General features: G+C 63.4%; 3 protein-coding genes across 3 annotated transcripts; 2 read left to right on the top strand and 1 right to left on the bottom strand.

Annotated features, from left to right (window-relative positions):
* The first annotated feature begins 5540 nt into the window (after nt 1-5540).
* On the top strand, nt 5541-8378 carry ELF3 (E74 like ETS transcription factor 3). The gene is made up of 8 exons (XM_032203333.1): nt 5541-5703; nt 6193-6414; nt 6616-6702; nt 6798-6917; nt 7061-7150; nt 7656-7772; nt 7940-8135; nt 8258-8378. Exons 1-8 carry the CDS (start codon nt 5541-5543, stop codon nt 8376-8378), a joined length of 1116 nt encoding a protein of 371 aa, XP_032059224.1.
* Nucleotides 8379-32982: 24604 nt separating this feature from the next.
* On the top strand, nt 32983-47886 carry GPR37L1 (G protein-coupled receptor 37 like 1). Its single transcript, XM_032203021.1, has 3 exons — nt 32983-33083; nt 43378-44239; nt 46610-47886. The coding sequence occupies exons 1-3, from the start codon at nt 32983-32985 to the stop codon at nt 47423-47425; spliced, it is 1779 nt and encodes a 592-aa protein (XP_032058912.1). The 3' UTR covers nt 47426-47886.
* A 2975-nt stretch (nt 47887-50861) lies between these two features.
* ARL8A (ADP ribosylation factor like GTPase 8A) lies at nt 50862-61862 on the bottom strand. The gene is made up of 7 exons (XM_032203359.1): nt 61571-61862; nt 55176-55256; nt 54561-54634; nt 52971-53064; nt 52037-52104; nt 51331-51401; nt 50862-51210 (listed from the first exon to the last, which is right to left on the bottom strand). Exons 1-7 carry the CDS (start codon nt 61691-61693, stop codon nt 51161-51163), a joined length of 561 nt encoding a protein of 186 aa, XP_032059250.1. The 5' UTR covers nt 61694-61862; the 3' UTR covers nt 50862-51160.
* Nucleotides 61863-62411: the final 549 nt, after the last annotated feature.

Below are 62411 nucleotides of genomic sequence, written 5' to 3'. Positions count from 1 at the left end.
ACTGTGAGCCCCCCCCCTCGGGGAGCCCGGACCCCATCTCCCTGCCCAGCACCCGCAGCTCTTACGGCACAAATTTTGGGGGGCTTTGGGGTGCTGTGTCCCAGCCTGGGGCTGCTCCCCAGCACCTCGCAGCTTTTGGGGTCCCAGCCCTGATCCCACAGAGCCACCGCCTGCCCCCAGGGTGTCCTCCCCGTGCCCCCCCTTCCCCATCCCTTGTTGGGATGGGGCCCAGGTACGATCCCACGGAGCACTTGCCTTGTCCCTGCTGCTTTGCTCCATCCTGCAGGCACCGTGCACCCCCCAGAGCCCCCTTCTCCCTTCGTGGGGAGCAGGGAAGGGGTCCCCACAGCCCCAACCCCCCCGTGCTGCTCCAGCTGTAAGCAGGAGGGAGCCCAGCACAGCACTGACACCCCCTCCCAAGCCTTGTTCCTAAAAAACCCACTGCCCTGCGCCTTCCTCCTGCCCTGGGGGGCTCGTCCCCATCTCCCCCAGGACCTGCACCAGGACGGGGCCAGCCCTGGCTCCCAGCCCTGCGCCTGCTCCATCGCCCCTTCCCGCTGCACAACTCACGAGCAGCAGGTGCCTTTTCTTGCTCGGAGCTGTCGTTGAGGCCAGCTCTCCTGAAGGCTTCTTTTTTTTTTCTTTTTCCTCTCTGCTGAGCTGTGCGGCCCAGCCCTGGGGTCTGGGTTTGTTGGAGGACGAGGCGCGTGTATATATTTTGTACCTCGATGTGTTCCTGTAAATAGTGTAAGTTATTTCGGTCTCATGATGTACATGTTGGTTTGTTGATTTTTTTCTTTTTTGTTTTTTTCAATGGATGTGTTTGTTCCTGGCCTTTTTGTCTTCACGAATAAAGTGTTCTGAAACCACCGGGGCGAAGCCTCCCAGGGGATGAGCAGAGCTGGGAGCTGCCTGGGCTGATGGGTGCAGGGCCCCTGGGGTGCAAGGGTGCTGCTGGGGTCCTTCTGCTCCTGCCCAGCTCCTGCGTCCTCAGGGGCACCGAGTGCTCAGGGGCACAGTGTGGGCGCTGTGGGGGCTCCCTGGATTCTCCCCCAGGACCTCAAGCTGGAGGAAGCACCTCCCTGGTGAGGAGGAGGAGGATGGGAGCACCTCGTTGTCCTGCTGCAGGTCCCCAGGAAGGCAGGACGAGGTGGCACCAAGCGCCAGTGCACAGGGATGTCCCCGTGGCTATGGGCAGCATCTCGGGTGCCTCCAGCCTGTGCTGGTCCCCATGGTCCTGCCCATTCCAGGGGGACCTGGGGGACAGGGGACAAAGCTCTGGAGGGACAAGAGGCTTTGCAGGAGGATCTAGCATGAAAAACACCAAAGGAAAAGGCCGTCGGGTGCTGCACCCGGCACGGGGCGATGCTGGGCACAGGCACAGCTCAGCGGGAGGGACCTGGGGGTGCTCAGCACCAGCCAGCAGCGTGCCCTGGCAGGTGTGCACAACGTAAAGGGGATGTTGAGGGGATTGTTATTTACTACACAGCTAGTAAAAGCTGGAAGGTGTGGAAGATGTGTCCTGGAAGAAGAGGCTGGAGGTGCTGGGGGGGTCTGGGCTGGAGGTGAGGTGGCTCCGAGCGCCCTCGGTGCTCTCCTCCCCGGGACCGATGCTGGCACCGAGCTGCACGGGGGGGTTCAGACGTGACAACAGGAAAAAAATCTTTACAGTGAGGGTGGTGAGATGCTGGAAGAGGCTTCCTAGCGCGGTGCTTGATATCCTGGCAGCATTGATAACTTGCCTCAGCTGCTGTTAGCCCCGCAGTGCGCACGGGGACTTGGTGAGCTCTGTGCATCCCTTCCCCTCACCTGCCCCAACCCCAGTTCTCCCAGGACACCGGGCAGCCGAGGCACGACCCCTGTGTCCCATCCTGGCTGCCGAAGGCCACCTCCCCGAGCCCGGTGTCCCCAGGAGCGGGTGGCTTTGGGGACAGCCGGCAGGTGGCAGCCCCGGCTGCGGGACCGCGGGGCGCGGCGGAGCTGCTGGGGCTGGGGTCAGAGGGGTCCTCGCCCGGCCCCGGGGGTTGGGGGGGGTTGGGGAGGGGGCTGCGGGCAAAGGGAGGGGATGGGGATGAATTTGGGGAACCCCTCTGGGGGGTCAGAGGTTGCTCTGGGAGGTGGGGAGGAGAAGTGGCTGCAGGGAGGGGATGGAGATGGATCGTGTCCCCAAGCTGGGACCATGTCCTCAAACTGGGATCTTGTTCCTGGAGCTGGGGTCGTGTCCCCAAGCTGGGGTCTTGTCCCCAAGCTGTGTCCCTGTCCCCTGGGGCAAGGGGATGAAGGCAAGGCCTGGGGGTGGCACAGGGCAGGAGGTGACCCCAGTGCCAGCCTGCAGTGCCCGTGGAGGTGACGGATGGTGGCACCGAGCTGTGCCCCCTGAGGCTGTTGGGCAGCCAACCCCCCCCAGGGCAGGGAGAGGGGGCTGCGAGCTGCACCCCGAAATGTTCAGGGCAGCACCTCAGCCCCAGCAGCCTCCACTTTCTCTTTCCCAGTGGCACTGGTTAGACTGGTCGAATGGAGCAGCCGGGTGCTGGGAGGTGCTGGTGCTGGGCTGTGCCCGCACCCACCAGCCTGGGAGCAGCCCCTCCTGGCACCCATCCTGCACCCTCCGTGGGGCACCCCGTGGGGGCTGGGGGCTCCCTCCTGGCCATGGGTGGCCCGACACAGCTCGTCCCGAGAGTGGTGCCAGCTCTGGGGGGGCTGCACTGGGGGGTGATGTTACGGCTACCCTGGGACTGGGGGGCTGAGGCGGTGCTGAGTGCCCTCCACGAGGCCCCAAGAAGTGTGGGGGACGGGGGGACAGCAGGCGGGGGGCACAGGGTGCTGCTCTGGTCCTGGCTGGGTCTCAGGAGGGTGCCCAAAGCTGCTCCAGCCCCGTGTCCTGTGCACACCCGTGCTGCTGCTGCTGGTGATGGGATCTGCGGGGTCACAGATGTGGGGTTCAGTAATAAATGTGGGTCTGGGTTCTCCCCCCAGCAGGGCTGGTGGCACCAGTGGCACCCCCCTCCTGCCTACCGGGTGCACCTTGTCACCGCGAAGGGACCAGATTGGTCCCGAGAAATCCTTGCAAGGGGGAATTTGTGTGAAAAGCCCCCGCGCAGGGCGCCGGCACCACCCCAGGAGGGAGGCTTGGGGAGGAACCGCTCAGCACCCATCAGTGCTGCACCGGGGCGGGGGGTCCCATGGCCACCATCCGGCCACTTGTGGCCACCTGCAGTGGTGGCCACTGGGCTAACTGAGGATGCTCAGCCTGGTCCCCCCCAAACCACCCCCATTTGCTCGGAGCTCCTGAGGGCTCCTGGTGCTCAGCGCCTGCCCCTTCTCCCCCTGGCTCGGGGCACCGCAGACCCGCCGTGTCCCTGCTCTGGGGCTGCTGAAAAAGCTCCCCCAGGGGCAGGTTTCTAAGCACAACGCTGGAACCCAGCCTGGCAGCGGGGTCCCTGGGCACTGCGGGGTCACAGCACGCAGGGTTTCAGGCTCTGCGTGCGCCCGGCACCAGCGTATCCCCCGGTGGTGCTGGTTTACCAAAGGATGGAGCTGGCAGGGGCTGCTCCCCGGTGTGGGGACATCCCTGCGTGCTGCAGGATGCTGTGCCCGGGAAACAAAAGGGCCTGGCAGCGCCCAGCACTCGTGACAGTGCCATGCAGGAATGAAGCTGGGGCAGGTGAGCAGCTCGCACGGCCCGGTGCCTCCCGGAGAGCAGGTTGGCCCCGGGGCCACCGCACGGCCCCACAGGGACCTGACCGCAGGGATGGGGCCACAGCATCCACGTCTGCACCCTGGGTCGGCACCGAGCCACAGCAGCTGGTTTGGTGCCAGGCAGGAGCTAGAGGTGATGCTGGGGTCAGCTGCAGTCACGCAGTGCCGGGGGATTGCTCCTGCCCCTGGATGTGGCTGGGGCAGCAAAGAGGTGGCCTTGGGTAAACGGTGCTGGGCTCTTGGCCTGGATGGGCCCAGGGCTAAAAAACCAGCACAAACAGACCCAGAAAAGAGTCCCAAATCCTGCCCAACAGCCAGAGGGGCAGCAGAAAACAACTCCCCAAATGCATTCCCTGCTTTACCCCTAGGTGTGTGTCCCTGCGTGCATCCGTGTGTGTCCTTGCAGTGGCGCTTGTGACATGGCCGGGGATGGGCTCTGCAGCCTGCCCCGGCCACCCCTGGGCAAAAAAAATGCCCCATCCCAAAACGGTGAGCAGGGCACCTGCACAGACAGATCATCACAGCCTCTGCCACGCGTGGTCCCGGGGACAGTGCCCGCGGGGTGGGTGACCCGGGCAGGGCTCCGAATGCAGCTGGGGACCCCTCCGAGAGCCCCCCTGCCACGAGCACTGCGCTGCCCCTCGGAGCAGGGCTCGGAGAGGGGAAATCTGCACCTCCTGGGGGCACCTGGGGCAGCGTTCCCGGCCACTTTCCCCCTTGGAAGAGCCCCCGGGATGGATGCTCGGCCCCCGGGGCTGCTCCGGCCCTCCTGGGCATGTTTTCTTGGCAGCGGGAGCCGAGCGAACCTGCTGCTGCGAGCAAACAAACACGAGCCGGGCTAAACGGCGGCGAAGAAAACACCCCGCGAGGCCAGCGCGGGTGAAACTCTGGGCACCGGCAGGGCAAGGGCTCTGACAATGATTAAACTGGCCAACCCAGATTTCCCGGCAAGGCAGCGCTGGGCTGGGACCCGGTGGTTCATATTATGCAAATCACCTGGATCTGGGAGCATGAACGTTTCAGCCTGGAATTCCCCTCGGGCCTCCAGATCGCGTTACGCCGCCCCGTGCTATAAAAGAGGAGACGTGGGCAGGAGCTGCCCATCGGCACAGCCTGGCCGGGCCCGCAGCCGTGGTTAGCGGCCGGGCAGGGCTCCCCTCGCCTCCCCCCTTTGGATTAGCTGCCGCCCCGCGAGTGCCATCGCAGAAGGTACCAAAGCTTTTTCCTTCGGGACCTGCTCCCCGCTGGCGACGTGCCCCCGGCTTCGCTCCCTTCCCTCTGCATCTCCTCTCCCGTCGGGGATGTGCTCGGTTGGTCCTCGCTCGCCGCGCGCCCGCTGTCCCAGCGCGGCCACCGGCCCCTTTTGGGGACCCACAGAGGGGTCCCCCTCCGGCCCCTGGGCTTTGTCCGGCGATCGGCAAGATTTGGCTTTTCTACCACGGGCTGCCGAGTCACCGGGATGTGCTTTTTGGAGGACGGGAGGTGCCAGCAGCCCTGCCCGTGGGCAGGGGGCAGGGGATGCGCCCACCTGTGGGGCTGGGGGCACATTTGGTGGCCGAGGGTCCCGCAGGGGCCATGCCGTGGGCCCGACAGCCCCCTTACTGTGAGAGGGGCTGGCAGGGCTGGGGAAGGGGCTGCAGCAAGCACGAGGCCACCTTGTCCCCTGCCTTGGGGTGGCAGGGATTGAGGCCACCGGGTGGGCATTTCGGCAGAGGTGACCCAAGAGGCGGCAGCGCACGGAGGGAGGGGGAGCCCGGCCTCACCCAGCCCCGTCCCGGGGCTCCCGCGGGTGCTGTGGGTTCAGGACCGGGGCTCACTGTGGTCTCTCGGCACAGAGCTTGATGGCAGGATCTTGCGAGATCAGCAACATTTTGTCCAAGTACAACAGCACCATGTACCAGCAGGAAGAGCCGCAGCTGGCCCTGGATGTGCTGGGACACCCTGGGGACGACGGCAGCCTGGGGCTGAGCTTCCCCCCCAGCCTGCCCCCGGTAGACACCACAGGTAGGATGGGGCGAAGCGGTGGTGGGATGTTTGGGGGGAGCCCCCACGGAGGGGAGAAGTGAGGCAGCCTTGGAAGAGCACCCCCAGGGTCCCAGGGGGGCAGGTCGATGGTTTGCACCGTGCCTCAGTTTCCCCAGGGGGGTGTTGGCTGGAAGGTTGCCAGAGGATGTGCTGGGTGGCACCAGGTGCCAGGCCCATAATACAAACCCCATAACCCCAGCCCCATAATCCAAACCCTATAAACCCAACCCCATAATTGCAGCCCATAAACCCAGCCCCATAACTCCAGCCCCATAATCCCAGCCCCACAACCCCAGCCCCATAAACCCAGCCCCATAATCCCAGCCCCATAAACCCAGCCCCATAATCCCAGCTCCATAAACCCAGCCCCATAACCCCAGCCCCAAAACCCCAACCCCATCATCCGAACCCCCCACGGCCCCAGCCCCATAATCCCAGCCCCTGAGCCCCGCTCTCCGTCCCTTGCAGAAACGCCAGAGTGGTTCAGTGAGCTCCCGTACTTCTGGACCAAGGTGCAGGTGCTGGAGTGGATCAGCTACCACGTGGAGAAGAACAAGTACGACGCCAGCATCATCGACTTCTCCTGCTGCAACATGGACGGGCACACGCTCTGCCACTGCAGCCGGGACCAGATGCGCCACATCTTTGGCCCCCTGGGGGACGAGCTCTACGACCGCCTGCACGAGATCAGTGAGTGTCCCGACGTCCCCTTTGTCCCCAGGCCGAGAGAAAGGCTGAGACCCCCCCGCCCCGTGCCAGAATGGGACCCCCGGAGCTGCTCGGGGTGGCACGGGGAGCAGCGTGCAGCAGGGCTGGGCTCAGCTCCTGGCGGGCGCCGTTCCCCGTTGCACCAAAATAGGATCACTAATCGCAGTCCCCTCACCTCTACAGCCTCTGATGAGCTGAACTGGATCATCGACCTGCTGGAGAAAGAGGATGCCAATTCCCAAGAGACCTTCCTGGACACCAGCCACATGGGTACGAGAGGGGCATCGGCCACGGCTACCCCCCAGGGGCCAAAATGTGGGCACGGGCAGGGCTAACCCCCTTGTCCCCTTCTCTGCCCCTTCCAGAGCTGGCAAACCCCTGTGCCAAGGATTCCCTGGAGGACCTGAAGCCCACAAACCCTTTCCTCTTCACGGACATCACCTGCTCGCCCGATGCCATGTCCCCAGGCAGCTCCGATGTCTCAGGTCAGTGGTTTCACCGGGAACCACGGGCGGGTTTGGGGCCGGTACCTGGCTGACCCCGGGGGCCTGGTGGGGCGGAAAAAAAAGGGGAAACACCTCCGGGTACAAATCGCTCGAGGTCTGAGCCCCGTCCCTTTGCCCCCCAGGGCCTGCCATGTCCCACAGCCCCAACTCCCAGGACTCCGGTGGAAGCGACCTCGACCTCGACCCCGTGGAAGCGAAGCTCTTCCCTGACGGTGAGCTGCGGGCATCCCCCCCAGAGCTTGTGCCAGCCATTTAGGGACAAGCCCTGAACACCCATCCCCAACCCCAAAATGGGTATTTTGGGGCCCTTTTCTCCCCGTTGAGCTGCGCCCGGGTGGGAAGGGGCAGGCGATGGCAGCGGGGTGAGGGCTGAAGCCGGAGGTGCCGGGTGCTGGAAGCATCGAGCCCAACTAGTGGTGGGACTGGGGACACTGGGGATGCAGGGAGGCAGTGGGATTTGGGGAAGGAGCGGCGTGCTGCCCTAAAAACCAAGGCTCCCCTGTGTCGGGGGGGGATGATGTGGGATGGGAAGGGGCAGACTCCGCTCTCCGGGGATGGGTCCCTGGTGCCTGGGCTTGAAAAGTGGGCGCAGCCCCTGACACCCCCAGCCAGCTCTGCCCTGCTCCCGAGGGAGATGTCTCTGTCTGGGGAGGGGGCTGCACGCTGGAAGACCCTGCAGGTGGGATAACACATCCATCCCCTTGTCGGTGTGCGCAGACGGCTTTGCTGGGAGCAAGAAAGGGGACGGCAAACACGGCAAGAGGAAACGGGGACGGCCCCGAAAGCTCAGCAAGGAGAACAGAGACTGCCTGGAGGGCCGGAAGAGCAAGCACTGTACGTACACCTCCAAACACCTCCGGCCTCCCAGGGGGAATGCCTGCCCCAGCCTGGTCCTCGGGGCTTTGGGGAAATTTGGGGAAGGACCGTGTCTGCTGGCAGGAGGCTGGGCAGAGCCGCGGGCAGGAGTTTCCGTGCCCTGACGGCTCCGTCTCCCCTCGCAGCCCCGAGAGGCACCCACCTGTGGGAGTTCATCCGGGACATCCTGATCCACCCGGAGCTGAACGAGGGGCTGATGAAGTGGGAGGACCGGCGGGAGGGCGTCTTCAAGTTCCTGCGCTCCGAGGCGGTGGCCCAGCTCTGGGGCCAGAAGAAGAAGAACAGCAGCATGACCTACGAGAAGCTGAGCCGGGCCATGCGGTGAGTGCTTCCCCCGTCCCCAAAGGGGATCCTGCTCCCCCCCCAGGGCTCAGCCTTGACCCCCGCATCCAACGGGGCTGCACCCAGAGCCCTGACCCCAACGCTTATCCCCCCACCCCCAGGTATTACTACAAACGTGAAATCCTGGAGAGGGTCGACGGGCGCCGGCTGGTGTACAAGTTTGGGAAGAACTCCAGCGGCTGGAAGGAGGAGGAGGTGCTCAACAGGAACAAGGAGCTGTAGGAGCCCCGGACGCAGGGGGCCGTGGAGCCCTCCTGGGCCAGCCCCGAGCCTGGCTCCTGGCAGGAAAATTCGGCAGCTGCTGCCCCACGCAGCCTGTGAAACTCCGACATGCTCACGAGTGCTGGCGACCGCTGGCACCGAGGTGTTTAAAGCTAATATTTTGGCTTCAGTAGGTTATTGCAAACCATTATTTCCCTCGTTGGATTTGTACCTCCGACTCGGAGAGGCAGTGACTTCGGCTGTTTGAAAGCCTGGACAGGAGAAAAGGGGGAAAAAAAAAAAAAAAGTCTGAGGTGGCACCGAGTGGGTGTCCTGCTGTCACCCAGCGCCTCGCCGCCCATCGGATGGGAGCCTCCAGCTCTCTCCCCACCGCTGCTGGTGCCGTGAAGGTGCTGCTGCCCCGGATGCCCTTTGTGGGGTGAGCGGGGCCCCTCTGCAGCAGCAGCAGCAGCGCCTGCCAGGAGACGACGGGAGCACAGCAGAGAGCAACTCCCCACCCCGCAGAGCCCGCAGAGGGGATGCTCGGGGCACCAGGGTCTGTCCGTGTCACCAGCAGCCTAGGAACAGGCCATTTCCCCGAGGGTGGCTTCTAATTTATGTAAAAAAAAAAAACAACAAAACAGCAAGGAGTGAATGTACAGATTTATTTTTTCACGAGGAAGATGTTCTGCCTGGCAGCGTGCTCCCTGTCCTGCGGCAGGCGGTGATGCTCAGCTGGCCTGAGGCCACGTCCCGGGGGCGCAGACTGGCTCTGTGCCCCGCAGCAGGAGGGGGATGCCAGCCCAGCGGGCGCCCGGCAGGGGCGAGTGGATTCCTCCTTTTGAGCTCGGGAGGATAAAAGGAATAAATTGTTTGTCTGGGTTTTTGTACCTCCGTCTCCTTGTGCTTGCTTTTCCTCGGGCCGGACGCGTGTTACCTGGGATGTCCCCGTGCTGATCCCCTTCTGCCACCGTCCCTCTTGCTTGCCGTGGCCTGGACTCGCTGGCCCCACTGATCCAGACCCGCTGGCCACCGTGGCACAGGGTGGCAGGGTCCTCCCGGGCTCTGCCTGTCCCCATGCTGAGAGCGAGAGCTGGAGGCCGTGTCCCCAAGCCAGCGGGGCAGGGGCACCCTACACCAGCTCCCCAACCCTGTTCCAAAAATCTTGTGGGGCAAAATCCTGGCCCCACAGCCCCCCGTGCAGCGGTCGCTGGTGAAAGGTCCCTCAGCACCCTCCATAATTAGGTCCCCGGCCAGGCTGGTGGTTGAGGCAGGCAGAAGGCACGGCAATTTTATCTTATTTTATTCTTTTAATGCTTGCTCGTCTTCCAGTCTGGTATCTGGGGGCTTCCCAAGGGGGCCAAATCTTCAGCATTGGGTTTGGCAGCGGGGACCCCACACGTGCACAGTGCCAACACCAACCCTCCCCTGCAGCCCCGGCCGTGGGGAGGCAGGGAGGGAGCCCAGGGGCTCTGGGGGGGGGTCCCTGACCCCCGGGCTGTGTCTGTGGGGCAGCCAGAAGGGAGCACGGTGGGCTGGAGGCTGGGCAGGCTCTCGGGATGTTTCCACCACGAGCTTGGCAGATATGAGGCTGTGCCTCACTCCCCATCGGCATGCTTCATGGCAAAGCTTTCCGAAGCCTCCCGGGCACCACAGGGCTCGTTGCCACCTTGCTGGTGTACAGAACACTCCTGGACGAGGGCATGCAGAGGATGGGGGTGCCCAGCTCCTGTTCGCCCTCCAGGTTTTATCTGGGAACCCTACGCCAAGCTTGGAGCTTGACCAGGTTTGGGATGCCCAGGCAGAAGCAGCGCCGCATCCTGCGGACAGGTTACGGGGTAGGGAGGCTGTAGGGATGGGGCCAGCCCAGCAGCAGGGGTGAGGGTAGGTTTTGGGTTGCCTTAGGTGGTAAGGCTGCCCTGAAAAGCCCCAGAGAAGCCTTTTTGGCAGGGAGACCAAGCTTCAGTTCCTTGCCTGCTCTCCGTGCTGCCAGAGGTGTGGCTTGGTGAAAAATCACCCATCCGACACTTGCTAGGGCGCAGCCCTTTTCTCTTCCAACCCCCTGATGGCCGTAGCCCTGGCACCCCAACTCTCTGCCCGCAGCCCTCCAAGGACCCCCCAGTGTCCTCCTGGAGATGCGGCAGGGGCCCAGAGCTCTGGCAGGAGGCTGTGCTGGGGGGGCAGGAGGGACCCTTGGGCCACGTCCAACCTCATTGGGGGTGCTCAGCCACTGCTTACAAAGGGACGTGCCTTGCTGGGACGCCTGGCTCCTGCTGATGTGCTGTGCCATGCCATGTTGGTGCTGTGCCATGCTGTGCCATGCCACGCCGTGCCATGCTACACCTTGTCATGCTGTGCCGTGCCGTGCCATGTACACCCTTGTGGTCCAGCAAGGCAGCTCGCACAGGGGAACCTGCTCTCACACAAAAATCCCGAGGCTGACCCCATCCGAGCCCAGCCCTCCATCCCTCCCCTGCACCTGCGCCGCTCCCGGCTGAGCCGTGGCCATCGGGGCTCCCCGGTGGTGCGAGGAGAGGTCCCGGCCCCTGGGCGTGAGCTGGGAGCCAGCCCCGGGTCTGGGCAGCAGCCAGAGCCCTGTCACGCTCCTTGCGTAACCTCCCCTGGGAACAGGTTTTCCCGGCTGGAGTCTGCTGGCTCCGGCGAGCGGAGGGTGCTGCAGCCCATCCCTGACCTCCCGGAGCTGCTCGGAGGCTGCTCGGGGGCCGTGCCGAGATGCTCGGGGTGCCCACGCAAGCACCGTGTGCGCGAGAAGGGACCCGGGGGCTGGTGCCCGCAGAGGGACCAGGTCAAGCAGGAGTCCCCGGGCTGCTGGCGGCCGTCCCTCGCTCAGGGTTTGGGGCTGAGGGCGAGGTGTTTGCTCTCCGTCAATAGATAACCCCAGCAGGCTGGCAGGGAGCGCGCAGCACTTTGTCACGCAGCCTGCTGCCCTGCCAAGCGCGCCGTGTTTGCACAAGCAGTTTCATTTCTTCCCCGCTGCGGTTTGGGTTACCTAACGAGCCCGGGACAATGTTTAACCAGCTCTGGCAGCAGCAGGAACCCCATCGCCTCGCCGTGCCCCCGGTGTCCCCACCGCTGCCACCGCTGGCTGGGAGGCTCAGGGTGGAGACCGGGGGTCCGTATCCCCCCCCCCCCCAGGGTACATCTTCCCCGTGCCAAGGCAGGGATCAAGGAGATGGAGGCAGGGCAGTGCGGGCAGGGGCGGGGGACAGGGTCCTGCAGCCTCCTGTGGGGCTGGTGTGTGTGGAAGAGGCTTTGGGGGCCAGGAGCAGGGTGTGCAAGGCCACACACACACGCGTGCGAACACACTCATGGTGACCTCCCCGGTGACCTCCATGCCCGTGCTGAGCCAACCCCGTGGAGCCTCCCGGCGCCCTGGCACCAAAAAGAGATGATTTATTTGTTTTCTTAATCTCCCTGGAGGTGCCTGGATCCCGTGGCTGTGGCAAGCCCTGGCAGAAAATGGAGAAGCAGCTTTGCCACCTCACCTCACCGAGGGACGCCCGGGGATCCTTCCTACCAGGTGGTCCCGAGCTGAACGTGGTTCTGGCACCCATTTTCCACAGAAATACCTTCATCGCCCTTCATGTTTGTGCATGGAAATGGGTTTTCTGTGCCCTGAGACCTTCCCAGAGGGGCGCAGGGGGCAGTGCTGACCCCAAATCCCAGCTGGGGAAAAGGAGGGCTGCTTGCCCTGGCCAGCTCTTGCCTGGCCCCGTGTCCCTGAAGCCGGCTGCTGTGGCTGAAAGGGGGCGAGCGCGGGGGCAGAGGAATGGGGAGAGGGCAGAGGTTTTGTCCCACATCCCGTGCACCAGCCCATGAAGCGGCCCCGAGCGCAGCAGCACGACCTGATTTTCCAGCCCAGCCGGACCGTGGCCACCTGCAGAGAGGATCAGGGCCGGGGGGGACGTGGTGGGGACGGGGACAGCCTGTGGGAGGCTGGGACAGACCCCTGGGGACCTTAACCCTGCCTCCTGCTGCCCCATCACCGTGCTGCCCACAGCCTTTGCTGGCTTTCATCCTCTCCCAGCTTCTTGGCCCTGGCTCAGCACAAGGAGAGGAGAGGATTGAAACCGTGCTGGGAGCAATGGGGGGGCTGTGGGGTCCCGTCTGCCTTCCCCCTGCAACGTGCCAGGGAGCTCCCAGTAGTGCAGGGACGGAGACTGGGCCAGGTCTGTGGCCCAGGGCGGCACCTGGCCCAAAACCCAAAAGCCCAAAGCCCCAAATGTCTGCTTAGCAGTTATTTGGTGGGACGTTCCTTTGGTGGGAAGTTTCTTTGGTGTGTTTCTCCCTAGGGTCCTGATCCGGGGGGAATTCAGCCCTTCCGACCCTGGGAACAGAAGCAATAAGGCGTGTAACGCACTGGGGTTGGTCCTGCTGGAAGCACGCAGGGGAAAAAAACCTTGGAAACCTGTGAGAGACATTTATTGCAGCTCGACCTGTCCAGCTGTGATAAGAAACACTCTTCCTGCTGGATTTCACCCAGCGCTGCCCTCCCCAGGCCCCGACCAGCCCCGGGCTTGCTTCGTGCAACCCAGGCAAAAACCTCCCAGGACGGGCTGTACCTGGAGGAGCCGCGCACGGTTTGGCACGGGCAGAACCAGGCTCCGGAGCACCCAAGAAAATTGTCAGATTTTCTCGAGAAACTGCAGATTTTCCCCGAGAGAACTGCCAGAGGGCAAAAGCAGGGTGCCGTTTGGGCTGCCCAGCTGCTCTAGGGGGCTTTTCTGGCAGGGGGCTGGGTGAAAAGCTCAGCTGGCATCAATGTGCGTGGAGAAGTGTGCGGGGAGGGAAGGGGTGCGGGGCTGCGTCCTGGGAGGGGTCCGATGGGTGCAGCTTTAGGGGCTGTGCCGGGGGCAGGAAGGGGAAACACGCTGTAAGGACGTCGAATGGTTATATTTTTTATTTTTTGATTATTTATTTATTTTTTAAATAGAAAAAAAAACCACTTAGGGTGACACGGAGACAAAAGATATTTATTGCCCAGGGGATGCGGGTTCTGTAGGGGCAGGGGGGACCTGCTGCTGGGGGCTGTGCCATGGCAGGAGCGAACCCAGCCCGGTATCGGGGTTGGGCTGGCAGCTTGGGGCTGGGCAGGTCCCCGGGGCCGCGTCCCTCTCCTTGGGGCTGCCGCCGTCACCGGGGTGCCGGCACCACGCTCCCCCCTGCCTCGCGGCCCCACGCTTCCTCCTGCTAACCGCCTCCAGCAGCCGCTGCCCCGGGGGTGTCTGGCTCACCCAGGAGAGCTGCCCGCTGATGGTAACTGCTCTGTTAAAACCCTTTGCTGTTTGGTTGTTAAACAAGAGGGCGGCTGTTCCCGCTGTCGGAACGGGGAAGCCGCAGCGGTGGCTGCCTGGAACCAGAGGCAGCCGGCTCGTCTCCGTCACCCTGTGCCCACCTTCCCCTTTTTTTTTTTTTTTTTATTTTTTGCTGTGCCCGGTGTTGTGCCAAGCTGCTCCATCCCTTGCCCCCAGCCCAAGCTCCTGGGGGTTTGTCCGTCCATCCTATGCCCTGCTCGCTGCTCAGCAGTGCCACACGCGAGTGTCTCCAGCTCACCACAGGGCCTGGGCCATGCTCCTCGGGCACAGACATGGGATGTGCTCCCACCCAAAACTGCACCCCTGAATCCTCCCCAGCTCCTTTCCCTGCTCAGACATTTCCCCTTCTGCAGAAAACGCCACGTCCCAGAGTCCCCAGGAGGAGACGGATGCTCAGCCCTTAGCCTGGCGGCCCCAAAAGAGCAGCGTTGGTGGCCCTTTTTGGGCCGATGTCCCCTATTTTCCTCCCTTCCCCTCCCTCCACCACTGCCACCAAACCCCCCAGTTCTGTTCCATTGTGTAGCAAAACAAGATTTTCACTGCATTCTTGTTTCCCGGCCAGCTCTACCCTTTGTTATCCACCGAGCACCGCGCGGAGCTTGGCGCGGCACCAGCCCGCACGCGGGGTCACCGGGCAGCCCAGGGGCCCGCGGCCCCATCCAGGCTCTGGGACCAGAATGGAAAAACAAAAACCTCGTCCCAGGGCTGCTGCAGCTTGATTCACATCTCACGTGTGTTTTGCTTCGACATGATGAGGTTTCCTACTTTCTCCCACACCTCCAGCTCTTCTCCCCGTTTCCTGCTGAGCCAACTTTGCCAAGGCAACTCCCAAAGCCTTGAGTCCCCCAAGGGCTCATATGGGGCCACTTGCAGCCTCTTCAGCTGCGGGATTTTGGGGATGGAGATGTGGTAACTCATGGGCTGCAGCTCCCAGCCCCTATTTTCCTTCCTCCACCTTGAGCAGATTCATTTCATGGAGAGGTCCCCACTGACCCTGATCTCCTCCACTCATTGCTCATCTCCCTACCCTGGCCCCATGCTCACCCTCTAAACTTTCAGCTGAGAACCCAAGTAGTAAATTAAGGTTTTTGAGCCCACAAAATTATTTTGGCTGTGTCCTGGTCCCCTGTTCAGCAAGGCGGTGGTCATTGAGCCCCTCTTCTCCCAGCCTGGCCTTGCCTTGCTGCCGTCCCTGTGCCCCAACCATGTGCAGTCAGAGGGGAAGGAGGAGGAGAAAGAGATGTTGGAGAGGGAGAGAAGATGGGAGTGGGGGGCAGAAGATGACTGGGGGGCAGAAGCTGGCCACCCCAGTGCAATGCCATGTTCTTGGGTGCCTATGGAAACCAAGTAGGGGATGATTTGCTGAGCATTTTGTCTTGGCCACTGTACCTGGAAGAAGAGCGCAATATCTCTCTGCGAGACCCCAAAATTACTCTGGGGGGCTCTGGACTCCAGCACCAGCTCCTCACCACCAGCCAGATGTGGCTTGGGGGCAGCTGGTGGCCACCGATGGTGCAAGGGCCCACAGGATGGACGTGGAAACTGTCAGCTGCAGCGGGCCAGGGCGGTCAGGACAGGGGATGGAAGGGGACATCACCCACCACCCCCCGTTGGCTGCTTCTGGGAGGGCTCAGGGGGCTGCTGAAGGATGGCAGACGTACAGTGAAGTGCCCAACCTGCTGCACATGGGGTGTCCTATGTGCCTCGGGGTCGGGGCTGGTGGTGCCCTGCCGAGCGCGGCACACCTCCAGATCCTGGTGTGCGCCGGCGGCAGCCAAGCCCCAGAGCAAAGGTCGGCCGGGGTGGGGGTGGCACAGCTCCCTCGGCCTCCAAAGGCTGGGGTGACACGGGGTGATAGAGGTCCTGGCCGAGACGAGCTGTGGGTTCAGTCCCGGTCATCCCAACACCAAACCTTTATGGTGCCCCTTCTCTTTGAGCTTGCTTGTGGGGGCAAATCCCCTTGCAGAGGCTTCCCCCCTCTGGGGTTTTTGGGTCCCCAAGGTGGCAGGGCACACAATGGGGCAGGGGGGCCCCTCCTGCCGGCATGATCGGGTGGCCGTGGTGCTTTTTTGTGCCCAGTCCCAGCGGGGACGCACCCAGCTGGCCCCGGTGCCGTCACGGTGGGGTCACGCTGGTGGCACCCCCGGTGGGATCTGCAGGTTCCCCAGGCAGCGGGCGCTCCTCTGGTTTCTGCTTTCAGGACTTGCAGGCGAGCAAGTCCAGACCTGAGCCTGTTTTCGGGCAAAGGGTGGGTCCTACGAGAGGATCTCATCGCTCCAGGGCTTTCTGAAATCAGCCGGGTTTCAGCGCACGCGTTGAGGGAGCCACCAGGCATGACGCAGCTTCGGGGCCAGCAGGCTGGAGGTGGCATCGGCCCGAGCCTTGGGGACGTGCTGCTGAGCTTGCAGGGGAGATGAGGATTTGGGGGCTAGGACCTGCAGGATGAGACCCTGGAGCTGCGCTGCCCCAGGTGGGGCACCCTGCACCCACACCGAGGGCAAAATCCGTGCTGGAGGCTCCGAGCACGAGCAGCCTGGCACAGCAAAAAGCTGCAGCACGGCCAGAGCCTGGCAGATCTTCACCAGCTTCCAGCTGCTGGGTGTCCCAGTTTCCCTCCTCTACAAATCCCAGTGTCCCCAGTGGGCACCAGACCTGGCCCTGCCTGGCACCAGGCTCCTGCTGGGTCCTTCCCGAGGTGCTGCCCCCGTCGAAGGGAGCAGGGTCAGAGCGGGCACGGGGTCCAGCGGGATGGACAGAAGGTGTCTGGTCCTGAGTCAGCCTCTGCTGGTGGCTGGGATGGTCAGGATAGGGCCTGCAGGGGTGGACGGGCACTGACCCTGCAGCCCTTCACCCTCCCCACCCCAACAGGGTGCTGGGTGCTGAGTGCAGGGGGGTTCCCCATGGGAGACCCCGCTCCTGGGTCACCCCGGGGGCTGGGGATGTGGCTCAGTTTGGGACACAGCAGGAGAAGAGAGGTGCTCACGGAGGGGCTGTCTGTGGGCTGCAGCCCCCCTTTCCTTGAGCCCACTCCAAGCCCTGAAGCTCTCCAGGGGACTCCTGGGTGCCGGGACCCCTTCCCAAGCTGTCCCCAGTGCACCCCGCAGCGGCCTCAGCCCCGAGGGAGCGGAGAGCCCAAGGGTCGCTCCGAGCCCAGCCGTTGCCTGCCGGCGCAGGGACCCATCCCTCTCGCATCCTCCCTTCCCAGAAGTGACGGTGGCAGGCGGCCAGCCCCACCTGCCCGACAGGTAGAGCAGGGGTGGGGGCAGGCTGCTGGCACCCGACGGGCTCTGCCCTGCCCCATCGCGCCCTGCCAGGCTCTGCTCCAGCACCGGGACGCCAGGAGCAGGGCCCCCGAACAGCACTGCCACCCCAAAGGGCACCGGGGGGGAAGCCTGGGGGCTGCAGGATGCAGATCCTCTGCACCTATGGGTGTTACCCACGGTGTGTTGCACTGATATAAGTGCACACGAACGGGTAGAGGTGCACACGGGGACGCACACGGGGTGTTGTGCTGCTGAACAGTCCCAAACACAGATGCTCAGCAGGTGCACGCGCAGCACGGTGCAGGCACACGGGCGTGGAGCGAGTTGCAAGCGTGCACGGACACACTTGCATCGTTGCATGGTAGCAGCATGGAAGCCTTTTTTGGGGGGTCTCTGGGCACTCCAGCAGCCTGAAGGCTGCTGAAGCCACACGGTGGCATGGGGGTCCCGTGGGACATGGGGGTCCTGTGGGGCACAGGGGTCCTGGAGCAAGGTGATGGAGCTGGAGTAGATGAGAGCAGCGGGCAGCTCTACGTCGTGGTGCAAGTGGCTGCAGCGGGGAGTTGAGGAGAGCTGGGGGTGCAGCAAAGGGTGAAGCGGTCTGAAATCCGAAATTCTGGAATCTGAAATCGGGCTGGATGTGTCTGGGCAGCCTGCTCCAGCGGGAGGTGTTGTGCCCGTGGCAGGGGTTGGAATTAGACGGAGACCTCAGGGTCCCTTCCTACCCAACCTCAGACGGTCCTCGAGGTCCTTTCTCACCCACCCGTCCTGTGATTCTGCAGTTTTAGGATGAAGCGTGGTGCAAGGAGCGGGGAGGCCAGGCGCTCTTTGGGAATCCTGGTGTAGACCCCACAGCAACCTCTACCCTGACCGTCCCCAAACACCGAGATCAAACCCCATTTCATCCTGAGGAAAGAGGCACCGAAAGCACGTTGGGGACAGGGCGAGACGGGGGGGCCGGTGGCCGCAGCTCCCCTGCCCCCAGGGCTGTCCCCGCTGTCCCCGGGCTGAGCTCAGCGTGCTGCGGTTCCCTGCTCGCTGCCAGCTGCTCCGTCACGAGGCAGGAGGAGTGGGAACAGGTTGTGCTGGGTCTGCCTGGCCCAGGGCGAGCTGGAGGGTGCAGGGCAGGCAGGCAGCGTGCGGACCCCCAGGGCTCTGCCCCAGGGAGACCCCCACCCCTCCCCGGTTCTGCTCGGGACCCCCAGCCCGGGCAGCGCGGCACAGCCGTGGGGCGAGGATGGGGGGAGCAGGATGCGGCCCCCACCTGTGAGGTGTGGCTGAGCTGAGCAGTTTTGCGGGGCGTAATTATCGTCCCGGGCCGGAAAAAGCAGGTTGGGGTCAGGAGGGGTCACATTCGGGTCAGATCTGGAGAGCTGGCCCGGGTGGGAACAGCACAAAGCCCCAAAAAAACACCTCTGGGCTCCCGCTTCCCCCCCTCGGGGTCCATGGGTGGGGGGTCCAGCCCTAGGCAGGGCAGCTCGAAGCAGCTCCTTATGGGTTTCTGTAAGCCTGAGCCTCTTCTCTGAAATAAAATTCATATAAATAAGGGAAAAAGAGGGAGGGAGCACCCCGGTTACCGCAGTGCCCCCCACAAATTCCCCCCCTGGCTCTGCCCCTTGGGCTGGTGGCTCAGGTGTTGGAGGGGGTCTTGGACCTGCCCCAGGGGGTCCCCTTGGAGGGGTCTGGGCTGGAAAGGTCGAAGCTTTCGGTAACCAGAGCCTCAGCCCTCCGGAGTGCCTGGGGAGTGGGGCACATGGAGAGGTGAGGATACCCTGGGGGCCTGCCGATGCCGTGCTGCCCCACGGCTGCCCCACGGCTGCCCCACAACTGCAGTGCCCTTGCTCCAGCCTGGGAAACACACAGCTCCTCCCTGCCCCGCTGCTTGGGAACTTTCTCTTTCCCAGCTGAAATAAGGCCACAGACACTCCCGGACACTTCTCCTGCAACCTTTGTCCGTAGCTCGGAGAGCTCTCCCCCCTCTCCTGTGAACCCGCGTGGGTCCATCAGACGGGGCCAAACCCAGCCCCAAGACCTCCATACCCCAGGGGGATGCCCGGACCCCCTTGGGACAGGGTCCCCACGCAGACACCTCCTGGGGCAGCAGCCCAGAGCGAAGCAGGGAGGGTTTGGGACTGCTGCAAACCTTCCCCTTTGCTCCCCTTCGCTCCCCTCCTGCAGGCGCAGCCCCCTGGGGACCCCCTGCAGCCCCCTGGGGACCCCTTTGGGGGGACCACGGGCGGTGCAATGGGCCCGGTGTTTGTGCTGTGGGAGGTGTGTGTGTGTGTGGTGTGTGTGTGTGTGTGTGTGCGCACACGCGTGGGCAGGGTCCCAGCACGGAGCCGAGCCGGGGACGTGACGCCAGCCCGGGGCGCGGCGCCGCCCAGACGTGGGTTTGGCAAACACTTGGCGCTGGGTCACGGACTGCACAACGGCACCCGTGGGCCCTGCCAGCGCCGTGCTGCCCGTGGCCAGGTCACCCCAGCACCAGCAGGGTGGAAACGGGGGAGCCAGAAACCCCCCAGTGTACCGCATCTCCCCAGGGTGCTGAGGGGGGGCAGGATTTAGCTCTGCTCAGCCCCCAGCAGCGAGCCCGAAAGCCCTGGGTCCCCAGCACCTCTCCTTGGGGTGGTGATGAAAAGCAGAGGCTGGGCGAGGCGAGGTGCTTGAGGCCCCTGCGGGTGGTCAGGGGGCATTTGGGCAATGCCCTCGGGAAGGTGCTTTAATTCTGTGATGTGCTCAGGCAGCTGGGACCTGATCTTTGTGGGTCCCTTCCAAGTGAACCGTCCTGTCCTGTCCTATCCCATCCCATCCTATCCTATCTCCCCCTATCCTACCCAACCTGCCCCATATTTACGGGCACAGCCGAGCTCCAGCTGAAGCAGCGGCGCGTGCCGTGGCGTTTGCAGCTCCATCCCCAGCCCTTTGCTACCCGTGTGGCGCTGACTCACGGCGTGACCTGGGGCTGGCCACCTCGTCACCTCCCTGTGTCATCGGGCTTCCCGAGGAGAGGGCTCGGCCGTGGAATTTCCCCACCTCTCCGTCCCCAGGACCTGCCCCAGCGCGGCACCCACAAACCCGGGGGCTCTGCCCCGGCTGGCCCCCAGCTGACCTCGTGCCCTGCCAAAAAAAAAATCCTGGCAGGAGGAGGCCGGCTGCAGGCGAGTGCCAGGCTCCTGCTCTTTGTTTATTTACGGAGGTGAACGCTGCTGGCAGCTTGTTTGGAAACAAGGCGAGCACCTCGGGGCCCCGCGCGCCCTTGACCTGCTGCGGCTCCTGGCCGGGGCTGGGTGCGATCCCCGGGGGGTGGGAGGGCTCCGAGCGCCCCCACCTCACCCAGCCCCCCAGCGGGGGTCCCGACTGAGCAGCAAGGGTTGAGCAGCAAGGATGAGGTTGCAGCAAGGGGAAGGAAAGGGGAGCAAAAGCCCTGAGCTCAGGGTCCCTGTGGTGCCAGACTGGGATGGTCCCGATGCGGTGCTGCCCCGTGGCCAGGACCCACTGCAGACACCACGGAGCTGTTTAGGTTGGAAAGGAGCCTTAAAATCAAGCCCAGCCATCAACCTGACCTACCAAGCCCACCTCTACACGTGTTCCTAAGCACCACGTCCACCCTAAATACCTCCAGGGGTGGCAACTCTCCTGGGCAGCCCCTTGCAGTGCTTAACCACCCTCCACGAGGAAATTATCCCTAATGAAGCCGTGTCCAGGGCCAGGATCTGACCTGGAGCAGCCTGTGGGGTGCTGTGCCCAGGGTGGGCAGCTCCTGCCTGCCTTTGGGGCACCCCGATAGTAGAGATGCAGCAAAATGTCCAGGGGACAGCATGATGCCACGTGTCCCCAGCATCCCTCCTCGCCTGGGACTGGGGACAGTGGCAGGAAGGCAAACGGGAGCCAAAATAAATGAGGCCAGGATTAGGAAAAGGAAGGTCATCGGCCAGCTTTGGGTTATCCTAGAGGCACAGGAGCTTTGTGTCCACCTAAAGCCTGAGCTTGGCTGTCAGGCTTCGCTCTCAGTGCCGGGACAGCAGCAGAGCTCACACCACACGTGGCCATCCCCACGCTCCCCACCCTGCTCTCAGCTTCCTCCTGCTCGCCTGCAAAGCCTGGCTGCAAACAGCAGCGTCCGTGTGTTTTGAGGGGACAGAAAGTGGAAAGTTTGCTCGAGGGAGCCGGACCCTTGTGTGGTCCCTGGAGCTGTGGAAGGAAGCTGCTGAGAGATTTGGGTCCCCCAGCAAGGCTGGGACAAGTCCTGAAGCTTCAGGAGGGATTTAAGCCAGTCACCAGGAGGTGATGACCACCAGCAGGGCTTCATGATGGGCTTGGGGAGAGCTGTAGGAGCCCCCCGACCTCCTGCAGCTGCTTCCCCAAGCGCAATTCGTACCGGTCACCACATACCAGCTCTGGCCACCTCCACACACCCACTGCTAGCCTCAGCTGGCCGGGAGGTGGCCACAGGAGCTTGGTGACCCCCTGGGACACCCCAACAGTGCTTGTGGCCACGTGTGCATTGACAGGGACCCCTCCGGCGTGGGGCTGCTGAGCCCACGTCACTGCGTGGATGGTTCCAAGCGCAGCCCGAGGCCGCCCGACCTTCTGCTGATGGTGCACTGGCCTCCTGCCAGCTTGGCTCCGAGCAGCTCCCGGGTGACATCAAGGAGCACACCAACCGTCCCGGTCCTGCTGGGCGAAGGCGCTCTGCCAGCACCAACCAGTACAGCTTTACTGCCCCCGCTTCACCCCGCGCCGAGAGCAGGGCGCTGCCCCGGTGCCGTCACCGCCGCATGGATCCCGGCGGACCTGGGGAAATCAGATCAAACCAAGCCAGGCATTCGACTGAGACGTGCGTGGGAGCAGCCTGACGAGCCTGTCCCCGGGCTGGGGGGTGCCTGTGGGTGCTCCCCCGCTGCTGGCCGCTGCTAGGGGTTGACAAGGGGTGACAGCGAAAGGCCCCGTTTGGAGCCCTGGGACAAGGCTCAGGAGTGGCACAATTTCAGTACCTGTGGCTAGATTGCTACAGCCCCCGCTGCACCCTTCCTCCTGGCATCCCCCCCTCCCGATGTGGCTTGGATAAATTCCGTGCCATCAGCATCACCACGAAATAGGGGCACCGGCACCCCTGGGGGTGAACCTCTCCCCGTCCCCACAGGCTGCCAGGCTCCGGCAGCCCCGGCTCTCCCCACCCTGCAGCCTCCTGGCTCAAACTGGATCCAGGTTTTTATTGCAGACCGGGGGAACACGGGGAGGTGGCCGCGGGGACACGGGGAGCGCGGGGCCCTCCCTGCCAGCTGCTCGTCTGTCCCCACGCGCTGTTTGCTCAGCGCCGCGTGCCATGGGAAGGCAAACACGGCCGTGCAGGAGGGAGCAAAACCAGGGCAAACAGAGGCTGGTGCAGCCCCGACGAGCAGAGTTTGGGGCTTCCCAGGGTCCCAGCAGCCTCGGGATGAGGGAGCACAGCTCAGAGCACAGCCTGCATGGACCCCCAGTGACCCCCTGTCCCAGGAAGGTTGTGGCTGGTCCCTGGATGTGGGAAGCCCCAGCAGCACCCAGAGTGCTTGGTCCCAAACAGCGCCCAGAGGTGAAGGTTTTAAATGTCCCCTGCTGGCCTGACCCTGCAGGTGGGCTCGGGGGGACCCTGCCTGGCAGGGCTGAGCACCCCAGGGTGCCTCGAGGTGCCCGTGTGAGCTGACAAGGATCGTGCTGGGACCCTGCGCATCGCTGCTCTGCAGCTCGCAGCCCGTGTCAGGGCTGACCCCAGTCCTGGCTGACCCCTGGCTGTGGGAGCCCCTGAGCCAGCAGAAATCACCTCCTCTCACTGTAACCAGCACCACAGTTTGCTGGGGAGCTGTGCAGGTTCCCCGTACGACCTCCCAGGGCTGAGCACCCCCAGTTTTCCTCCTGGCACCTTCTGGGGACACTCCGCACCCATCCCCTCCGCTTGCACCCTTGGATCCATTCACACCTCTCAGGAGGAACCCCCAAATATCTCCTCATCCCCCCCCAACCCAGGAGGCTCGGGAGCCCCTGCCATGCCAGCACTGATCCGGACGGGAGGGCTGTGGCCCCGGGAGCGTGTCCTGGTTGCATCAGAGCCCTGGCATCTCCAGGGCCACCGCTGCCAAGTGGGAGCAGACCAGAGAAGTGCAGCCTTCGCGGGCCGATAGCCACGCAGAGGTGTGTCTGCAGATAATGACAGCCGGGTCTGAAGTCCGGGAGATAAGAGGCTGGGAAAAGCAGCCGAAGGGAGACGTTGCCAGGAGAGATGTCAGGGTTTTGCGGGAGAAGCAGGCTCCAGGTGCTGGGACAGGGCAGGTTCCCCCCCGGGTCGGACCTGGCGGAGGGGCAGGGGGATGTCCCCGCAGGATTTGGGGGGGCTGTGGGGGTGCTGGAGGTGGCTGCAGGACAGGGCACGGCCAGGCTGGTGTGGGCAGAGGGGGTAAATGCTGCTCCAGCAAAATCTCCTGGCTGCACAAGAGCCCTTTGTCTGTGCCCCACGTCCCTGCCGCTGCTCCCCGAGCCAGCGCCGGAGCCCCGTGGCCCCGGTGGCTCTCAGAAGCAAAATGAGGACAATTAGGAGGTGCCTTTTATTACAGGTGTCTCCGAGGGCCTGGCGGAGCCAGGATCCGGGGGGCCCTTTGATCTCAGCCCTTGGAAGCCCACGGCCATGCTGACAGAGCCTCACTGTGTTCCCGGCTCTGCGGGACGATCATTTCCATGCAGGACAATGAGCTCTTTGTGCCTCCCTGCGTGCCGGGCCCTCCCCGTGCCCTCCCTGTGCCCAGCAGGGTTGGCGCACCTCGAGGCCCCGTCCCTGCACTGTGGTGGGGTGCAGGAGCCCGGGGATGGCAGCGGGAGCAGCCCCGAGTCCCCGGCTCCCTGGGGACAAGCCTGGCCATCACAGCACGCTCAGCATCCCCACCACGCGCCCTGCGGGTTTTAGCACCAGGAGGCCAAATTTCCCCCGTGTGGAGCCCCTTGGAGAGGACATCACACCCCCAGGATGTGCTGTGAGATCCTCCTGCTCCCCTGGGGACAAACCCTGCCTGTCCCCAGCCCCTGAGGCTGACTCAGTGCTCAGTGCCCGGGGTGCCAAGCGGGCGCAGGGCTGGTTTCTGCACACCCATGGTTTCTGTGCTTTCCCAAGGGGCGAGGTGCTGCGGCACTTCCCCTAAAACATCCCCTCCTGACCCAAAACCCTGCCGTAAATCTGCGTCAGGGGGAAAAGCAGGGGGGGAGGCACACCCAGAGGGGAACTCGCCCAGCCCCAGCATCCCTCCCCTGCCTCACCAAAGCCCCTGTGCTCGGCTCTGAGGTCTGGCTCTGTGCCCCACGGAGGTGGCAAGGACACCTTTGTCTCGTCTTTGGCATTGCCTCCACCTCTCCATGGGTCCCAGCTTGGCATGGGGCTGCTGGAGGCTGCGATTTGCCCCTGCCTGTGTCCAACACCACATTGCTCTGCAGCAGCAATCAGGGGGACCAGTCGTGCAAGTTGCCTTGGCTGCGACAGCTTTTCCTGGGGTTTGAGGCAAGGTTTTGAGTAGATGACCTCCGAGATCTGCTCCCTGGGGAATGTGGTGACCCCATGAGTGCTCTGGGGCACCTATCTGAGACCCATCTGGGGCCAGCCCGACCCCTTGGGGGTTGCTTGGGCGACGATTGCCATTCCCACACGGAGCCGAGAATCTCCTGGCTGTAAACCAGCCGGAGGCAGGAGACGAGCCCTGGGGAAAGCAGCAGCACCAGCCGCTGTTTCCATCCTCCAGCAGCTCCATCTCTCACCAAATTCCTCTCTCCTGTGCCCACGGAGGCCGTGCAGAGGCCCAAACCCAGGTCCTACAGCCAGCAGCTGCCCTGCGGTCACGGTGCCGATCGGCCGATGGATAACGCCAACAGAGCCAGCAGTGTCCCTGCGGGTGCTCTCTGGGCTTTTTTTTTTTTTGCCCTCTCCTTGCACTGGCTGTCACCTTCTGGTTTTGCAAAGCAAATGTCACTTTGGGGTGGCCGTGCAGGGGTGGTGGTGGCGGCGTGGGGCACCTGCTCATTTGCCAGGTAAATTCCCCGGGGAGCAGAGGACGCAGAGCTGGGCACCCTTCCCCAACTGGCCCCACCGAGCTGCCGGTGAGGTTTGGGGGGTACCCGGCTCCACGCCACCCCCTGGCAGCCCAGAGGCTGCTGCTCGCTCCCTTCTCAGTCAGATCCACCTCCAGGTAACCCAGCCAGAGCAAGGAGCGTCCCTCCCCTGCCGAGCTGGTGCCAGGGCTGGCACATACCTCGCATACCTGGCTGCAGGCATCACCAGCCCTGCTAACCCTTTCCTACTCTCCTACAGCAACGCCCGCCTGGCCCTGGCCTCCCCCGGCTGCCGACAGCCTCCTGACCCAGCCCCCCAAAGATCCAGGCACCGACACGGGCACGGAGCCGAGGGAGCAGAGGTGGTGCCAAAATTTGTGCTTCTCCACCTCTGTTGTGTGCGAGCCGCTTCGCTCCACCAGCAGCCCAGAGGGCAGCTCGCAGGGTTTGAGCCCTGCTGCCCAGGGGCTGCTTCACACCTCCTCTTCTTTCCCTTCCCTTGCACCTCCCTCCGGCAGCCCCCGAGGCGAGGATGCTCCAGCAAAGCAGAAGGCACAGTGCGTAAAGGTGTAAAGGCTCCGTCGCAGGAGGTGGGGGCTTGGCAGCAGCTTTTTGCCCCTCCTGTGCCCTCCCTCACCCTGCTGCCTGCCAGGGCGTGAGACCTGGCTGGAGCAAATCCCCCGAGCCAACCCTCCTGTCCTGGCCGTGTCCAGAGACACAGAGCCCACATCCAAGCTCCCAAGCCCCCTCCATCCAAATGCCAAATTCACGGGGAGGCGGCTGGGGTACCCTCAGCCGTGCAGGCTGCCCAGCCTCTAGAATGCTGCTCCAGCTCCTCAGGGACCCACACAGCCCATGGTGGAGCAGGAGGGCTGCAGAATGGGGCAAAACCCTCAGCAGGATGTTTTGTGCCAGAGGAGTTTGTGCCCGTGCAGTCCCAAGGCTTGAGCAAGGCTTTAGAGGCATGGGCAGCTCAAGCGGCTACTGGGGGTTGCACTTGGAGCATGAGCAGAGCCATTTGAAAGCCACTTTGAAACCCCAGCAAATGGTCCAGAGGAAAAAAGGGGCATGCCAGACCTGAGGGACACCGGGAGGACATGCAGGTGCCTTTGGAGGACACCAAAAGGGAATTTTGGGTCCAGGCAGTGCTGGGTGCACGCGGTACTGCCAGACCCTTGCTGGGCAGAAGGGTGGGATGGAGCCTATGCTAATGGGGGGCACGAGGAGATTTGGCGCTGTTCCTTGAAGGGATGGGTTCCAGGAGACATCAGGGGCTGCCAGCCAAGCCTCACACTGCTGCTGGGTCCCGCCTGCTGGCCCCGTAACCCCAGAGGCTCTGCCAGGCACTGCCTGCCCCAAGCTGCTCCAGCCCGGGCACGGCGCGGTGCCACTGGCACCCCGGGGCTGGCGGTTACTTTTCGGGTGACTAATGGCAAGTGCCCAGGTGACAAGGCTGGCACCGGTCCCCGAGGGCAAGCTGGGTTGGCTCGAGCTGGAGATGTGAGCGGCAGAGCCCTGCTCCACGCCTGGCGCTGAGCCCCGGGGGATGAGCAGGGGCAGCCCGGCGGGGCGCTCAGGGCGCCGGGAGCAGAGCGCAGTCTGGCACCTCCGCTGGGTTTCCATCTCCCCAGGTGCTGTTCCTGTTCCTGTATTGCCAGCTCCCGAGCGAGAGGAGCTGAAGGAAACCGCAGCTCGGTGCTGAGACCAGATTTAGATCTTGTGGCTGCCGCAGGAAGCCCGCTCCGGGGCATCTTCCAGCACCTTGCACCCCGCCTGGAGCGGGTTCCCAAACTGCTGGGAGCCCTGTTCAGGTCCAGGCAGTGTGCCTCATGCTCACCGAGGCTGCCCGCAGTCCTGGGGCAGCCCCACGCTGGGGAAAGTGGTGGGTGAGTGTGCCTGGGGTGATGCACACCAGGGTGCATGGCCACACTGCAGGGTGCCCGGCATCCCCCAGCAAGCAGAACTGGTAATGTGGAAGGGGACACGGCTCTGGGGCATCCCCCAGAAATCAAACCAGTAAGGGAAAATGTGACACGGCTCTGGGGCTTATGTGGCCGAGCCAAGACCACCCGGCAGCCCTGGGTGCTGTGCCCGGGGCAGCTCTGGGATCCCCTGAGGAGCCACGAGCCTCCCCACCTGGCCAGAAAACCAAGATCTGAGCCCAGGCACCGCGTCCAAAGGCTGCTCGCACCCTGCCCCATGAGCCTGGGGCTGCCGGGGAGTTGCACAACGCCAGGGCCCAGCCCCGGCACCTGCTCCACGGCTGCCAGCCCTGGGGGGACCCAGCCCCGTCCCCACGGCCCCTGCGTCCCCTCCTGCCCAGGGGTGCGCAGCCACGGGCAGGGCCGTGGAGCAGCCCAGGCGGTGACAGCTCCGGGGACCTCGCCTGCAGCCTGCCCAGTGCCCTGTCCCCTCCGTCCTGGTGTCACCGTGCCCCAGGTGGGTGGCAGCACCATCCCGGCATGCTGCCATCGTGCCTTGTTTCCGTGCCAGGGACCTGCATCACTTTGGAGCAAGAGGAGAGGAGAGGAAGGCATCTCGCACAGCCAACCGGCTCTTTTTGGAGGTGGTGAAGGCACAGAGAGGGGCTGGGGGTGTCCCAGTGAGACCGCCCCCCCCCCGGTGATGGAGGAGAGGGGAGAGGGGCCTGCATTTTCCTCTCCGTGCCTCCTTTTGTGAGCTGTTTGCTCTGTGCTTTGGTACGAGGCGTTTCCATCACCCAGCGGCTGGGCCGGCCCCTCTGCACACCTTGGGGTGCCTGGGGGAGACGACTGCTGACCTTCCCAGGGTCTGCAGCTCTGACACCCCTCTGGGAAGCTGTGCCCCCAAAATAAGGACCCTACAGGGTGCTGTGCTGCCCGCAGGTGCCACCGCGCGCAGGGGGAGGCAGCCTGGCCACGCGGGGACAGAGCAAACGGAGCAGCCTGGGGCACACAGCGGGTGACTCAGCTTCCACGGGTGGGGCGAGAGGTCCGGGCTTCACCAAAGCCAGCCTTTCGCAACGTGTTTACCAGGACGCAGGCAGCCTGCGACTTCCAGGAGGGGCAGCCCGGCCGCAGCCCCAAACCTGCTCGCCGGGCTCAGCCAGGCACAGGAGGGGCCGGGTCCCCACCCCGGCCTCGCTGGCTCTGGGCTCAGAGCCTCGCCAGCAGCCTCCCGACGGGGCTGTGGGGGCTCAGCCTCTGCCCCGTGCACGCGGGGAAGTGATGCACGCCGTGCTGGGGTCGGGAAACGAGCTCCCAAAGCAGCCAAAAAATACCCCAGAGCTTCCCAACGCAGCCCACGGGGAGGTGGTGGCGCATCGGAGGATTTGTACCCGCATGAAGTCACCCTGGGGAGACGGGCAGAAATTTCCCTGCTTTCCCTTCCCCGTTGGCTAACCAGTGTCCCAACGGCGTGGCCACCCCCTGCCGGGCCCCCCCGTACGTGTCCCAGGTGGGCAGGCACGGAGAGGGACGGGCACGTCCCGGCTCACAGAAGGGTTTGGAGCAAAGCTCCCTGCTTGGAAACTCCGCGGAGCAAAGCCAAGGACAACAGGTCCAAGTAATGTTTTACTCCGTTTCAACATTTTGTGGAGCTTGGGACGGGAAATGCTGGTCAGAGGCAGCGAGCACCGATGTTTTGTTCTGCAGTGAGCTGGGATGGGCGGCGTCTGGTGGGGGCCACGTCCTGGCAGTCCCCAGCTGCTGAATTTGGCTGCGCTGTTGCAGCGCTGCCGGGGATGAACTCACAACAACAAGGGTTGGCCACAGCACTCCTGAAAACCCCAGAGCCTGGGAATGCCAGCCCCTGGGCTGGAGCTCCTGGCACGTGGGGTCCCCCAGGGAAAAAGGGCTTTGGGGGCATCCTGGAGACCCCAGGCACTTCTGACAGGGCCGTGTCGATCCCTGCTGGATGTGGGGCACCGCAGAGCGATGCCGCTTGCAGGTCACACCTGACCAGCGAGGCCCCTTTGTCACGCTGCCAAAATAGCGATTTTTCAGCACTTGGCCTCAAATCGCAGCTCCCAGTTAACCCAGCTGTGTGCTGGGAATGGCTCCTTAAAGAAAACCCCGTGTGCGCCCCTGTCCTGCCGGCCTCTTGCTGGCAGCTTTCCATCGTGTGACTCGTGCCAGCTCCAGCACCGGCGGCTGGGAAGGGACCCGTGCCACTGCTTTGTCCCCGGGGCATTTATTGGCATTTATTGCCCACCCTGCAGGGTCACCAGCCGAGGTCCTGGCTGGCAGCAGCTCACGCCGTGGGCACAAATCGGCGTTCCCAGCCTGGCACAGCAGCAGCGAGGGCAGATATTCAGCTGGGCACTGCTTGGTGCTGCTGGAGACGGTGCCCGGGGAGGGCTCAGCACCTCCGCTGCCCCGCGGGCACCCGCTCCTCCCCGCCGGTGCCCGCGCTTTCACCCCGGCTCCTCCACTGCCCCAGCGCTGCGGCAGGAACGTCGGGGAGGGCAGGGCCCGCAGATGAAAGAGAAACGTCTGCACCCACCCCATGCCAGGAATATCTGCCCGCAGGGTGTGTGCTCCGTGGGCACGGCTGCTCCTACATCAGCTGCTTCGCGGAGATGGGGCCCCAGCACAGATAGGGGCCCCATCCAGCCCTGTCCCCAGCCCCTTCCCCTCCTGGTGCTGTGCCCGTGGCTGCCCTGCCTTGGCACGGGAGGACCCGCAGCCTCCCCAGTGCAGCGAGGCCGGGCAGCTTTTGGCTCCTGTGGATTACAAATCGTGCCCAAATCGATGGGGTCAGAGGGTGCCCGGGGAGGAGCCGCGCAGCACATCCCAGGGCTGTAAAGCGGTGACGCAGCTCCTCTGCTGCTCCTGTTTTCTCACTCGTGTGACTTTCCCCCCCCGCCGCGGCCTCTCCCTGGGGCTGGCGGGCAGGAGCGGGTGACGACACGATGGGTGGCTGCCACCTGCCCCAGGCTGCCACCGCCCCGCGGTGGCACGGGGACACGCAGGGAGCGGGGTGTGAGGTGGGGTGGGGAGGGCTGCGCTCCCCCCTGGGCCAGAAAATGGTCATGGCGGGGAAAATTGGGGCTGGGGGCTCACCCTGAGACCCCCAGACTCGAGTCTCTTCTCTCTTCATCCTTGTTTAATGATGCCCCTCCGTTTGGTACTTGCTCTCCCCCCAAAACCATCCGGCCAGCAGCAGCTTGGGGGGCTCCAGATGGCACCCCCCGAGGTACCCCTGGCTCTCCAGCTGGCTCTGGGACTGAAATTAAGTTTTATTTAATTATTGTCTCCGTAACGGCGAGGGACAGAGCAGGCACAGCAAAAATAGCCAGTTTCTATGGCAACCAGGAATCGGGTGGAATCGTCTCCTTGGAGAGAGCGCCGTCCCCATCGGTCCCCAGCCCGGTGACACCGCAGGTCCGTGACAGAGGACGCACGGGGGGGGGTGTTGGGCACAAAAAGGATGTGAAAGGACCCGGGTGGTGTGGAGCAGAGGCTGCCACGAGCAGGATCCCTCCCCTCTGAGCCCTGCCAGCCTCCCAGCACCTTCCCTCCCCAGCTCGGTGCCGTCCCGTGGGGCTCACAGGCAGCAGGGCCGGGAGGAATTTCAGCAGTTTCGCAGCTGGAGGAGCAGGACAGGGACCTGCCCTCTCTCGGCCCGTGAGTCACCGCCCAGCCTGCACCACCTGCAGCATTTGGCCACGGATGAGTGGAAAAAAAAATAATAAACCAACAAAAAAAAAACAACAAACAGAGCCCTGGTCCTGTGCTCTCACCAGCACTGCTCAGCCGGCCGCACCGGGGCAGGGATGGGGGTCCCATGTGGGGAGCTCAATGGGGGTCCAGCAGCCCGTGATCTCTGGGGGAAGGCAAGGTGTGCTCTGTGGGATAACCACCCCTGGGGCTGCACCAGGGGGTCCCGCACCCATCCCCGGAGCAGCCGGAGGGAGGTCAGGTACCCGGGGCACCGCACGAAGCCGCTGTGCCCACCGCCGAGCCTCAGCCCTGGAGGCTCCATCAGGACATGGGCTTGGGCTGGTGGCACGCATCGACCCCAGGAGGAGCCTCCAGCCTCAGCCCTTCTCCAGCCTCATCCTCCAGGAGCCTCCGGGGTCTTTTCCAGTGACCCCAGCCCCGGGAAGAGGTCACCACAGAGGCTGTGGAGGCTCCGTTGGGACACGGGCTCGGGCGGACCCTACTCAGACCACGGCTGGGGGGACGCGGTGGGACCCCAGGAGGAGCCTCCAGCCTCAGCCCTTGTCCGGGTTCAGCCTCCAGCAGCCTCCAGCCTCAGCCCTTCTCCATCCCCAGCCTCCAGCAGCCCCCGCGGGCTCCTCGCCGGCCTCGGCCTCCCCGAGGGAGGCCCTCCTGTGGTCACGTGACCCCGTTAATTAATTCCCATTTCGGCTGCTCTGACGTCATTCTTCATCAATTAATTGATTAATTTGCTGTCCCAGCAGGGATGTTGCTCGCCCGGCCAGCCCTTGGGTAACCTGGAGGCTCCCAGCCAGGTCCAATCAGAACGCAGCCGGGGGGGGTGAGAGGAGGGCTCTGATTGGCTGCTTGGGGCTCTCCTGAGTGCTGATGGTGAGAGCTGGGCTCTGATTGGCCGCTCCGGTCCCTCCTGAGCACTCATTGGTGGAGCTCGGATCCTGCTGCTGGCAGCTGCTGGGGGCAGCACCCATGGGTGGTGAATGGGGCGGGGGGGGGAGCCTGGGGGACAGGGGTCCCATGGGACGGGGGTCCTGTGGGGGCAGTGAGGAAACCTGCCCCTGCCTCACCCCATGGGCATGGACTGGGACCAGGGTGAGCCCAAGCATGGGGTGGGGCACCCATGGGTGCTGGTGGGGCACCTGTGGGGTGGTGGGACCCATAGTAGCTGGTGGGACACCCATGGGTGCTGCTGGGACACTCACGGGGTGCTGGTGGGACGCCTGTGGGGTGATGGAGGGACACCCATGGGTGCTGGTGGGACCCCCCTGGGATCTACCAGACGTGTGCTGACCTAGCTGCCGGTCCTCTGGCACCACAGGGGCCTCCTGGGGCTCTCGGTGCTCTGGTTGAGGATCCCCGGGGGGCTCAGCCGCTGCCCTCCGCCTCCAGAGAGGCCCCCAGAGCCGAAATCACCCCGGCTCGTCCCCATAACCCAGCACTGAGCCCCCCCATGAGGCTCCCCTGGGATCCGGTGCGCTCCCCTCGCCTCCAGGTGAGGCCGTTTCTCTGGGTGAAGGTCCTGCTATTATTTTTTTCCTCCTTTCATTCAAACTGACATGTTCAACGTTTCATTTTTCCCATTCGAGGCACCTCTCCTGACCTCGCCGTGCAGAGCCCAGCCCGGGAAGTTCCCCGGCTCCCCTGCAGCACCGGGGCTCACCGCTGGCACCTTTCACCTCCCCTCCCGCTGAACCCCACCGCTCCTTGGCTCCGGCCCTTTTGGCAGGCAACCTCCTTCTGTGAGCTTAAAAAAAATATTCGAATGTTACTCCGAATGTACATTTTCATGCCTTTAGCAAGTCATTTTTTTTAAAAAAAAACCCTTTTGGCTCGCCTTCCTTGTGGTTTCGCGTTTCACTTGCCCCCATTTCTACTCGGTGCTGCTCGCCGTGTTTGGACACGGTTATAACTTAATCAAAGATATCACTTTACTTCCAGCAGGCTCCTGCACTTGCTTTTAGAAAAACATTTGCTATAATACTGCTGGAATCTCTTTGGACAAACAGTGTGCATTTACTGAGTGCCTCCAGTACCACCTCTGCGTAATTCCGTGCTATCAGCAGACATTTTACTCTTTTGGTGGCCTCTCTAATTGCTTAATTTCCCTGTTTTCTCGGTTTCTTGATTTTAATTGAGTCCATCTTGCACGTAAATATTTCTGCAGATTTTACAGCGCTGTTTTTTCTGTCCTAGGACATGATCGTGATCATCAGAGCCACATTTTGGGCTGGGCTCAATGCCTGCTTGTAGAGCCTGGTAACAGATGGGCTGAGACTGGGATGGATGCAATGTGTGTGTGGGAATGGCCGGGTGTGAAAGCACCACGAGAAACCCTAAAGAGGAAATCGTGAGAGTGGCCTACGCTGATAACCAGTGCCACGGTCACCATCGGGCATCCCTCTGGTAGGGGGACATGAGCAGGGCTCAGAGGCCAAAGCATTGTGGAAAAGGTTTAATTCTTATAGGGCATCAAAACCTGTCCCCACCGTTGTTGCCAGCAGCAAAGACGTGCCCCAGCCTGCTGGCGTGGCCTTGGAGGGTCCCCTGGGGGTCGGTAGGAAAGGGGTGCCCGAGGGGTGTGTGCCTGCAGTGGGGTGGAGGTGCCCGTGATGGACACCCTGCAGGGGAAGAGGTCCCCAAAAAACCCCAGTGTCCCCCCCCCAGCAGCATGGTGACAGGTTGGTGTCCTTCCCCTGCCACCCCATCCGCCTGCATTCCTGCGGGCTGACTCAGGGGCGTGCAGACACCACCCACCCTGCCCTGCAGTGCGGGAGGGTGCTGCTCCTCCTCGGGGCACGGCAGGGGCAGGATTCGGCCATCTGAGGCCACGAAGTTGTTTGGGACGGTGGGGACGGTCCTGGCTTCAAGCTCGGACCATCCTGCAGGGCTCCTTGCTCCGCCAGGAGGAGGAGGAGGAGGGTCCCCCTCGGGGTCTGGGCACTGCTCTGCCCTCTCGAAGCTCCCCCGGGGCTCCTCTCCCAGAGGGATGCTGGGCACAATTTTTATTATCTCCAATAAAAATGAGAAAATAGTGATAGAGAAAAGTAATTTCAGCAAACAGATAAAAACACATAAAAATAGGTGCCCAGAGGTGTGTTTGGGTTGGGGGCCGGAGGCGTGCCTGTATGCCAGCGGGCAGCGAAATGCATCATAGACCAAAAACTGTGCTGGAGCTCGGAAATAGCAGCCCTGTCCCCAAGTGCCAGGGACCATTTGGGACTGAAACCGAAGCAGGAATTGCCCCCAGGGAGCTCCCAACCCCTGTGGCACTGATCAGCCGAGCAGAACCGCGGTGCTGCGGGAGAAGCCACGATTGTCCTCCGAGCGTGCGGCAGAGCCCGAGCCAGGCCCCGGTGGCAGGGGATTTCTCTTTTAAACAAAGCCGACTCAGTCTCTCACCCTTCCCTCCTGACCGTCCTCCCTCGCAGGGTGTTTGCCCAAGGGGCACGGCCAGCTCTGCGCTGCGGCACGCAGGGAGCAGGGTGCCCGCAGGGTGCCCACAGGGTGCCCGCAGGATGCCCGCAGCCCCGCTGCATCCCACAGGATCCTCCAGGCTGGTCAGGGACAGGACTTGGGCAGGCATCAGTGGTTATTCAGGCAGGAATTCAGACCCTCTTTTATCTCCAAACCTTGCTCACTTTACCCTCCGTAAGACTCAGGCAGGGCAGCTGCGTTTCGCCTGTGCCTCCTCATTTTGGGTGTCTTTTTGGCTGCTGTAGGGTTGGGATGGGGGGAGGCACAGGGCATGTGTTGGCACCATCGTCCTGCCCTGAGCGCTCAGAGCTCCTGGAGTTAGTGGGGTCACCGCATTTCTCAGTGCTTATCAGCCTGCTGGGGTCTTTGGGCCCCCTGGTTATCGACAAAGGTTGCCCACATAACCCCTGCCCTGGTGCTTTTCCTGGTGCTGTCACGTTGGGATGTTCCATCCGCGTTTCAGACCAATTTTAACATTTTATTTACAGTCTCTGTGCCCCAATCCTGCTCTGCGCTCAGCAGTTCTGGGTGCAACGTGCGATCTGCAGGTTGGGCCACTGAGGTCCAGCCGAGCAGTTTGGCTGTTTGCTAAGGAACATTTGTGGTGCCTCAGAAAGCCACCACACAAGGGGCACTTGTAATGGTGCTAGGGCTGGCCCGAGGGTCTGTCCAATGCAAAAAAATCTCCAAGTAAGGTTTGGCAGTTTGGATTGCAGAAGATGGGAGCTGCTTTGACCAAGGAGGGGTTTTAAGAACTTTTTCAGCACAGTTCTAGGTTAAGATGTACTTCACACGATCTCCATCCTAGCATCATTTGGAAAACATCCTATTAAAATCCGGAGCTGATTTCCTCACTGTGTTACTTCTAAACCCAGCGCGTTTGGTGCAACCTGCAGCTACGCCGTGCCACCGAGTGGCTCAGGTGGTGAGAGGGATTTCCTCCCCAGCACTTTTCCCACAGTGTCCGTCCCCGCTGCGTCCTGGCACCGCTGGCAGCGCCGCTGCCGGGCTGGCACCCTGCCCTCTGCCCGCCCCGAGCCTGGCACGGTGCTGGCTCACACACCTTCCTTCCCGCAGCACCTTATCTGCCAGGCAGCCACAGCTGTTCCCACATTTCAGGGTGTTGTTTTTTTTTTTTTTGTGGCCATGACCCGGAGCTTGCAGCAGCCCCGGGGACACGGGGCAGGGGTGGCTCTGCGCCTTCCTCCCCTCTCTGCCCTCACGCAGCATCCCGCAGACAACGCGGTGCTGTGCCACGGGTGGTGCTGGTGGGACGTCACCAGTCGGACCCCGCTGTCTCTCTGTCCCACGTCCCCTCTGCCTTTGCTCTGTGCTGGCAGCCCCAGGTTTGCTCCCACACAATGAACTCAGGGAAAGTGCTTGTGTTTTTGTATGACCCTACAAGGATGGAGAAACCCTCCAGGCTGGGCAGGACTTTGTGCCCCATGAGCTCCCTTTGTGCCCCACGAGCTCCCTTTGAACCCCACAGAGCTCACTTTACACCCATGCTTAGGACAACAGGATTCAGATGCCCTTGTAGGATGCGGGACTGTCTCTCCAAGCAAAAAGAGCCCCAGGGGCTCGGGGGAGCCCTGGGACTGTGGCTGGTCCTGGATCTCTGCTCTCCGTCCTGTCGTCCAGCCCTCCCATGGCAGGGTGCGCTGGGTCCCCGTGGGTGACATGCCCATGGCACACTGTCCTGCCTGCACAGCACCTCAGGGGAGCCACCCGCTCTGTATTTGACCCCCAGCAGGCAGCAGAAGTCAAAGCACATCCCAAAGACCCCAGGGGTGTCCTGGATGTGCTGGCAGCATCCCCCTGCTGCATTTCGTGCGTCCCCACCATGGGGCTCCAGGACCCCATGGGCTGGGGCCGTGTGGCCGGGGGGAGTGCAGCTCTGCTCTGGTCCCAGCACCTGGTGCTTGGGGACACGGTTCAGTGGTGACATCGGTGTAGGGGATGGTTGGACCAGGTGATCTTGGAGGGATTTTCCATCCCTAATGACTCTGGGACTCCATGAGCCAGCGGAGCAGCTCCTGGCGAGGCGAGCAGGGCACGGCAGGCAGCAGCCCGTGCCCATGGCCACGAGCACCTTGCTGCCAGGGGACAGGGCCAGAGGGGCGAGGAATCAGCCACCAGCCCCAGAAGCTTTCCTTGGAGCTAGACAGCTCCTGGGGGCAATGGCCCAAACCCTGGCGGGGCCGGGACTCCTATCAGCCGAGCTGTTAAGCCTTTTGGCAGCTGCCTCGGCGAGGTGTGAGTAACCTTAAGATATCCCCCGCCTACAGTCACGAGTGCTGGGCAGGAGCAGGGGCAGGCTATCAGCCCCACGCTGCAATTAGTGCTGCATCACCCGTGGGCCAGCTGGGCTGGCGTCACGCAGCGCGCTGCCACGCCTGGCAGATACCGGCGGGATGGGGCCGTCACCCGCTGACTCAGGGCCACCAGCGCCGCAGGCACTGACCTGGATCTCAGGGAGAGAGCATCTCGCGAGCTGCTGCCTCGCTGCAGCCTTGAGAAACCCCAGCACGATGTGGGCTGCTGGCTGGCGGCACCCTGGGTCGGTGTCTGGGTGCTGAGCAGCTCACGGAGTGAGGCTGAGTCACGAGAGAGCAAGGTGTCGGGGGGTTTCTCCGTCTGGGAGGGAGGCTTTGCCTTCCCCTCACCTGTAGCATCCAGCATCCTCGGAGTTGCTGCTCAGCACCACGTCCCTGGGGAACAGGGCTTTTGGGGTGAGAGCTTGGGGGTTTTCCATCCTGAGCCAGGTCTGGAGGCACCTCCAAGCACACAGTGCAGATCCTGTGCGTCTCCGGCACCTCAGAGGGGTCCTGCGCACCCCAACACCTGCGTGTGGCCACACAGCACCAGCACAGCCCCAGAACAGTGCTGCCCACAGGCACCAATCCTGTGGGACAGATGATGGCTGTGTCCCCCACCCTGAGCTCCTGCCCCCCAGGACGATCCTCTCCCCACTTCTTTGGTGCCAGCGATGAGAACGGGACCAGCTCCAGGGGACACCCGTGGCACCTGAGGTCTAGCAGTGCCCCTGCCCCATCCAGCAAAGTCTCCTCTGGGTCCGTCGGGGCCGGGAGGGGGGTTTCTGGCTTATTCCCACCCTGATTCACCTATGGGCTGCCCTGGGGACTCAGCCATGCCCCTGTGGCCGGGACATCTCCAGGTGGAGGACAGGTTCCCAAGGCCACTGCGCTGAGCTGGTGGCCTGGGAGGTGGCGGCACGGAGAGCCCCTCAGCACCGGGGGGGGGCTTGGAGAAGGGGAGGGCTTCTTGGGCAGAGGGTCCCCAGCCCCAGCCCTCATTTGCATGCGCACAGAGCAGGGAATTTCCCCATTTTTTTCCGTCAGCAAGCAGCCGAACTTTCTGCAGGGTGACCTTCGTCCCCACCCAGGGTGGGGCGACCGCGGCAGCTGCCAAATGTCACCGCAGTGCTCCGCTCCCCGCCGGCACTCTGGGGACAAATCCCCCTGCCTGGGGCTCAGCAGGGCCGTGGGCAGCCCAGGGCATGGCCAGGACCCTCCCCAGCACCCTCACAGCACTGGTTTGGTGCAGGGCGAGCAGGCAGCCCCCCCCCCCAAGCCCTGCTTGTCCCCAGGGTCCCCCAACTGGCAGCACCCCGCAGGCAGGGGCGCACGGTGGTGCTGGCTCTGCGGGGCCTGGTGGCAGCCACCAGCGAGGATGGGCAGCTCTGGGGATGCTCAGCACCTCGCAGCATCAGGCCCCCAGCGCCGTGGTGAGGAGCCACCCGGTTTGAAGGGAAACGGGGGGCAACCAGGAGAGGCAGCTCAGGAGATTGAGCTTTGGTTTGGGGTGTGGGCTCCGAATGGCAGCGTGGAGACCTGTGTGCCCCCCACACGCTGCTCACTGCCAGGTCCCCCCGGGTGCACCACGGCCCCTCACACAGCTCCAGGTCCGTCTGTGCCCAGCGCTGGGCATGGCCCCGTCCTGCAGGGACAGTGCCAGGCCCCCCCTGCCAGCCCCGTGGCACTCGGGCACCAAACCACGGTGTTCCCGGTACGCACACACCATGGGATCATCGAATTCTTTTGGGTGGAAAAGTTCAGGATCACCAAACCCCACCACCAACCTGACCTACCGAGTCCCATCACCAACCCACGTCCCTCGGTGCCGCGTCCACATCTGCTAAATACCTCCAGGGACGGGGACTCCAGCATCTCCCAGTCAGCCCGTTCCGATGCCCAACCACCCTCTGCGTGTAGAAATTCTGCCCCACATCCAAGCTACCCCTCCCCTGGCACCACTTCAGGCTGTTTCCCCATATCCTATCACTTGTCGCTCACTTTTGCTCCCCGACCTTGGCCGGTTTGAGCAGCGCACGGGAGGCACCCGACGCACAGCACCGAGGGCTGCTCAGCACCCGTCCTCCTGCAGGGGGGTGATTTTCCACCCGGGCTTCCCAGCACTGGGGTTGCAATCGCTGGGCACCCTCACTGCCTCTCCCTCTGCCAACATCGATGGCTCCGTCCCCTCGTCCCTTTGGGAGCCCCACAGCCCCGGCTGAGCCCTGCGCCCCGTGGGGTTTTAGCCCCCAAGATGCAGAAGGAGCCAGGACTTCAGCAGTGATGTCCCCGAGGATTTAGGAGGGGATGCTGTGATAGTTCCCCGAATCCCAGCTCTGTGCAGCTCGGAAGCCCCCAGCTGCAGCGTGGCACAGCCTGAGCAGGGGACGCAGCAGCTCGGGAGCCCGAGGTTTTACCCAAAGTAGGGAAAACGAGGGGTCACCAGAAGAGTCAGAGGCACCGAGCTGAAGCAAACGGAGAGACCAGGTACCACCTTTCCCCCAAAAAAATGAAGGTAGAGGGTTTGAAGATGGCCTATTTTCTGCAAGGACCTCGGTTTTGCTGCCAGTTGCAGCTGTGCACTTGTGAGCCCTCCTGCCTGCGGAGGGGATCGCAGGGCGAGGAGCCCGGTGGGCTCGGACAAAGGGGCCGAGCTCGGCGCCTTCCCGAGCAGCCTCTCACTGCTTCCAGGACACGGCTCGTTTTATTGCCCTGGCAAATATTGTTTTTTCCCTAAGCTGAACTCGCCTTGGGCTTTCAGTTCCTCCCCCTGGACACAAAGCGACCGCCCCGCTGCCAACAGAGAGGCCGATAAAACACCTCCTGGTGCAGGCAGCACGGCCCCAGCCCCACAGACAGCCCCGCAGCCCCCAGGCAGCCCCGGCAGCTCCTGCTGAAAGAAATGCCCCTCATCCTCCTGGTTTCCCCACTGCGGAGCCAGGCTGAGCCCTCACATCGTGCTTTAATGCGGCTCCCGGTGGGAATGCTGCCCGCGGGGAGGAGGAGGAGAGCTGGAGGCCCCATGGGTTTGCTCTGTATGAGCTCCTGGGGAGGAGCTGGGGGAGCTGTGGGCAGCTCGTGGAAGCTTTCCACGGCTCCTGAGCAGCTGGAGGAGCTGCTCCAACATCACTGCTTCACCCCCCAAAATCACCCAGTTTCTGGGCTGAGCCACCAGTGTGCAGAGTGGGCGCCACCAGGACCCCAATGGGAACGCCAAGCATCCCGCAGCGAGGTGGGCTCAGCACATGTGGGGTTAATCCGGACACACAGAGCGGGGTCTCGGCCACCAGCAGTGAGACCGGAGGGAACGGGGGCTGTAGTGGTGCTGGTGCCCACCGCAGGGCGTCCTCGCCCGTGCCCACCTCCAGCAGCCCCACACCCACAGCCCCACATCCACGCTCGGCGGCTGTGCCCGCCCCAGCCCCGTTTGTGTTTGCCGTGTCCCTTCCCTGCCCTCTGCTCACTTTCCTGAGAAGCAAGCACATCACCGTGAGGGCACAGGGCAGACGTGCCCAACCCCCTGCTGCTGCTTTGCTCCCGTGGAGGCTGGAGGTGCAAACACCAGGGAGCCCTTTGCCTCCCCTCGGGAAGCGTTTGGGTCTCGCCTGCCCCGGGCACCCCAGCAAGAGGGGACGTGTGAGGTGCCACCAGGCGGGTGGGTGACACCAGGTGGGTCACTGTGCTCCTGGTGAGAGCAGAGCACGAGGTGGATGGCTTCGGGGTGTCCCAGAGGCTTTGGGGAGGCTGCTCGCAGTGACACGGCTCGGCACGGTGGTGTGGCCCCTGGTGGCCGAGCAGCAGGCACATGGCCACATGAAGGAGACCCCCAGGGTCTGATGCACGCCACAAGGAGCTCGTCCCTGCTGCTAATCTCTCTGCAAGCAGCTCAGCATCGCTGGTGCTGTCACCTCCCAGAGGACGAGCTCCTGGCTCCGTGCACAGACAGCCCCATCCCCATGGATGGGCACCCACCCAGCTCCCCGTCAGCGCACCTGTGGGCACATCTCTGCCAGATTTTCTATTCCAGCCTCCTCCATCCCAGCCGTGCGTGGACACGGTGGTTGGGAGGTGAAGCTGAGAGGCTTCGTGACTGCCCTTGGCTGTGACAAAGAGCTCTTGTCAGAAAGCAGCAGCTTCAGAAAGCCCCAGCGATCCCCGGATGGGGAGGACGTTTGGTGTGGCTCTGAAACTCTTCATTCTTTGCCCCTTTTCTATCAGATAACTCTGGATTTGTTCCCGTGGGGTGCTGTCCCCATGGGCCCGGAGCGGGGACCTGCAATTCTTAGGTTGGATGCAGCATCTGGAAGAGGGGATTTGGGAAGAAACCTCTCCTGGGTCACACTTGGGAGCTCTGCCTGATGCAGCTCCTCCCCGGAGACGTCTGCAGGACGCAGGCACACACCCATCTCCCGAGAAACAGCCTCAGCCTGTCTGTGAATCTGGGCTGGGGGAGATAAAAGTGTGGTTCCCAAACAGCGTCTGGGGCTGCTGTCTGGCCCCCGGTTTGGGGGCAGCCAGGACCCTCTGCTGGGGCAGCTCCTGGACGAGGGGCGAGGAGCTCGGGGCGGCGGCTCGGGCAGCTCGCCGGGGTCACCGCCGTGGCACCCGGGTGTCACCTTGCCCCAGTGAACTCTGCTGTTGTCTTCAGGCAGTTCCCTGACACACCTGGCCGTTGTGCAACAGCAATGAAATGAAACTAAAAATAGCTCCCTCTCCTTCCAGAAAAAACAGCGGGCTGAGGGTGCCAGCCGCCTGCACCCTGCCAGCAGCTGAGGAGCGCACCGAGGGCTCCCTCCTCCGAGCTGGTGTGGGCACTGGGGAAGGCTCTGCTCCTCCTCCTCCTCTTCCTCCTCCTTCTTCTCCTCCCGCTCCTCCTCCTCCACCACCACACCAGGGAGCAGCTCCCCATCTCCTACCTAATTACAGCCCAAGTTGCCGTGCCCTGGCTGCGCTCACATCCCCACACCCGAGCCCAGCGCCGTGCCCCTCTGCGCTCGTTTTCAGCTTGCCCAGCTCACACGTTGTAGGGGTTTGTTCCCTGCTAATGAGAACATTTGGTTCATTTGAGATATGGTTTACTGGGCTCAGGCTAGAGCAGTCACAACCCCTGGGGCTGCTCTCCTGATCCTTCCCAGGTCCCCCTCTGGCTGCGGCCACCTGCAGCCCGATCCTTCATGACCCTTGGGCATCACCGAGATCCAGCAGAGCTGTTCTTCCCCTTCTGCAGCTGGGATCTTGGAGAACTGGACCAGAAATCACTTCAAGGGGAGCACTGGACCAGAAATCCCCTTGAGGTTCCTGACCCTGTGCACCCCCTGCTCCCAGGACAGACCTCAGCCATTTCCACCGCCTGCCCCTGCAGAGCCCAGCAGGAGCTGAAGTCCTCTGCTCCCCTTCAGCCAGATCCAAGTGATGCTCACAAAGCACAGCGCTCCCAGGAGACCTGGAGCAGCACCTGGGGGTGGGAGAAGCCACATGAGAGAGGCAAGAAGCCAGGCACAGCCCCAGGCTGCTGCTGCCTGGCAGCATCACAGGCAGCGGGGAGAGCCCACAAGGGAGGAAGGAAGAGCTTGCACTGTGCCAAGTGATGGGGGAGCAGAGCCTCCTCCTGCCTCCCCTGGAGGGCTGGGGAGCTGGGGGGGTCTCTGCCACCAGCTGAGGTGACCGAGCACCAAGGGCCGGCTGCCCACGGTGTGATTTTGAGCACAGCAGGAGCATCCCACAGCTGAAACCCACCTCGTCGGCACATGTCCTGCTTCCTGCCAGCTGCCGTCACCCTCTGGGCTCCAACACCTCCCCACGCAGAAAAGGGACAGACCTGAGCCCCCCAGATCTGGGGTAACCCCACTACCTCCAGCCTGGTTTGCATCCCTGTGGGCTGCCTCTGTGCCACCGGGCTTGGTCCCAGCCGGACCTCTGGGGTCCTGCAGTCACGGGGAGGAGGTGACAGTGCAAGGGGAGAGAAGAGACAGGAGCCCCCTCGCCATCCACCACCTGGGGGAAATGGCACAGGGCAGCCTCCCCAGGAAGCTTTTGCAGCCAGGCTGCCGAGGGTTTGTGCTTCCCCGTGTGCCGCGGGGACGCCTGCGCCACGAGGATGGAGGAGGAAGGGCGAGCGCTCCCACTGCTGGCTGGGGAACTGCTTCGAAATTAACTCAGGCGTGGTTTACAAGGGACAAATTGCAGCAGAGAACTTGTGAGTTAGGAACCTGGTGAATTAAAGTGATGAATTCCTGAATTCACCTGCTAGGCTAGGCAGTGCGAAGGGGACGGAGCCCCCGCTTGGTGCTTTTGTTTCTTTTCGCTGCTGGAGGTCATAAAATAAAGATTAATTTACAAAATATGTTGTGCTGTAAATTTGAGAGATCCAAATGGAGCTCATAAAATAAAGTTGAATTTACAAAATTTGTTGTCCTGTAAATCAGAGAGAGCCAAATGGCCCGTGACAGGACAGGTGATGGGAAAGGGAAGAGGTGACTACAGGGGATCGGGGACCCTCAGTCCTGTCCAAATCCCTGTCCCAGGGGAAAATCAGCAGGGGAAGCAGCAATAAATCTTGGGAGAGCAGGGCCAGCAGATCTGACAGCCCAGAGCAGCAAGGAGCTGTGCCGGAGGGCAGCCTGTCCTTCCTTGCACCCACATCCCACTCCTGCCCCAGGAGCTGGCCAAGTGGCCCGGCTGCTCGAGGACATCCTGGGTGCAGGCTGAGAGTGGCAGGGAAGGGGACGGGGGACACGCAGTGCCCATCTCGGGGGGCTGGCAGGTGGGAAGTGCTGAGCTCTGAGCTCTCCCCGGCGCTCAGCCCTCGGCATCCTCAGCCTGGGCTGCTCTGGGGAGCACCGTGGGGATTTGGGGTGCCTTGGGGACGTGCTGGGCTGCCCGGCCCAGGCTCTGGCGTGGTTTCGCAGCGCTTGGCAGCCTCCCCGGGAGCGGGTGGGTGACCAGCAGAGGGCCTGGCTCTGCCTCTCCCCAGCAGCTTTTATTCTGCCCAGAGCTCTCCGGAGAGCCCAGAGCAGCGGCCGGAGCCGGACAGAGCGGGTGCTCCTCCGGACGCCTCCCTCGCTCCCCGCAGCCCCGGGGTTGCTGCGCTCGGGGCTGCTGCATCTCCCGCCACCTCTTCGTGCAGCAGGTGCCTTGGGGACCATGCCTTCGCCGCCCTCACCCGTCCTCCTGCTGCTGGCACTGCTGGGGACCACGGCGATGCGAGGCACGGCCGGGCAGCCTGGGGGTAGGACGCTGCCCCGCATGGCCCCGGAGGTGCGGCTGCGCCGGGGCACGGTGGAGGACTCGAAATCGGTGCAGCAATACGTGCCGGGGGTGCGCGTGGAGTTCCCCCGGCCCATCAACTCCGCCAGCCTGCACCCCACCAAGGCCCTGGTGCCCTCCAGCACCGACCCCGCGGAGCAGCAGCGAGGGGTCCCCACGGACGGGCAGGGGGTCGAGCCCCGAGCCAACCTCACCACGGTGTCCGACAGGAGGCTGCAAATCCAGAACCCGCTGTACCCGGTGACGGAGAGCTCGTACAGCGCCTACGCCGTCATGTTCCTGTCCCTCATCGTCTTCGCCGTGGGCATCATCGGGAACCTCTCCGTGATGTGCATCGTGTGGCACAACTACTACATGAAGAGCGCCTGGAACTCCATCCTGGCCAGCCTGGCCTTCTGGGACTTCCTCATCCTCTTCTTCTGCCTGCCCGTGGTCATCTTCAACGAGATCACCAAGAAGAGGCTGCTGGGGGACATCTCGTGCCGCATCGTGCCCTTCATGGAGGTAAGGGGCTGCGCGGGGCCCTCCGGGGGCTCCTCTCTGCCCCCTCGTTTTGGGGTCTGGCATGGGGCTCCACAAGGAGCCGAGGGACGTTCCCCATGTTTTCCCTCCTGCTGCCTCTGCCCTGGGCTCTGCAGCCAGCACCAGTGCCCCCAGGACTGAGGGCCCATGAAAACCTCCTTTGTCCAGCCTTCTGTCCGTGGGATCCGTCCATCCGTCTGTCCCCGTCCCAGCCCAACACCCCCAGCGCTGGCTGTGGGGGCTGCTGGGGGGGAACCGAGGGCAGGGGGCTGCAGGTGGGGCACTGGGGAGCGGTGCTGGGGCAGGATTAGGGTCGGGAACCTGAGATTTTTACTTATCCCCGCTGTCCCCCTCCATGCCCACACCCGTCAGACAGCCAAAAAATGGCCCCAAGATGTGTGCTCAAAGAACCCCAGCACCATTTAGGTCGGAGAAGACCCCTAAATTGTAAAGCAGAACCATCAGCCTGACCCTGCCAAGTCCACCACTAAACCACGTCCCCAAGCACCAGGCCCACCCGATGGCACACATCCCATCACACCCCCTCCCCAAAATCCCCCTGAGCTGTCCTGCTTCTGCCCTGGGGGCTGGGACCCGCAGGGTTCCTGGATGCCACTGCAGGGGGGTGCTGCAGGGGCAGGGTGGCACCCGGTGCTGCTGCTGGGTCCTTTGGGTGCAGGCCTGGGCGATGGTGCCCACTGCCGTGTGCCAGCTGCCAGGCACGGCCCTAAATCGGTCCTAAATCTGCCCTGGCAGTGACAATGTGGTGGAAACACGGGGCAGCCCCATCCCTCTCCTCCACTTCAGGCTTCCCATGTCACGGTCACGCAGACAGAGGACTCGGAGAGGGGCAGGAATATGGAGAGGGAAGGGGGCAATCCCCAAACCCGTCCCCTTCTTGAGGAGGGTCTGCCGTGGCCTGAACCCCAGGAGCTCCCTGGCCGTGTCCGTGGGGGGGTTTCTCCTGGTGGTGGCACCTCTGGGTGCAGTGACCCAGCAGCACCAGGGTGCCCTGGGGACAGCGGGGTCCCCCCAGGAGGGCTGCTGAGACATGGGGGCTGCTGACAGCACAGCCCCAGGGAGGCACGGTCCCAGAAGGGTGCAAACATCTCAGGCTGCAGGATGGCCCCATTAGGAGCAAATCTGCTGGGTCGCAGGGGAAGGGTGCTGTGCTGAGCCCGAGCTGTGCAGTGGGGCACCAGGAGGGAGAGGAGAGGCTGCGGGACAGCACAGGGTGGACGAGAGGCAGTGGCACCGTGGTGGGACACAGCGCCCGTGCTGGATGCTCGGGGTGGCTCTGGGTATGGGGCAGAGGTGCTGGGACTCAAGAAGCAGCCCTGGGTGGTGGGGCTGGGGTCAGGGAGGCAATTCTGGGCTGGGGGCATGATGCTGAGTCGGGGGAGATGCTGCTGAGCGTAGCTGGATGGAGATGCTGGGTGTTGGGCACGAGCCGCTGTGCTCTGCAACGCTCACGAGGCCGAGCCAGGGCCGCTGCAAAAGGCTGGGCGGGGATGGCTGACCTGGTTTGGGGTCGGGGTGCCGGCCCTGTTTCTTGCCAAACCTATTGGGGGGTGGCTTCGTGAGGCCAGGAACGGTCCCGGGGCCGGGGGGTACCAGCATGTGACTGCGCCGTGCTCCTGGGGCTTGGCGCCGAGCGATGCTGCGGCCCCGGGGCCGGGACGATGAATGCTGATTGTGACCCTCAGCGCCTTGCCAGCCCTCCCTCTGCCTCCTCTGGCCTCTTCCCCTTGGCAGACGGGGATGTTTTTCCTGCCATTTTCAATGCAGCGGAAATTGCCCCGAGCTGGTTTGTGACAAGGGCAGCTCCGGCTCCTTTGGGCTGCCGGGGCAGCAGGAGGCAGGGCAGGGACGAAGCACTTGGAGGGCCCTGGGAAGGCTCTGCTGGGGGTGACGTTCCCTGCTTTTCCTCCCCTAAACCCATTCAGAAAGGAGGAAGAGCCTGAGGGACAGTCCTGCCATCCCCATCCTGGCTGGATGGACGGACAGCCGTCCACCGAGGCCTTTCCCTGCTGCAGGACGGGGAGCGGGGCAGGAACGGGACATAAAAGGGACATTTTCATCCCGTGCCCTTCCAGCAGGGACAGACAGGTCAAAAAGGGACATTTTCATCCCGTGCCCTCTCAGGAGTCACAGGAAAGCAACCCCAAACCTGGGATGCAGCCACAGGCCGTGTCCTCCGTAAAACCAGGGAGGACGGCTCGAGGGCTGCGGGCTTGGATATTTGGGGGTTGCCACCGAGGTGATAAAACCAAATCCCCTGAGGTGATAAAAACCAACACCCTGAGGTGTCCCTGTAGCGAAACCCTCTTCTCCTGCCTCTCCCCTTGCCAGGTGTCGTCGCTGGGAGTCACCACCTTCAGCCTCTGCGCCCTGGGCATCGACCGGTTCCACGCAGCCACCAGCCCGCAGGCCAGCGCCCGGCCCATCGAGCGCTGCCAGTCCATCATCGCCAAGCTGGCCGTCATCTGGGTGGGCTCCATGACGCTGTCGGTGCCGGAGATCCTCCTCTGGCAGCTGGCGCAGGACACGTCGCCCGTGTCGGGGGCGGTGTCGGAGTACTGCACCATGAGGCCTTCGGCCGCGCTGCCCGAGTCCGTCTACTCGCTGGTGCTCACCTACCAGAACGCGCGGATGTGGTGGTATTTCGGCTGCTATTTCTGCCTGCCCGTCCTCTTCACCGTCAGCTGCCAGCTGGTGACCCGCCGGGTGGGCGGCGGTGAGAAGAAGAAGGCCGAGAGCCGAGGGACGAAGCACGGGCAGTGCGAGAGGCACCTCAACTGCACCATCATCGGGCTGGCCGTGGTCTACGGGCTCTGCGCCATCCCGGAGAACGTCTGCAACATCGTGGTGGCCTACATGTCCCCCGACGTGTCCAAGCAGACCTTGGACCTGCTCGGCCTCATCAACCAGTTCTTCCTCTTCTTCAAGTGCTCGGTGACGCCCGTCCTGCTCCTCTGCCTCTGCAGGCCCCTGGGCCAAGCCTTCATGGACTGCTGCTGCTGCTGCTGCGAGGGCTGCGGCCCCGACGCCGGCTCCAGCGAGGGCAGCGCCGACAGCAAGCTGAAAACGGAGATGTCCTCCTCCATCTTCTTCGACAAGCCCCGGGAGTCCCCTCCGCCCCTGCTGGCCCTGGGCACGCCGTGCTAAGCGCCGCCCGGGGGGCTGTAGAGATTTCGTTTCGCCACCTCCTCTCCCCCCAAACGAGACCAAACGTCGTCGTTTTAGTGTCTGGACGCGGAGCAAAGCAAGAAGCAGCAGCTCAGGGGCTGCGCCGGGGAAAAGGGGGGGCTTCCGACCCCGTGTTGGGCTGGGGAGGGGGGTCCTGGCCTCGTGGCTACGTCGGGAGGACAGCAGCACCCCCCCGTCCCCCACCCTCCAGTCCCCGCTGCCCGGCCGGGCTCAGGGGGTGCTGCTCCGGTGATGGAGCTGCGAAGGAAAGGTCCCCTCCGACGCCAAGGAGGGTTCGCAGAGGACTTTTAGCAAACGCACCCTGCCCTCGTCCTGCCCCGTCCCCCCCAATTCCACTGTAGGGGAAGGTCCCAGCCACCAGGTCCCAGCGGGTCCCAGCAGTGCCCTGTAAGAGCTCAATAAACCAGTAAGCTAGAGCACGTCGTGCCTGCACGTCCAGCAGAGCCTGGGGGGGGTCTGCGTGGCACCCCGCTCATCCCCCGGGCTGGGGGGCTCTGGGTGGGCACGGGCAGCTCGGGGGGGACACGGGGGACACACACAGGGGGCAGGAAAGCGGCCCCATTGGGGCAGGCAGCACCTAAAGGAGACGGGGGCAAGGCGCCCAGCTCCCCCATCCCAGTCCCTCTGGGGTGTTACTGAGCCCTATAAGCACTGGTCTCAGAGCTTTGAACTGGTCCCAGTAAAGCCCAGCGCTGAGCTTTCACCCCCCCAACCCCACACATCCCCATGGGGAGGGGGGGGGAGCACAAAGTGCTCCCCAAACGCCGATTTCACACCACCGGCACCCCCAAACCCCACAACCACCCCCTCGCCCCGGGTTCCCGCTCCCTTTTTGGGGCCGCTGGGAGCACCCCGGAGGTGGGAGCGGGTCGGGGGCAGGCTGGCCGTGCTGGGAGCCCCCCCCCATCCCCGTACCGGGGGCTGTGAAAGCTCCTTGTGTGCGGCTGGCACCCGCCCCAGCCCGCGGGATGCCGGGGCGAGGGAGACGGGTTGCTACGGCCGGGTGAATGCGGGGGGCTCACTGCGGGCTTTGTGCGCCGCCGGCACCCACCGAGCTTGGCTTTCTCAGCCCCGTTACCAAGGAGACAAAAGGCCCAGTTTTCTTCCCAAAGCACAAAATCGGGTTTTTCTTTTCCACCGCCAAAGCCCACCCCCCCCTCTCCACACACACACACACTCCCCGGGGCCGGTGTTGGCGGTGCTGTGGGGCCGCGGTGGGTTTGGGGGGAGAAGAGATGGGGAGAAGAGGAGGGTCCCAGCTCGGGGTGCAGGCACAAAAAATGGGGTGTGGGTGGATGGCAGGCTGGCTGGGGGGGGCAAACGGGGTCTGGGTTGGGGTCCAGCCCCGCGGGGGCGGCGGGAGGCAGGGAGAGGTGGCCGCTCTCATGCGCTCGCTCCGTGCCGCTCCGTCCTGAGCCCCGGCCAAGGGCGAACAATGGGCGGCTTGTTGCTGCTGGGTGCGTGGGGAGGAGGGAGCCAGGCTGGGGGCAGGGAAGGAGCAAAGTGGGGGGGGGCTGCGGGTGATGCACGGCCCCAGTGCCAGGCTGGACCCCGGCCCCGCTTCGGACCCTGCGTCCAGGTACCCCGGGCGGGGGGCTCAGGAGCACCAAGCGCAGCCCTGGGTGCAATGGGACGGCCCTGAGGGGTGCAGGGCAGGGGTGCCCCCCACCAGCACCGGCCAAAAGCCCTGGTGAGGAGCTGGCACAGGTAAAGGGGGCAGGGAGATGGGGCAGGAGCCCCCCAGCAACCCCGCACCAAAACCAGCATCACCATCCCGCAACATCCAGCACCAAAACCAGCGTCACCATCCCGGGGTGGGTGCGGGTGAGGGTCTGGCAGCAGCGATGGTCACAGCCGGAGGTTTCCGAGTCCCTCTGCACGCCCAGGAGAAGAAAATGAAGCAGTGGGGGCCATCAGCCGGGTTCCAGCACCGGGTGCTGCACGGGCACGGCCCCCAGGGCGGAGGGGTGGCAGCGGCGGAGAGCAAGCAAGGACTGCAACCACCCCCAGCAACGCAAAATTGTTAATTTATTATCATTAGGAGGCAAAAAAATTGTACAGTTACAAGAATCATTTCCCGACAGAGGTCAAGTCTGAGCCAAAATATCTCTTAAAAAAAAAAAAAAAGTAATAATAATAATAATAAGGGGGCGGGGGGAGGAACGACGACACTTTACAATTCATTAAATTAAAAAAAAAAAAAAAAGGAAACCTCTCTTTGTGCAATTCTGCAAAAACGAGAACAGAAGAGGACCCCCCCCCCCGGCCTCGCCGACCCCCCTGGAGCCGCGCGGGGGCTGTGGGAGCCCCCACCCCAGGCCACCCCCACCCTGTCCCCCCCAGCCTGGGGCTGGGGACAGGCCGGTGCCTCCCCGCTGTGCCGCCCCACCATGCGCCCCCCCTGCTGCTGCCAGCATCCCCCCCTGTCCCCCCCCATCCAACAATATCCCACCCCCCAAACTGGCCCAGAGCAAGCTGGCCCGGCCCCAAGGCTGCACAGAGACCCCACAACTCAGCAGTGGGCACAAAAACCCTCCCTGTACCCCCCCCCCAGATCTCTTCTTCCCCCCTGACCCTGCCAACCCTGGCCCCCCCCAGGCTGGGGAACAGCCGGGGCTGGTGCAGGAGGGGGGCACATCCCAGGACACCCCCTCACTGCAGGTGACACTGGGGAAGGAGTCATCATCCCAGGGCAAAGTGACTCCGTGTGTGTCCCCCCATGATGTCCTTGGCCGAGGCCAGCAGCCCCTGAGCCCCCCCACCCCCCAAAAAAAAGCCCTTTGGAGCGTGTGGGGCCGCCCCAACCACCCTGGGACATGGGGACGAGGTGGCTCTGGGGACAGCTGGGGCAGAAAGGGGACGGGGGCCAGCCCCTGCTCCCCACTGGGGGCCTGCTGGGCTCCCCCTGTGTCAGCACCAGCCCCCGGTTGGGGCAGGATCAGGCCCCAAGCTGGGGGGGGGACACAAGGATGGGGGGGCAAGGTGCCGAGGGCAGCGAGGAGAGACTGGGGCAGGGGAAGGCAACGGGGTCGTGGGGGGTCCCTGGCCTGACCCCAGCCTCACAAGGGGGCAAGGAGCCTTTGGGGAGATGGCATTGCCCCCCCAAAAAAAACCTTGCCCGTGGGAGGTGGAGTTTTTTGGGGGGGGCAGGGCAGGCGGGCTCCCCGCACCCCCAGGATGCTGCACCCCTGGGGGGGTCGGGGGGGAGGGAGCCCCTGGGGACCTGCCCGGCTCCTTCCTGGGGGCTGCTTTCTGCCACCCCCCTCACCTTCCTCCTGCCACCACCCTCACCTTCCTCCTGCTGCTGACCCTCAGCCGGCCTCGAGGTGTGTGGGGGGGGGGCCCGCAGCCTTCCTACAGCTCCCGGGGCCCAGTTTAGTAACAGCGCTAGCTCTTAAATTAAAAAATTAAAATATATATACATATATATATATACTGTATACACAGACAACAACAGAACAGTGCCAAAACGGGAGGAAGAGACAGAGAGAGGAGAGGAGGGCAGAGTCGGACATGTTCTTTACAATAAAAACAAGGGCTCCGCCTCAAGGCGAGCGGAGTTTGGGGTCCCCTAAAAATACCCATCTAGAGAGAGAGCTGGAGGGACAGAGCAGGAGAAGGAAAGGGGGGAGAGGGGGGGACATGGGCTTGTACAATGGCATCTTCCCGACCCGAGCTGCAGCCTGCAGGATCTCAGCTTCTCCTGGACTTCGAGTGCTGGATAAGCCACTGTAGGGTGATGTCTGCGAAGGGAAGGGGTGGTTACAGCCTCTCCCTCCCCCTGTCCTGGACGTGGGGCACGGCCTGGGTGCGCTGCAGCACCCCTGCTCCCCCCCGTGGCACCCCGAGGTGCCGGCACTCACCGATGTTGTCCTTTTCTTTGCAGGAGATGGAGTAGCAGCAGATCTCTCGGTCCTGGATGGCGGAGAGGTTCCTGCGGGAGAGGGCGAGTTCAGGAGGGCTGCACCCATGGGAGCCTCCCCAGAGTCCCTGGGGAGCCTTTTAAAGGCTTCCCTTGGAGCCAGGCTCTGAGAAGGGGCACCCCGGCCAGGGCAACATCACCCCAAACTCCTGGGGGGCTCCGAGCAGGGTAGGTGAGGACGCTGGCACATGGCTCCTGCCGGCTGCTGGGCAGCTTTGTGCTCAGCGCCCTGCAGGGGCTACGTGAGGAGCAGGGGGAACCTGGCCCCAGGGACAGCCTGGCCAAGAAACCACACAGCTTCCCTCAGAGCATCCCAAAACACCGCTGGGAGATGGAGCAGCAAGGACTTGGGACTGCGCGGGGTGCCCACAGGACAGGGGTGGTGCAGAGGTGCCCAGAGCCACGCTGCGGGGTCCCTGGGGTGGCGAGAGGCCTCGGGGCTGGAGCAGGAGGGCAGCAGGGAAGGGGCAGGACCCCGCGGGACCCCACACCATCACCGAGCCCCGAGCACCAAGCCCTGAGTGTGGCCAGGCCCCCGCGCCCCCCTGTGGCACAGGGAGCCCAGGCGCCCGGCCCCGCTCCTGCAGCCGGGGTCTGGGGACAAGACGTGTCCCTGCTGGGGACAGAGCAGCCACCAGCACACTCACATCTTCTCGATGAGCTCCTTCTCATCCAAGGCACCGGGGAGGTCTCGCTTGTTCCCCAGGACTAGGACCTGCAGAGGGGGAGAGGGGACACGTCAAGATCCTGGCTGGCAGGTAAAGGATTTGCTGCCGGCACCCAGGACCAGCCCTGGGCGCTTCTCCGGGGGGCACCTGGGTAGAGAAAACCCCCTCAGCAGGCAAAGGGAAGGCAGAGCCCTTCAATTAACAGCCTAAATGAGCTCACGTGCAGCATCTCCTGGGTACTTTCCATTCCCAGTGAGAGGCTGGCCCCTCCCTGGAGGGCACCTGATTCCCCCGTGCCACGCAGGACCCTGCCAGGAGCATTTACCTCGGAGCAAAAACCACCAGTGGAAGTGGACGGGCTAAAACCACCGTTATCAGGACCCACCCAGTAAAGGCAGAGCTGTTTGCACCAGCCTCGGACCTCCTTCCTCATGGCCCTTCAATTCCCCAGGGGAATTCGGGTTTCTGCGAGCAGCGCTGCACCCCCAAGCTTACCTTACACTTGGAGTAGATTTGTTCTCAAAGAAAAAAAAAAATAAAAGCACCCAGAAGTGCTGCAAATGCAGCGTGTTATGTCAGAAGCTTAAATCAGCTGGCAGCCAACCCCTGGGATGCTCTGTGAGGTCCTGGAGCAGCTCCTCCCAAGGGATGCCCGCTCGGGATGCTCTCTTGATGTCCCACCCCGGCACGCTCGGCGTGCCCAGCGCCCACCCCAAACGTCCCAGCCCTCAGCTGCACTCCTGGGCGAGGACAACCTCACCCAGAAGGGGTTTATTTTGGCCTTTTCTAAACCTCCCTCCGAGCTGTGAACGAGCTCTGTAGCCTGGCCCTGGGCTACAAAAATTGGGTCCCCAGCTGCATACAGAGTTGGGGATCCCCCCCCGCAGGGCGCCCTGCCCAGGCAGCAGCTCACCGGGATGCCCTGGAGCTGCGGCTTGTCCAGCAGGTTGTGAAGCTCATTTTTGGAGGCCTCGATCTTCTCCTGGTCGGCGGCATCCACCATGTACCTGCACGGGAAGGACACGCTGAGCACAAACACCCACCGACAGAGCGGTGCCCTCTCCCCGTGCCAAAATGAGCCGGGGTGCCCAGAGAAGGGGCTGGGGAAGGCAGCAGCCAGCAGGGCTTGCTCCGGGTAAACGAGGGGAGATTCAGTGAAGGAATCGAGCTCTTAGGGGTTTACACCCACCCTGCAAAGCATGAAAGTGAAGCCAAAAGAGAGGAGAGGAACTGACGGACGCAGGCTTTATTTTACAGATCAAGAAGCTGAGAGAGAAGTGAGAAACACCACCAAGATCCTCAGGCCTTGCAGAGTTCATTAAAAATAGGAAAAGAGGCTTCAGCTGCTTTGTAAGGCATACGACACGCGCTGCTGTGCTGAGAGGATGGGGAATGGCAAACTGGGGGGGCTGAAGGCAGGAGAAAAGGGACGTGACAAAGCCTGAGGAATGGAAAGGAATGGAAAGCCCAGGGCTTTGTCATTCTTAGCTCACCATAGACAAAAAAAAAAGAAAAAGTGGCAAGGAAATGTCCCAGCCTGGTGACCACCAGCAAGAGCAGGAGCTGCTGGGGTCCCCCAGGGGGTGCTCGGCACAGGAGGCTCCCAGTCCCACTGGGAAGCCCCCCAGCAGCAGGGCAGGAGGCTCAGCAGGGAGCTGGGCAGTGCCAGCCTGCACAGGGATGTGCTTATTTCATGGCCCCATCGGTCCTGTGTGGGTTTCCCGTGCAGGACAGGACCCCGCAGCACCCTCGCATGCCAAGAACCCAGCCCAAGCACCACGCAAGAGCTGCAAAAACACCCCCGGGCTGCAACCCAGGAGCGAGCTGAGGGCTCTGCCACGTGCAGAGCTCGTTTTTAGGACACCCCCATCCCTCCCCGCTCACCAGCCCTGCAGTTCAGAGGGGCCGTGCAGGAAAGCTGCCCTCCCCAAATCCCAGGGCACGGTCAGTTGGTGAAGAACACCAAAATCTGATTTTCTAGCTGGGTTTAAACAACACCGACCTCATCTCCCAGGGAAATATTTATCCTTAGGAGCACGCAGCCTGCTTCCTATGTGTGTTTTGCCAGGCTCATCCCCACCCCGGCCTCTCTGGGACGGATCTTGCTGCAGTTATTTGCCAGCAGGGGACATGCAGAGACGCTGGGAGGCTGCAGACAGGCAGCAGCGAGCGTTGCGGGCTCCTCTGGGCACAAAGTTCACCCAGCAGCACACAAACACTGAGCTGGGGACGTGCTGCTGCCCGTTACCCTCTTGGAAAGGGCCACGCCACGCAGGGACCTTTGCTCAGCAACCCCCCGAGGACAAGGGGAAAGGGGAAAGGCAGGGAACCGAGCTGGGCTGAGGGATGCCGAGCACAAGGGAAGGGTCCCCCTGGCTGTGATGCTGCAGGAACTCGAGGTCCTTTTGCTGCCTGTGCCTTGGGCAGGGTGATGGGGACAAAGGGACGGTCCCCCCCCAGCTGGCCGAGCTCTGTTTTGGCGCGCAGGCTCGCGGATACTCACACGATGGCACTGACTCCACGGCAGTACCGCTCCCACATGCTGCGAAAGCGGGGCTGGCCGCCGATGTCCCAGAGCTGTGACGGGGAGAAGAAAGAGGTGGCATCACCCGCTGCCCTGCCAACATGCCCCAAAACAGCCCCAGCCCTTCCTCACCCGCCAGCGCCTGCTCTCAGACCCAAGCAGGAGGCTCCAGGTTTGATAAAGACAGAAGAAATCCCCACGGGGAGCTGGAGAGCGACTCAAACCGGGTGCAACGAGCCTCCGGTCGCGTGGAGAGCGCCCCTGGCCGAAGCTTGGGGTCTCTTCCCCGTGCCCACCGCCCCAGGAGCCCAGAGGGTGCATTTGGCAGCTCAGAGCACTCGGCTTTGCTCTCAGAAGTGCTGCAGAGATGCCCACCAAGCTTCAGACTGAGCTGCAGCAGCAGACACCCGGCCCACAGCCACCTCCTCCTGCAGCCACCTCCTCCTGCGTCTCCTCCGGAGGGTATCTGCACACCCCAAGGGGCAAATCCCCGGAACTGCAGCCCCCTTCAGCCCCCAGCAGAGTCCATAAACCTGCCTTCGCCCCCTCTCCCATCCCCAAATCGCCCCCCCGAGTTTCTTTCCTGTGCCCCACCTTGATGGTGACGTTGCCCTTGGTGATCTTCCTCATGTTGAAGCCCACGGTCGGGATCATGTCCTCGTTGAACTGGCCGGACTGCAAGGCAAAGCGGATCGTGTCAGGAGGCTCAGAAACCCCCCAGCCTGCCCCGAGCAGCTCAGCGGGACCACAGGTGACAGCCTGGCTCCTGATGTCCCCAAACCCTCTGCCAGGTCCCTCCTAAAGGGAAAAAAACCAGAGCAGAGGGGATGGAGGTGGCACAGGGACACGCTGCCGCTGCCTGCCCTGCACCAGCTCTGGCCCTTGGAGCCCCCCAAGGTTTTTTCGGGCATACACTGAGGTCCCGCTCACAAAATCCTCATAAAACCAGGATGAAATCCTGTGGCCTGAGACCTTCCACTCAAAGGGGAGCAGACAACATGCTCAGCCCTGTGGGAGGCCACCCGGCCCCACCAGGGACGTGCAAATCCTGCAGGAGGCACTGGGGACAGCACGGCTCCCCCCGGCCACCCTTTGCTGGCTCAAAATCTGTTCCCCCTAGGGCTCCTGGGGGGGATTTATTTAATTCCCACGGCCCTCAGAAAGGGAAATCCGTGCCATTTTCTGCTAAGCACAGTGTAGTGCCTGGGGGGCGACCTGCATGCCCAGACCCACGGTGTCAGCAAGTCCTCGGGACGCTCCTGCCCCCCTCCAGCACCCCGCAGCACGCGCTGCTTCTGCTTCTCCTTTCCTTCCTGCCTTCTGGCAGCAAATAGCAGCAGCCAGGAGGTCGCTGTGAGCGCTCCCAAACCACCCCGGGGACCAGCAGCTGGGTTAGGAGCAGGGGGAGAGGACAGGAATTCGTCCAGCATGGGTTGACAGCGGGGATGGTGCTCGTGTACCCGAATTCGACCCAAAATGTGGCTTCAGCAGGCAGGTTTTGGGGTGTCGCCGGGCTTGGACTGGAAAATAGGATTGTTAGGGAGCTCCTGGGAGCTGCAGGGTCCCCCAGGGATCCCACCAAGGGATGGGGCCGACTCCAACCTTCCCCACAAAGGCCGGGCTGGGAAGGTGACACGGCACGGTGCAGGTCCCCGCGCTGTCCTGGCACCCATGGGTGCCCCCCCGGCACCTGCAGGCCTGTGATAAGGCCACTGGGTGCATCTTGTCCCCAGGTTTGGGGTCACAGCACCCGTGCTGACCCCCCCCAGATGCATCAACCACTCATGAGGACAGGAAGCAGCACCAGGAGGGATTCGCCCAGCAGGCACACAAATCCTGCCAGAAAAGGTCAATTTTGGGGCTACACCACGGGGACCAGGTCTCTCCACAAGCTGGTTCAACCCTGCAGTACAGCAGCCCTCTCCGACCCTTCCTACCGGCCCCAAATTCGACCGTGCCAGCTCAGGAGTAGCACAGTAGCAGATTTTTGGCCCCCCCAAAAGCCCAGCTGAGCATCCCGAGGCACAGAGCCAAAGGAAATCCCCCCCCGGGCGGCGAGGCCAGGCCAGCTCAGGCAGATTTCTGAGCCGTTTCTCAGCTCCCACGCCACCACTTCACAAAAGCCAAACAGCTTGGGCTGCCCGAGGGGCTGTGGTACCCTCCCCAGGGACCTGGGGAGCAAAAAATGCCCCAGGGACACATCCATGGGTGGCCACCAGGCTGGCCAGGGAGCCCAGGAGATGCCAGCAGAGCCCAGGCTCAGCCCCAGGCACGCCGGTGCTCTCCAGGACAGACTCATCCTCCTCCCTGCAATGCAGCTGTGTGGATTTTTTTCTTTCCTTCTTTTTTTTTTTTTTTTTTATGATACTTAAGATAAAGAAGATGGTAAAACAGAAGCTCCGGTTCTTTCAGGAAAACGAGGCTGCTCGGATGGAAGAGAAAACCCTTGGGCTGCTTTTGCTTCTTCGGCACCGCACCACAGCCCCGAAACCCCCTGAAACCACCCCGAACCACGGCATGGACCTGGCACAGCCGCAGGACAGGGACACCCAGCGGCCCCCCTCCAAGCCCTGGGGCTTTCTGAGGTTGCTCCGTGCCCCTCCATCGTCAAAGGGAAGCTGCAGGGGATCCCCTAGATAAGCAGGACAGGGGTGGTTATTGAGCTCTGGGGTAAAAAGTCACCCAGGGGAGAGTGGAGAGGCTGCGTACGGGAACAAAGGTGGCAGCAGTAGGGTAAGGGAATAAAAAGGGTCTGGTGTGAGTAAAGTCTGCTGCTCAGCACCCACCTGGATGTGCCCTGTCCCTGCTTCGTGTCCCGAGGCATCACTCATCACTCGCTGTGCTCCTGGGGGAAGGACTTTGTGCCCCGGGGGCCCAGCACCAGCAGCTGGGCTCCAAACCCCTGGGCAGGAGGCTGCCGGAGGGACCAGGAGGTGCCAGGAGCCTGCTGGAGCCACCGTGGGCTCCAAAGGTCCTCTGAGAGACTGGAAACACGGCCCCAAGCCCATCGATCCCGAAGGATAAATCCCCACAGCACAGCAGGAGAGGAGCAGGGCCGGGCTGCAAAGCCTCCCCGGGCTCGTGCCTTCCATTTCCTTGAAATTCCGGGGCGCGTCGCCTGCCCCCAGAGGAAAAACTGAATTTTTAACAACCCCCCTGACTTTCTCCGAGGCAGTGAGGTGGAGACCAGGGTAAATATTGAAGCAGCGCCCGCAGAAACCGTTCCGCCTGCTGGAAGCTGCTGCTCCCGAGGAGCCGAGTCAATTAGCGGAGCAAACGCGCGTAATGGCGATAATTAAAAAGCCGGAGCGACGAAGCCCAGAGCTAGGCCGGTGCTGACACATTCACCACGTTTAGAGGAACCGAGGGCTGCGTTTATTTTTTGCATTGAAAGGGGAAAAAAAAAATAAAACCAGAACATGGCAAATGGGGAACCCGGCGGCGGGCGCAGGCTGTGAAAGCCGAGGGGGGAGACGGGGACGTGGCAAAAATCCTCCGGTAAGGCTGGAGCAGGGGGATTTACACCACCAGGGCAGGGGAACCCCAGTGGGCTGCTCCTGACCAGGCAGGGAAATAAAGCCCCCAGCAGGCTCCCCACTGCTGGTGGCGCTCAGCTCTTCCACCTGGATCCAGCTCCGTGGGGTTTGGAGGGCAGAGCTGCAGCCCAGGCTGCTCCTAACTTCACACCCCGCAGACGTTCACCTTCTGCTGGGGCTTCCTTTCAAGTCTGAGCTCTTAAATTTCAAAAATAAACAAATAAATAAAAGAAGAATTGCAGCACACCTTAAGGAGCCGCATCCAGACCTCGGGTTGTGCCGAGGGGTAACGTGAGGACCTCACCTGGGCTGCTCCCCCTCAGCATCCTCACTGCCCTCGCTGCCCAGGGGGCTTCAGCTGTGCGGGTTGGGGTGGGCACGGGGTGGACGCGCACCCCAGGGCACCCACGCCCACCCGTGGGCTGGATCCTGCAGCACTGAGGCTGGCTCACGGCCCTGCCACGCTCTGCTCCTCGGGGCAAGCTGCTGGGGGTTCCTGCTGGGCGGAACGGAGCCGATGCCCAGCAGAAAGGGGAGCGCAGGGTGCCCAGTCCTGCTCTGTCCTGCCCCCCGACCCTCTCCGGGTAGATTAAAGCTGTTGAAGCCCTGCTCTGTGCCATTTCGCTGGCGTCCTGCTGCCCGTTTTCCTCGGCTCACGCTGCACGAGCTCGCAGCAGCAAGGCTCCTTCTCCTCCGGGAACGCGGAGAAATTCGCCCCCCAACCCCACCTCCTCCTGGGTGAGGAGCTCGGGCGCAGGAGGAGCAGCAGGGAAGGGGCGCGGGGCGCGGCACCACCAGAGAGGTGGTCACAGCCCCGAGCTCCTGCAGCCTGCTTCTGGCTGGGAGAGAGTTAATTTCCTTCCCAGCAGCCGGCCCGGTGCCGCGCCGAGGGTTTAGGACGGGAATAACGTTGGTGGCACCCCAAATGCGGGCACCGCTTCCTTCCCTGCTGCTCCCAGCGGGGCTGTGCCGCGCCGTGCCCGGCGGGGAAAAAGGGGAGGGAAAGCAGGGGGGGGGCACGTTCAGAGCGATGGCGTTTGTCTTCCCCACAAAGCACCACGCGCGACGAGCTCCTGGAAATGGCTGAACAGCTGCCTGCCGGCGCCGAGCACCGAGCGGGGTCCTCCTCTCACTCAGCTTCTCCTCCACCCGGGGCATTGCTTTCATCTCGCCCCGTTTTTCCTCGATTTTCACCTTTCCCAGCCTCTCCCCGTGCCGCTGGGGGAGGTGGGAGCTGAGCTGCCCGGAGGGGAAAGCACAGCAGAGAGGCTCCTCGGTGCGTGCGCGACGCTGGATCACACGGAGCTGTCTTTTTTCTGAGCACATCCCACAGCGAAAGGCTCCTGACTGCGCCACCGAGGGGATCCCAAAATTCTTGACCCTCCTTTGTGCCCCACACTCCCCCGGGGAAGGGGCAGCTGAAAGCTCCTGGTTAAAGCCGAGGTGAAAGCCAAGAGCGGAGGCATTTTACAGCCTTTCAGCCCCTGGAGTTTCACCTCCCTACAGCCAGGGAAAGAAAAAAGGAGCCTGGGAAGGAAACAGCACCCAGGCCACCCAGGAAAAGTCCCCGTGCTCCACCCGATGTGGCTGTCCCCAGACTTCCAGCAGCCTGGATTCAATTTTTGGGTGAAGAACAGCGGCCACGAGCCCTGCACGGTGAGGACACAAAGCCTCCTCCTCCCGGGGCAGCTCCGGCCCCGAGGCCAGGACGGCTCTGCAGCCCGGGGAACCTCACCCAGACCCCAGGCACTTCTCTGTGCCGAAATCTGACGCTTTTCCAGAGCTCAGTTTGGTTCAATTTTTTCACCCAGAAGCCTGAATCACGGCTACTTCCCCTCCGAGCACTTCTGCTCCACCACCTTCAGGGCAGGCGGGATGGTTCAGGCGCTTCTCACGCGGATCCTGTCGGGTTGGGAGTTTTTGGGGTTGTTTTTTTTTTTTTTCCAGCTGCCTCCGCTGAGTCCACGCTGCCGGGGCGTTACCTCAAAGGTCACCACTTATTTTTTTTTTTAAGTCTGCGTCTGCCACAAAATCTGAACTTTCCAGATAACTTCCCACAGGGGCAGACGCGTGGCAGGGGCTGAGCACCTCGCTCGGTGATCGGAGCCAAACCGAGCACGAGGGTGCCGCAACCCCTCGCGGAGCTCCCAGCTCCCCAAACGTCCCCAAAAATGAAACCAAGCCCAGGCGCCGGAGCTCATCCCACCCCATCAGACCACAGAACAAACCACGGCGGGGACAAGGCAGCCCCCTAAAGGACTGGTTCTTAGGGTCAGCATCCCAGGGCCACACAGCCCCCCGCCACCCGAGGCTGGTGCGGGTTTGCTTGGAGAAGGAGCCCAGGACCCGAGCCCTGAGCGCTCCCAAAAAAGAAGCAACCACCAGGGACAGGGCAGGGACCAGGACACCCAGGCCTCTGGGGCTCGAAGCGCATCGCTGCGCTCGTGGGCATCGCCCCTGGGCCTCCAGGCTCCTCAGGAAGGACATTTTCCATCCCGGCCGTGCCCAGCACCGACAGAAACCCTCCCCCGGCGCACAGCTGCAGCGCGACCAAGCTCCCAAATCCTCTGCAGAACCCTGCTGTGGAGCCGAGGGACAACCCACAAAGAAAAAGGGTCAGGGCTGGGAACTGGGACAGCCCCGGAGACGTGTGCCGGGTCTGCCTCCCCCAGCGAGCCCCCCGAGACCCCAAAACGCCTCCTGAGAGCCCAAAAAACGGCGTCGGCACCGTCCCTTCAGGGCGGGCGCACTTGGAGAGGGCGATTTTGGGGAGGGTGGCGGTAACGCAGCGGGGCCCCAAAAATTTGGGGGTGAGGGGGGCTTCGTGGGGACCCCCCGAGAACAAAGCTGGCCCCGGGGGGGCGCAGAGCCCCCCGGCTGTGGGGCTCGGTGCCATGGGGCACGGAGATGTCCCCAGCGTGGGGATGCACCAGGGCAGCTCCAGCCAGGTGGCACGGCCCAGCTGGGACTCCTCGGTGCCGCAGCGGGAAGATATTAAAAAATAATAATAATAATAATGGAAATAATGGGGAAAAAAAAAAGGAAAAAAGGCCGGGTTTGGTGCTAAGGGGGGAGGCTGCGGAGCGGCACCCTGCAGGACGAGGCCGCGGTGGCGGCGAGGCCTGGGGCTGGCTGGGGGCACCCGTGACAAAGCACGGGCTGGGGATGGGAAGGGACCGGGACCGGGACTGGCACCGGGACCGGGACCAGGACCAGAACCGGGACCGGGATCAGGAACGGGACCGGGACCGGGACCGGGAGAGGAGCCCCGGGCGGTCCCGGGGGCACCCAGCGCTGGCAGGGCCCAGCCGGGCCCGGGCTCCTCGGGGCCGCCCCTTCCCGGTCCCGGTGGCCCCGGGGCACGGCTCGGAGCCGGCCCGGGGCTGTCCCGGGATAAGGGGGGGGTACGGGGAGGGTACCGGGAGGGGGTACGGGGGGGGTCCCGGTGCTCACCGCGATGACGTTGACGAAGGTGGTCTTGCCCGAGTACTGCAGCCCCACCAGGGTGAGCTCCATCTCCTCCTTCCAGAACAGGGCCCGGAACCAGTCCAGGAGCTTGTTGAAGAGGGCCAGCATGCTGCCGGGCCCTACCGGGAACAACCGGGACCAACCGAGCCGAACCGGGATAAACCGGGCTGGGCTGAACCGGGTTGAACCGGGCTGAACCGATCCGGGCCGGGCTGAACCGATCGGGGCCGAACGGGTCCGCTCCGCGCCGTGCCGGGCCCGGCCGCGCCGCCCCGGTATTGTCCCCGCGCCCCGCCGCCGCCCGCAGCCCGCCGGGTGGGGCCCGCACCGCGCAGCGCCGGCAACGGCGCCCCCTGGCGGAGCGGAGGACAAAGGGCGGGGAGGGGCGGGGAGGGGCTGCAGAGGGGTGAGGGGGGTGAGGGGGGTCCGGGGGTCGCATCCTGCACCGGCAATATTCATCCTGCACCTTGCATTACCGGGACTCAGCACCCAGCACCCAGCACCTTTTATTACCGGGACTCAGCACCCGGTGTCCTGCACCACCGGGAGCCAGCAGCACCGGCATCCAGCACCCTGCATCAGCGGCAGCCAGCACCCTGCATCCTGCACCACCAACAGCCCTGCACCCAGCACCGTCAGCACTCAGCATCCTGCAGCACTAATACCCCAGAAGCACCAGCACCAGTAGCAGCAATAGCCCAGCACCCTGAACACTGCAGCATCAACAGCTCAGCACCATCAGCACCCAGCACTCTGCACCACCAGCACCCCAGCACCACCAGCACCCAGCACCCCAGCAACCAGCACCCTGCATCACCGGCACCCA

The sequence above is a fragment of the Aythya fuligula genome, chromosome 25 (assembly GCF_009819795.1).
Source record: "Aythya fuligula isolate bAytFul2 chromosome 25, bAytFul2.pri, whole genome shotgun sequence".
Taxonomy (NCBI): Eukaryota; Metazoa; Chordata; class Aves; order Anseriformes; family Anatidae; genus Aythya; species Aythya fuligula.
Note: the sequence above shows the minus strand (reverse complement) of the source record. Positions and strands in the feature narration are given on the sequence as shown.

What these genes read in the sequence shown, in the direction of transcription:
- GPR37L1 (XM_032203021.1), top strand. Translation starts at nt 32,983, where the DNA reads ATGGCCGGGTGTGAAAGCACCACGAGAAACCCTAAAGAGGAAATCGTG. An exon ending in CACCATCGGGCATCCCTCTG is followed by an intron (nt 33,084 to 43,377) that starts GTAGGGGGACAT and finishes GTGGTTTCGCAG; the next exon opens with CGCTTGGCAGCCTCCCCGGG. An exon ending in GCATCGTGCCCTTCATGGAG is followed by an intron (nt 44,240 to 46,609) that starts GTAAGGGGCTGC and finishes TCCCCTTGCCAG; the next exon opens with GTGTCGTCGCTGGGAGTCAC.
- ELF3 (XM_032203333.1), top strand. Translation starts at nt 5,541, where the DNA reads ATGGCAGGATCTTGCGAGATCAGCAACATTTTGTCCAAGTACAACAGC. An exon ending in CGACCGCCTGCACGAGATCA is followed by an intron (nt 6,415 to 6,615) that starts GTGAGTGTCCCG and finishes TCACCTCTACAG; the next exon opens with CCTCTGATGAGCTGAACTGG. An exon ending in AGGCAGCTCCGATGTCTCAG is followed by an intron (nt 6,918 to 7,060) that starts GTCAGTGGTTTC and finishes TTTGCCCCCCAG; the next exon opens with GGCCTGCCATGTCCCACAGC.
- ARL8A (XM_032203359.1), bottom strand. Translation starts at nt 61,693, where the DNA reads ATGCTGGCCCTCTTCAACAAGCTCCTGGACTGGTTCCGGGCCCTGTTC. An exon ending in AAGGAGCTCATCGAGAAGAT is followed by an intron (nt 51,402 to 52,036) that starts GTGAGTGTGCTG and finishes CCTCTCCCGCAG; the next exon opens with GAACCTCTCCGCCATCCAGG. An exon ending in CAAAGAAAAGGACAACATCG is followed by an intron (nt 51,211 to 51,330) that starts GTGAGTGCCGGC and finishes TTCCCTTCGCAG; the next exon opens with ACATCACCCTACAGTGGCTT.